The sequence below is a fragment of the Protomyctophum bolini genome (assembly GCF_963924005.1).
Source record: "Protomyctophum bolini genome assembly, chromosome: 18".
NCBI lineage: Eukaryota > Metazoa > Chordata > Actinopteri > Myctophiformes > Myctophidae > Protomyctophum > Protomyctophum bolini.
In genome coordinates, this window is record NC_137879.1 from 31,174,778 (window position 1) to 31,245,460 (window position 70,683).

At 42.4% G+C, this 70,683-nt stretch overlaps 6 protein-coding genes across 7 annotated transcripts in view; 3 read left to right on the forward strand and 3 right to left on the reverse strand.

The window, feature by feature from the left end:
* Window positions 1-7,424, reverse strand: part of LOC308332492 (protein regulator of cytokinesis 1-like) — an 8,663-nt gene extending 1,239 nt beyond the window's left edge. Inside the window, exons 1-13 of the mRNA XM_080788429.1 lie at window positions 7,324-7,424; window positions 6,431-6,563; window positions 6,220-6,342; window positions 5,886-6,119; window positions 5,160-5,330; window positions 3,750-3,899; window positions 3,481-3,628; window positions 2,422-2,558; window positions 2,217-2,312; window positions 1,390-1,536; window positions 1,178-1,315; window positions 930-1,037; window positions 1-70 (exon numbers count right to left, since the gene is read on the reverse strand). The exon at window positions 1-70 is cut by the window's left edge and continues 50 nt beyond it. Of these exons, the coding sequence (XP_080644555.1) occupies window positions 1-70; window positions 930-1,037; window positions 1,178-1,315; window positions 1,390-1,536; window positions 2,217-2,312; window positions 2,422-2,558; window positions 3,481-3,628; window positions 3,750-3,899; window positions 5,160-5,330; window positions 5,886-6,119; window positions 6,220-6,342; window positions 6,431-6,563; window positions 7,324-7,340 (1,672 nt within the window). The 5' untranslated portion in view covers window positions 7,341-7,424. The remainder of the gene's footprint in view (window positions 71-929; window positions 1,038-1,177; window positions 1,316-1,389; window positions 1,537-2,216; window positions 2,313-2,421; window positions 2,559-3,480; window positions 3,629-3,749; window positions 3,900-5,159; window positions 5,331-5,885; window positions 6,120-6,219; window positions 6,343-6,430; window positions 6,564-7,323) is intronic.
* A 1,100-nt stretch (window positions 7,425-8,524) lies between these two features.
* On the forward strand, window positions 8,525-26,609 carry plekhm1 (pleckstrin homology domain containing, family M (with RUN domain) member 1). Its single transcript, XM_080788424.1, has 12 exons — window positions 8,525-8,722; window positions 10,925-11,013; window positions 13,505-13,749; window positions 14,377-15,021; window positions 16,542-17,052; window positions 17,933-18,095; window positions 19,454-20,446; window positions 22,273-22,418; window positions 23,107-23,300; window positions 24,238-24,301; window positions 24,441-24,598; window positions 24,992-26,609. Exons 2-12 carry the CDS (start codon window positions 10,960-10,962, stop codon window positions 25,095-25,097), a joined length of 3,279 nt encoding a protein of 1,092 aa, XP_080644550.1. The 5' UTR covers window positions 8,525-8,722; window positions 10,925-10,959; the 3' UTR covers window positions 25,098-26,609.
* A 1,105-nt stretch (window positions 26,610-27,714) lies between these two features.
* LOC308332496 (kelch domain-containing protein 1-like) lies at window positions 27,715-38,728 on the forward strand. Of its 2 annotated transcripts, none has more exons than XM_080788434.1 (13): window positions 27,715-27,919; window positions 28,740-28,810; window positions 29,044-29,161; window positions 30,838-30,950; window positions 31,524-31,617; window positions 32,202-32,300; window positions 32,925-32,999; window positions 33,753-33,811; window positions 33,941-34,053; window positions 34,119-34,203; window positions 35,037-35,121; window positions 35,984-36,063; window positions 38,045-38,728. In XM_080788434.1, the coding sequence occupies exons 1-13, from the start codon at window positions 27,815-27,817 to the stop codon at window positions 38,178-38,180; spliced, it is 1,233 nt and encodes a 410-aa protein (XP_080644560.1). In that variant the 5' UTR covers window positions 27,715-27,814; the 3' UTR covers window positions 38,181-38,728. The 2 variants fall into 2 exon arrangements, with proteins under 2 accessions (XP_080644560.1, XP_080644561.1); XM_080788435.1 differs by having other exon boundaries at window positions 34,131-34,203.
* A 1,162-nt stretch (window positions 38,729-39,890) lies between these two features.
* Window positions 39,891-54,888, reverse strand: LOC308332501 (LIM and SH3 domain protein 1-like). Its single transcript, XM_080788440.1, has 7 exons — window positions 54,738-54,888; window positions 53,554-53,648; window positions 50,117-50,201; window positions 47,459-47,566; window positions 44,701-44,770; window positions 44,339-44,430; window positions 39,891-40,389 (listed from the first exon to the last, which is right to left on the reverse strand). Exons 1-7 carry the CDS (start codon window positions 54,804-54,806, stop codon window positions 40,216-40,218), a joined length of 693 nt encoding a protein of 230 aa, XP_080644566.1. The 5' UTR covers window positions 54,807-54,888; the 3' UTR covers window positions 39,891-40,215.
* On the forward strand, window positions 41,939-42,952 carry LOC308333071 (kelch domain-containing protein 3-like; the record flags this gene model as incomplete). Its single annotated transcript, XM_080789267.1, has 1 exon — window positions 41,939-42,952. The coding sequence occupies one exon, from the start codon at window positions 41,939-41,941 to the stop codon at window positions 42,950-42,952; it is 1,014 nt and encodes a 337-aa protein (XP_080645393.1).
* A 3,494-nt stretch (window positions 54,889-58,382) lies between the features above and the next one.
* The window catches only part of LOC308332494 (plexin domain-containing protein 1-like), a 23,154-nt gene continuing 10,853 nt past the window's right edge, over window positions 58,383-70,683 (reverse strand). Inside the window, exons 3-13 of the mRNA XM_080788432.1 lie at window positions 68,073-68,216; window positions 64,626-64,695; window positions 63,593-63,715; window positions 62,174-62,292; window positions 61,862-61,961; window positions 61,168-61,263; window positions 60,982-61,063; window positions 60,831-60,891; window positions 60,588-60,708; window positions 59,468-59,628; window positions 58,383-59,171 (exon numbers count right to left, since the gene is read on the reverse strand). Of these exons, the coding sequence (XP_080644558.1) occupies window positions 59,046-59,171; window positions 59,468-59,628; window positions 60,588-60,708; window positions 60,831-60,891; window positions 60,982-61,063; window positions 61,168-61,263; window positions 61,862-61,961; window positions 62,174-62,292; window positions 63,593-63,715; window positions 64,626-64,695; window positions 68,073-68,216 (1,203 nt within the window). The 3' untranslated portion in view covers window positions 58,383-59,045. The remainder of the gene's footprint in view (window positions 59,172-59,467; window positions 59,629-60,587; window positions 60,709-60,830; window positions 60,892-60,981; window positions 61,064-61,167; window positions 61,264-61,861; window positions 61,962-62,173; window positions 62,293-63,592; window positions 63,716-64,625; window positions 64,696-68,072; window positions 68,217-70,683) is intronic.

The window sequence follows — 70,683 nt, forward strand, 5'->3', positions numbered from 1 at the left end:
GGGGGTTGCCGTTCTCATTGTTTTCTTCCAGTGCACGCGGAGGCTTCCCCAGTCTAGGGGTTCTCTCGCCCTGGGGGGGGGAACCAAGAGTTACCATTTGCTTTCAAATAAAACGGAGCTAGGTGTGATGATATTTATGGCCCAATGATTAATGTACCCATAATGTTTAAACCTCCTTAAAATAACAATTCAACCTTTTCTATATAGGGGACCTCACCAATACTAATACAGGATGGTGTGTCGATACTCAGGTGGACTTACTTGCGGTTTGCATTTCTAAACACCCAGGTTAAAACGTTGGCAAAATTGGCATGCTTTCAGACCTTTCATTTATAGTAGTGTAAATATCTCCCAACATGTCATGACTTCATTTTTTTTAAGTGTTTTGCCCAGTGACTACAGTGATGTCATTGTAGTTTATTTTTCCTTGGGACTTTGCTCGCCTGAATGTAGGTTAATTGTACCACTATGAACTACTCAGTCTGAACTCATGAGGAAAGAAAAGAGCCTTATACCGCATCCACACTGCCAGTGATGAAATCTCATTGAATACATGTTTTTCAACTTTCCTGACGAGCGTGCCTGACGAAGCTCACGGCAAAACACGTCGTGCAAATTAAAAAAAAGTTGATGATGCAGTAAGTTGTCCGTCTCTATTCCCTGGAGTGTGCAGTCCCTTCCTTGGAAGGTTTATTTCTCTTTTTGGAGTCTATGCCTCCTAACTAGACTTGCACATCCCACAGGGTTATTTGGATGCGCAGGAGTCTCCTTTTTTGCCTCATATATATATTCCACATGCAGATATAAGGGGGCCGGGCCGGTTTCTCATACAGGCACGCAGGCACCCACCCAGCCAGCCACAACTCCGTAAGGGTGTGGTTGCACCACTCAAAAAGGCAAACCATGGCAGGAGATTAGTGTGAACATACCTGGCTAGAAGACAGTATAGTCTTGTGGAGTGCCATCTTAGAGCTAGCTGTTCCAAAGCCTGAAGTGTGGGCAGTGTTGGATGTGGAGAGTGTTGGGGAGCTGGTGGACTGTGGAATGAAGGTAGTATATGTTTATAATGAACTAGGGCAACAATTTTCTTAATTATTATAAGACTTTTTAAATCCATACACATTTTTTGTATTAATTCAATTGCTATGAACCACAACAACTCTTCACAGCATCTTACCTTTGATATTTTGGCAGGCGCGGAGCCGACCTTTAGCAAGGTGGTAGTGGCTACCAGCCGCCTCTTGGCTGGGGTCAGTCTTGGAGTGCCACTGCCGAAGCGGATCTCCTCTTCCTTTAGCTTGAGCTTCTTCTGTTGCTGTTAAAAAGAACATGTTTTGAAAAAAACGTTCACAAATGAGATGACTTGATTATTAGTCCAGTGTAGTTTACCCTCTCCATCTTTTCCAGCTCCTTCTCTGCCTGGAGGTTGTTCCACTTCATTGCCATGTAGCTGATAAACTGCTGCCCGTTAACAAAGAACTCCTTGTCGTGCACTTGTTGCCACGCCTCAACCTGTGCCTTGAGGGTCTTCTCTAACTGGAGACGAAACAGGACATTGACACCAAACCGGGTCATTTTTTTCAACACTGAGGATTTTGCTGTGTGCTGTAAAAGTTTAAAAGCACCATCAATGCTGTAAAAGTAACACATGCATGTAAACAAATATTTAAAAAATAAAGTACCTGATACTGATCACACTTTTGTCTCATCAAAATGTCTGTTATTTAAATGACTCATCCCTGTATTTAGTTAAGACAAAATGGTCAATCTACAAGCTCACAATTGGTTAGATGAGCTTTTAAACTGCCATTTGTCATCTAAAATGACATGCTCTAAATTGGGTTGCCACTTGCCAGGGTTAAGCTTGCAGTTCAACTGCAAGCCATGACCATATGCAGTGGCCTGTTGAACCAAGATCATACAGTACATGCTTAAAGAGCACCACCTACTGGCCAGTGTTGACTATGCACCAATCATGCAGTACTAGTAACTTCCCAGTTGTGGGAGAGGCAGGGCAGGGAGTTTATTTTTTGGCCCGTCGTCTACTCTAGGGCTCTAGGCATAGTCGACACATGCAATGCCAATTACAAAACCAAAACAAGTGGGCCTCTATTCTCTATTTGAATACCAACAGTTATCGGTGATCATTTTGTCAACAGGAAGCATGCAGACAAATGTATATTGTGCCTATAGAAAATATTTAAGGATCTTCTCACCTTGGACAGACCTTTCTGTATATCAGACCTGTGCTTCTGTTCTTTAAGAAGGTTCCCTCCTCGATTGTTAAATCTGGAGGGATCATTGGCCTTTTTCTGAGGTGGAAGAATATGCATACAATGAGTTGTTACTAAAAGTAAAAGATAACACCCACCTGGCCTAAATACAGGCATAAGATGTGCACACAATCCTCCGAGTACTCACATCAAGCTCCACAAAGAGTTCCCAGTTTTCTTGCCACCGTGTGACTCCCTCAAACAGTACTCTGTGGTCCTCATAGTACTTGTTGAGAATCACCACCTCCTGTTCGTGCAGGCTGAGAAGCTCCTCTGTGAAGTTGTCTTGAGAAAGATGCAATAATGTACACATTTGTGGAAAAGGCTGAATTGTGGATATTACAGAGCATGCGCCTTTGTCCAACAATTTCATTAATCATGTGCACGATTAACATTTGGTGAACACAGCAGATCTACAAGCTTATAGATCTGCCATTTTCAACTAAGTTTTTCTGAAGAGGAAAAGAGGAGTTGGTTTAAGTGGTTGATGTATGCACAGATCAGTCATAGCAAACAACTCCAATTTAGGCATTTAGCAGACGCCCTTTATCCAGCGACTTGCATTAAGCAAGATAAACACGTGCATAGTACCTCAGTCATCTAGGATTATATAGGTAAACCAAGAACCTATCATCAATCTATTCTAAACAGTAGGATATAAAAATTGGACATTTAAACCCCAGGTCAACAAATGAGCCTGGCAGCCGTCTAAATACCATGCCATCAGATCTAAATTACATTGTAACATCTGCATTAATACTGTATGGTCGTTTAGGTTAGGGCAGACATTTAGGAGCGAGTCTGCAGTTCTAAATGTAATGGGAAGTTTGCCCAACCTTTTATTCTACTAAAGCAAAAGCATTTGTACATATTTTATACAAGGATTTCCTAGACAGCCATGAATATTGATGAATTTAAGAGGGACCAATTGTCTGATTATCAATTATGCATATAGGGGTGATCGGGTACAGATACCGGGCAAAGGCATCTGGACAACCGTGGGTCCGACCGACTCGACACAGGGCACTGCACTCCCTGTGGGGGTGAAACGCGCGTGTTGAATTTGAAGTCGGTGGGGCGAACGGTTCTCGAGTTACGTACACACAGTACACACACACAGACTTGGTGCATTTACAGAGAGATTTTCTTTACAATAGATTTATAGTAGCATTACCAAAGTAGATCGGGTGTCAGGTCAGCCACTCACCATCGTAATAGGCAGTGAAGGCTTGTCGCAGCTCCTGGCTATAGAAACACTTGTCCCACAAATGTACAACCTCAGCTCTGATGACCTCAGTGAAAGATTTCACGTTCTTCAACTTCTGCACCTCCATGCGCTGGAGCTCATCTTTCAGCTGGTCAGACAGAACACACAGCCAATGGAGTTTTTCAATTTCTCTCAATTTGCAGTACACCTTGTTAGCGATCTTGATCAGTATGCCGACAATGAGAAATGGTATAACAACAATGTCTTACCGCCTCTCGATTCCTCTTCTTGGAATTGAGCATGTGGTCAGACATGACCTCCCTCTCCTCCTGAGGAATGTGCAGTCTCTCCCACAGGTCCTGGATCTTGGAGCGAATTGTAGAACAATACTGCTCATTTTGGAGCTTTGCTTCTTCCATCTGGTGGAAGAAACAAATAAAAGAAATTCATGATTGGCAAGTCTTTCTATGACCGTTTTCCCCCCCATCACAGGATCACCATGGTTAACTTGTCAAACATTTGAGTGGTGCAACGACTCCTATAGACAGCTATGCGTGTGGCTGTGTCCGTCCCTGTGTCCAAGCACGAAAATAGCGTTTGTTCACCACCAAGTGTCACTGTTGCACAGCCTAACACAGGCCATGAAGGAGGGCTTTTACAGTACATAGAGAAAATTAACGAAATGTGTGGCAAATCTGCAAAAGAAATGCTTACCACTAGCTTTCTTCACAAATATGTTCATAAAAGGTGGCTACTATAACATACATTTTTTCCAACCAAACTCCCTTGGGATTTTTTTTTCAAAATGTCATTATGCTTAAAGTAGCATGTGACATGTCAAACTCGGGGGTTTTCATGATGCTGAAGCCATTCCAAGCATTAGTTTAGCATGAAAACACTCCTTGGGCAAAATTCGGCCATAGCCACTTGCCCAAATGTTCCAAAATGAGCTGATGTCACCACATTTGTGATGACGGCTATGGCCATTTTTTAAGTGTTTTGGTTGGGTTGGAATTGTGATGTGATGTGATTGTAGACACATTTATAAACACATCTGTGAAGAAAGCTAGTGGTAAGCATTTTTTTGCAGATTTGCCACACATTTCACTCATTTTTCCTCATTAACAGTACCTTAGAGTATATATTAATAGAGACGGCACCGGATTTCTCCTCCCATCCACTTGCATTAAGTTGCTCAAAAGCTCATGAGGCGATTTCACGCCTCCTTCCGGGTAGGAACAGAGTGCATTCTGGGATTGATTGGGCCAAACACATGAACGCGCTGGCTGCTGACTATCATTGCACACGTTCAGCGTTCACGTGTCATGAACATGCGCAATGATAGTCAACAGACAAGCGCGTTCATATGTTTGGCCCAGCGCTGCAATACCAAGTTCGGCCACTATGTCCCTTTCGCCTCAGGGTTTCCTCCTGGTGCCGTCTCTATTAATATATACTCTAGGTACAGTACGTACCACTCACTTCAGACGGGTCTGATTTTTCCACTTGATTCAGTCCGTTGCATCATAACTTAAACACATGAACACTACACAGCTCACAATGCATTGCAATGTTGTAGATTGGCCATTTCGCAGTTCTAAGCAATTTGGTTTAGACTAGAGAAAAGAAAGTGGGGGACGCCAGTCAACTGGTGGTTAAAGTGTATCTGAAGCCTTTACCTGACCGAGGTGGAGTTTGAGGCCATCAAGGTTGCTGATGGACAGGCAGTAATACGCCTCATCGTCACATAGCACCTGCTTCTCAAAACTGGTTTCAGGGACCAACTCCAAATCATCCATTAAAGAAATTACCAGTTTCTTTATGCTGCTGAACTCCTCAAGCCTAGACTCCTGAAAAAGCAGACAGAAAGCAGGAATGACATTTAGTTTTTGTGATTAAAATGTATAGGGTTGAGTACTCTTGAGTAAGGAGGGGCATTTCTACAACATGAACCCAGGAGAAGTCCAAAAGAAAAGGTTCAGATTGTTAGCCATTTCATAGAAAACATAGAAAAAAAATAGAAAACTAGACCCAAACTGTTATGATATCCATGCTAAGACCTAAAGCTTGACTCCTAATGTAGAGTAAAACCATGACTCAACACAAGATAGTTGAACAGGACAACAATAGTCAAACCTAAAGGGTTTACTGATTAGTTCTCCAGCATAAGTGCAATAGTTGAGTTGGAGACTTGACTCTCATACATTACAATTTGGACAGCACTACTAAAGTATACAAGCACACACTAAAGGAGTACTTCGGTTGATTTGGATTTGATATTACAAGCTCTTGTCAATTAATTAAGTAAAATCTGCACTATGGTCAGTGACCCCAGGACGTCAGAAAAGTAGCCATAAAATGTCAAAAACTGGGAAATTGCAATAAATAAACAACAAGCATTAAACCTTCTCTTTGGCCAGGTTGTCCAGGTAGGAGCGGTAGTCCTGTAGCTGCTCCAGGGATGGTACATCATCATGGCTGATGACGTAGGGGGAACAACACATCAAGTTACACAGCTCACGGTCTTTAGACACGAGACCACCGAGCACTTCCATTCTGTGACTCTTCTGTCTCCGCAAATCCTCCAAACATGTTCGAGTTGCCTTCTCCAGCTCCAGCATGGTACCTCCCCTTTCTGCCTATAAAAGTCACATGGTGACAAAGTTGTACCAAGGATTTTAATGGACAAAACATATGAATGACGTACTAAAAATCAAAAATTAGTCTGTGGGAACATACCTCAAAGGGGGGCAGATTAAGTTTTTTGCCCAGCATGTCAATTTCCTGCTGAAACAGTGCTATGTTTGCCGCCATTCTTGTCTTCATACTCTGTTCCTCCTCAATCATTTTGTCCAGCAATTCCTTAAATACAAGTTAACAGGTGTTTATCAGCCATCCAGTTACCAAGGCCAACCGATGGCTGACTTTTGCCAGATAATGTGGAACTCACTTTAATGTGTTTATGCACAATGTGTGTTCTCTCTATACGTTGTTCTTCTAGAATGCCTACATCCTCCCAAATGTCCGCCAGTCTATGCAAAGCCCTGCTGAGGTAGGTCACTGCCTCCTCTGCATGAACTATGCTGCAATGAAAGAAGATGAGGTCAAGTTAGAGATCAGATGCTCAAGTGTAACAAGTATAGTTGGATATGCCAACATATGAACTGAAAGTTAAGCTAAAACCAAATGTATCATCTCAAAAAGTAAAATAAATTAGTCCCACAATGTTAATTAAGTAGTTGACAGTTTAAATCTTGATTTGGGTTTTGTCTTCCATGTTCAAATAATGTAATGTACTGTCTGTATACTGTCCTATCCCTAACAGGCCAACTTAAAGTATCCTAGTTAAGTAGGCAAAGAAAGATAACACAAGTTAACGCTCATCTAGCACCTGAGCCAATGTTTAAATCAAATGACATCACTATGTGCTTGCAAACTGGCACAAGCCACCTATACCCTTAGCCCCAATACGTTCCCTCAATCTGGTGGTCATACATCTTAAATGACTAGCAATGACTACACTAGGAAGAATGCTTTAACATTTTAAACAAAAGTATCCTGGTGACCAGCCTGGGTCACCCATAGAGTTAGGGGGGGGGGGGGTCACCCACTCACCCCATCTCTGCAATAAACAAATGTGTAATTTGTCAATTTCAGTAACCTCGCTTTTCCACCTCGGAGGAACGTGTAGCTTGAAGCTTCTCGTAGCCAACTCCTGACTCGGCTGACTGGATAAAATTGCTAATGTTTCTACGAGGATTAGGAGGAGTGAGGACCACGCAACGCAACAGAATAATTTAATCTCACTTTTCACATACAAATAGCCTACCTACTATTACTAACCTTCTCCTTCTGCTCATGATGATACTTGTGCTTATGGTAAAAAAAACAAAACACTGGCTTTTCCACTTTACACCTCAGGGCTCAGGTGCGTGTGTGAAGAGTATATATTCTAAGGTGTGAACCTTTTAAATGTTGCGGGGGGTCCTACGAGGTGGAAAGCCTGGTGACGCGTGGTTAGTATGACTATGAGCTGCCTTGGCTGAAAATATTTTATTTTTACTTTTTACTAAAAATAAATACATGAATGTCTCTTTGTTATTAAATTACATGATTCAATTAATTAACCCATTTCAACAAAATTATCGTTTTCACAAGCCAGGTATTACAACCTGTATTCCCCCTATCTCCACAAATTGGTATATTCCAAGACTAGAGCCAGGTTCAGCAGGTGCACAAATTGCAAAATACATTGTTAATTAGCAAGTTGCAGTAGTGTGCAAATTTGGCACTGTGGCCGAGAGCGCAGAGACATTTGTGGTGCAGTGTGCTTGTTGCTTGTACAGTAGTAGGCTAGTAAAAATGAAAAGGAAGCAACGAGCAACCCGCCCTACATGCATTCAAAAAATAGAAAATACTGCCCCAGCAGCAGCAGCAGCAGCAAAAGAGTGACAGTGTATATTAATATTCTTGCACACCAACCAACACACAGGTCAGGTCAGCATTGGTCAGTCAAACAGGCGAGGGAACACGGAGTCCCAGCAAAGGAACATCGTCACGTCACAGGAGCAGAGGGTACATTTTGGCCATGTACGACGAATCCAACACAAACCAAATGCAAAACATACCGTAAATGCAGCAGCATAAAGAAAGATTCCCCGGCCCAACCTAAAGTGGATTTATAATTTAAATTAAAAATTGCTTCTGAAATTGCATTCAATGGCACGCTTTTTGTCTATTCCCTGTGGGTGGACCGTGGAAGTAACTGATCACAATAGCCATTACCATTATTTGGCTATTGTTGGACGTTCTGCAGTTGTTTTTACTTGTAGATGGAAAAAATATTACAAATATTTAATTATTTTGCTATTACGTATTATTAGTATTAACCCCTAGAAGTAGAACCCCCTCCTCAGGTGAGAACCAGGATCTGGACCAGGTTGGACTGGACTCATTTTACAATAATAGGCAAAAACGTACCATCACATGAGTTGGTATCACTTCCCGTCATGCATTTGTGTTTGGCTAGCTTTGCTAAATTGCTGCTCTCAGGCGACTCACTCAATAACAACAAAACAACAGCATATTCTTCTCACTTTGGCGTCTTGTACAGAAGTGATCTTAACACAGTCACGATGGAAAAGCAACACTCGAATTGATTCAACATTTGCGAAATCGTTTCTGGGACGTCCCTGGCCTGTACAGTCGCTGCCCTGCGTGTTTTGGGACCCTAACAACCGAGGTAAAGTAGTGTTATTATAGCAGCAGCAGTGTGTGTCAGCTGATGTTGTTGCCATCAGAATTAGAATACACACCTACACTGTGATGATCTGTGGGTCTTTCTGTCCATTTCACACGTATGAATTGCCGGCGTACAAGTGTGACAAATCGTACTACTTTGACTTTTTTGACTTTGACTTTAGCTGGTTTGCTAAAGTTAGCAGAAATGTAGCCCTGGAACCATGGCTAGCAGAAATGAAGATAATGTAGTATATAGTTATAAGTTAGTCAATACTATAGTCACACTGTTTGATTGTTGGAATAACATTTTGCAAATACAGTAGTACGATTATACAATGATGCAAAAAGGATAACAAAAATGGTGTGTCCTGTGTAAATCCTGTGTATTCAATTAATCAAGACATTACAATACATACAACAACATAAATGGGGAGTAGCTCTACATGGGGAGGTCATTTATGTCAAACTTAGAAGACTTTACTTTATGGCGGTCATGAAGGTGGGTACGGAGTCAGTGTCACACTTTGTGATGGTTGTTGGTTGGGCAATGATGTCATTCCACATTTTGGTGGCATAGCAGCAGAACGAATCTGGGTTGAAGACTTGGAAGTAGCCTAAGATTTAGACAGTTTAGACTCGTAGTCGTAGATGTATTTATTGATTCTGACATTTTCAATCATGTCAGTCAGAATCGATAAATACATCTACGAGAGAGAGTCTAAATCTTAGGTTAGGGTTGAACTAGCCCTGAAACATGACTGAGCGTCATGTGAACCATGGCTAGGGTTGAACGAGATCAGTGGATCTCGATCCCTCTGAGTGTGTGTGTGTGTGTGTGTGTGTGTGTGTGTGTGTGTGTGTGTGACGTTATTGAAGTATCAGTTTGTTTTGAGAGGTCTGAAGTTTTGTTTTAATGCCTTTAGTGGTGCTATAGAGGAGTACCATCAGGTGCATGCACAGTCAAAATTACATTGGATGAGTGCTCCAGCAGCAGCTAGTGTGCTAAGTGTATTCCTAGTACTATAGTGATCAACAATGAGATCCTGCCCAAAAATCTTGTTCTTTCTTGATTTTATTTGTTGTAAAATCTTATGTATTTAACACTGACAGACTAAATACCTAAAAATGTAACAAAGTGGACATTCATTTTGGCATATTTAATTGCGTTAGCTGGAACTGAAGCCATCATTTTGTACTTTAGATTAGGTGTGTTTTCGACCATTGATGGTCTGTGTTACTTTAGAACAGTCGAATGAGCCTTTGATCACACAGTCATTGATCATGCTGCTATGACAATGCTGTCATTTACATTCACTGCCACTTTACTGGTAACCAATGAGTAGTTATACCAGTATGGGTAATTTCTTTGGGAGCTTTAAAAACGGTGTGCGGGTCTCCTCTTTCCTTTAGTTAGTTACCACTTACCAGTAGGGAACACTGAACAATGCTGGCTTTGGTCAAGAATAGACTGGTGTCCTCCATGGATCAGAACAGAATGAAGCTGATCATAGCCAAGTGCTGTCCCTTTAAAGGTAGTACGTTCTATTTATTTTACTGTTTAAAAATGCTGTGTCTGTCTGTGTCAATCTATGCATTGGGCCTTGTTATAATAGAGCAGAGCAGTTTGTCATTGATACATGCAGTTGATATGAAAGTATGAAGATTAAGTTATTTCTGCATCATATGTGTGTGACTCTGTGGCTGCTTCCCTGCAGCCAAAAAGAGAGAGAGAACCCTCTAAATCACTGTCATATGACTTGAATACAGAAGTGGCTTTTAACTCTGATTTGTACTGTGTGTGTGACAGTGTGTGTGCAACTGTGCCTGACTCTGAAGTCTGAAATGTATACGCCGCTACAGTGCAGATTAGACATTGTGATGTGATCATATGTGCATTGGCAATCTGGCTATAAACACACCCACACCGTTTATACCCATCTATCATCATGTCAGATAACGTTTCAACAGGGAAGTAAGTTATGAATACAATGGGAAGGAAGAGATGTTTTGACAGTTTACAATGAGCCAGCTGGTTTCTCTTTCGGTTGACCGGCCTTCCTCCAGCCTCTGGTCTTCCTGACATTTCTTTATTCCTGTAGGTTTAAGTCCTGTCTGGTCGTTTTGGTTTCCTCCGATGGCCCAATGCGGCCCCAGCATCCTTGTGCTCATTCCTAAAGGAATATATTCTGTTTTTGTGTTTCAGCGTGCCATGTTGGAATAAACCTTCTCCGGAGTGCCATGCTTGCCACACAGACACCAGATCCATCACCAGAGGTCAAAGATGTCACACAGGTAAAGCAACAGCTCCATGTTGTTTAAGATCTTGTAACTTTAGAAGATTACATCCTTACAGTTTTGCATTTGTGGCATTTCATGGCATTCAACTATTATTCAGAATCTTATTTTTTTGTATCGTTTAGGTAGCGTTACCTAAACTAAGTTTAGGTAACTGATTCACCAGTACATTTTACATCAACATTACACTCTTCAGTGGTACTTCTAATTACTTAAAATTGCAAAGCCTTTCAGGACTCGGGAGTAGTGACCAAACCTGAATCTAGAATAGTGATTAGCAAGGTTTTTAATTGAAAGGACCCCCGCTTTGTTATTCATTAGGCTGCCGACTCCCACTTTGTAGGATTTGCATGTCTGGGACCCCAAGGACCCATGGGAGTCCCTTGACCAGAGCCTGCACTAGCTGACAACGGGGGTTGTGCAAGTACGGGGGCTGTCACGAGAACACAGTGTGTGCAATTTATTTGAAATTATGTATTACCAATAGCAGCTGAAGTCCCTGTAAAGGAAAGGAAAGGTACTATGTTTACCCAGGGTAACTGGACTAAGCTCAACAACTTGTTTACAGCCAGGCCCTGCTCATAGAACATTTCATGGTAGGGGTTCAATGCCTTGTCCAAGGGCACTTCAGCGGTGGTAATTTTAACGTGCCGGTCCGGGGATACGAACTAGCGACCTTCCGATATCAAGACCGCTCCGCAAACCGTTCGGCCACCGCTGCCCCTGTCATGTCTGTCTATCTATCAGTCCCTCCTGGTACACACAACACCACAGACCACTTTTTAAAACACAGCACTCTGAGGAAGGCTTGACACTGAAATTGTACTGAAAGTACCAGCAGGTTTAGTTTTTTGCCCCACCCTTGATGTGTTCAAAGCCTCCCAATCAAGACAAGACCCACCTCTTCAGACTTGCTTTAACACTAATCACACTGCCTTAGCTTAATGTTTTTTCTTTGCAACATATTTTGCCTTTTAACTATTTTCTCTAAAGCATCTGATGACTAGACAAATGGTGTTTATAGATTTTATATATAAAGTATCTGGTAGTGATGTACTCTGCGTACTCTCTGGTCTGTACTCTGCTGCTTGTCTTGATTATTTCAAAGGCCCTGGCTAGAGGGCCTTAATCAAGTCTAATATTGTCAGACAAACAAAGCTAAAGAGTGAATCAAAGACAAAAGTTCAGCCTTGTCCTCACATCAAACTCAAAGCAATGTGGGGTTAAATGCAGTGGGGTTTAAATTGAATGCCAGATATACAGGTATTTCCATGGGAAACTGTGACTGGCTGACATAATTATTGCCAATTATTGTTGGTTTTGGGGGGATTTTAGGTCAGAGTACATGGTAAAATCCTATGCGTTAATTTCTGGATTTTATTGTGTAGCCTAGTAATGCATTTGTAGAACGGCTCTGCTGACACCAGCACAGCTGCTACAGTACCCAATGTACAGAACACAGACAATGGCATTCTCAGTCTGATATATGTTGATGGCCTATAGTGTATTGCATAATGTAGGCCTGTTGATGTTCACTAGTCTGTGCCTGTCAGCTGACTGGAGGTGACTCAATGGGTAATCGTTTGAAAGTCACATGGTCAATGAGCCATCTTTCCTCTTCTCTTAATGGAACAATGACAAATGTTTTCCTCAAGCTTTATTTTTCTATTGTTCCTAGTTCCCTCATTCAAAATAAGATCCATTTGAATGCTTGTATTTATTTGTTTGTGCTATCTCTGTAACATGAAAAGCAGTCCCTTTATGTCAAGGCCTTAATTATCGATACCTTTGGCCTCAACCAGGCCAAAGGTGGGATGGGGGGTGGTATGTTTTCTGTCTGCACGTGAATGTGAAACTCCCAGTAGATCAAGGAAGAGCCTCCAGCCCCAATGTTTCTAATCGGCCTGTTATAGCGTCACCATATATGTTTTGAGGGGTGCTAGCTTAGAGTATATATGAATAGAGAAGACACCCGAGTTCTCCTTCCATCCACTTGCATTAAGTTGCTCAAAAGCGCATGAGGCGATTTCACACCTCCTTCCGCGTAGGAACAGAGTGCATTCTGGGATAGATTGGTCCCAAACACATGAACGCGCGCCAGGCTGCAATACCTTCATTCGGCCACTATGTCCATTTCGCCTCAGGGTTTCCTCTGGGTGACTTCTCTATTCATATATACTCTATGGGTGCTAGCCCCTCCCTATGCCCAGCTTTGTCTGTTTATCTGAACACAAATACGATTATTTGATTGGCTGATGACCCCATAGCGATGATTTGATTGGCTGAGCAAAGTACAACTACATAACTACATAAAGTGAAGGCAGAAAAGTGAAGACGCCAAAAGTGATTGGCCGGTGATTTGTGATGATTTGATTGGCTGAGCACGGAATGTGATGTATGATGCTATGAGCGCCCCTCACTTCACACAAGTGTGATTTTTTTTTAAATGAATGAATTTCTAATTTCCACAATGATCATCTTGTTTCAGCTTCTCAAGGAGAAGCTGGTGCTGTCACTGAAGGCCCTGCAGAAGCGCTATGTGACGTCTGATGCGGTGGTGACCAGCGAGGACGGGGATGCCAACCTGCTCTGCTGTACCCTGGAGGCCATCTTCATCCACGGCATCAAGAGCAAGCACATCCGCGCCGTGGCCGCTGGCCGTAAGAAGAAGGGGGCGAGGGGATCCCTCCCCCAGCCTGTCTTCTGGAGCCTGCTCAAAAGTGTCACCCACCGGTGAGTGAAGAGCTCAACAAGGAACACATTCCACAACATGATGTTGTTAACCACACAAACCCTCTAGATTTGTGACCTGAGTTAAAACTGTACATTTCCCATCTACAGTACACCAAATCTCTTTGCCAAACATAGTCGATCTACAAGCTCTAAATCTGAGCTATTTAGACTGCTGCTTACTCTCTGCTGTGTACTGCTTAGCAGTACCTGGTTTACTCGTATAAAGATATTGCTTGCCATCAGAACAAGCTTTGTATTCATCAGTTTTCATTCAGGTGAAATGCATGGCTCATTCAAAAAAAGTTAAACGCAATCATCAACATCATTCTGAACTTAAAAAAAACAAACAAAACAGTGCCTATAATGACATTCCCAAAATATGTTCATTTTGGTTAAGAAAGAGAAGGAGGAAGTCTACAGTACACACCATTTTGAAAGCTCCCAAAATAATGTATTACCAAACAGCGGTCAAAACAAACAGGTATACCTCAGGTATACTGACATTTTGGTTAAAACCCATTACATGAAGTGTGTGTGTGTGTGTGTGTGTGTGTGTGTGAGAACTGTGAAAGATGCTACCCAAAAATAAGTAAATTCTTATTAATACTGTTACTGTTACCTGTCCAGTGATGTGATCGCGGAACTGGAGAAGCTGAGCTTCGTGAGCACAGACGTGGGCCGGTGCCGGGCGTGGCTGCGGCTGGCGCTCAACCACGGCCTGCTGGAGTGTTACCTGGTGTCCCTGTTCAGGGAGGGCTCCAAGCTGCAGGCCCACTATCAGCCCGCCGCGCTGCTCCTGAACCCAGAGGAGCGCGAGGTGCTGATCAGCTACCTGCAGGGCCTGGCCTCGCTCACGTTCAACCTCTCCTACAAGTCGGCCGTCCTCAACGAGTGGACCACCACCCCGCTGGCTCTCGCCGGGCTCTGCCCCGCCGCCCAGGCGGACGGGCTCGAACCGCCCACTGCCGTCAACGGCGCAGCCTCCCAGCCGAAGGAGTCGTCGTGGGATACGGCGTCTCAGTCGTCGGGATCTTCGGACACGGTGGAGGTGCACAGGGGGGGCCCAGGGGCAGTGCAGGTGGGAAAGGGAGCGGGGGCGTTACCGGCGAGCAGGACCGCCATGAACTCGTCCAATTTGAGCCTGGACACAACGGGCTCCTCTCAGCTGTCGTCCAGCCTGAGCTCTGACAGCTTCCTGCAGGGCCAGGACCCCCGCAGTGACCTGGATCTGTCCCCCAATGGTGACGGCAGCACTAAGAGGCCACCCAAAGAGTACGTTTCTGTTTGTGGGATTGCATGTAAATATTATGAATGATATGAAAAGCTATTAAGTTCTGGTAACCAGTGGACATTTTCCCAAATTCAGAGTAAATGAAACAGTCACTGTACTAACCTATATGGAGAAATGTGCAGGTGGAGCGAGATCAATTCGTGGCGGCGACGACTCGCCACGACCTATTTTTTTACGCCATGACGTATTCTTCATTATCCGCCGTGGCGAGTACAGAATCCGCCATGGCGAGTACAGAATCCGCCATGGCGACGACTCGCCACGACCTATTTTTTTACGCCATGACGTATTCTTCATTATCCGCCGTGGCGAGTACAGAATCCGCCATTGTTTATTTTTTTTTTGCGTGCCGTGGTGCAGGTTTTATTGTCCTACTAGTACTATTCTCGGAATTATTTCATCCTCTTGTAGCGTAACGGTTAGCGCTCTCGCCCCTATAGTCAAGGCACTGTGCCGGGCCAGGTTCGATTCTTGCAAAAAACAAACTTTTTTTTTTTAAAGTTATTTTTTTACCCGTACATACAGTGTGTGTGCGTGCGTGCGTATACAGTGTGCGTGCGTGTATGCGTGCGTGCGTATACAGTGTGTGTGCGTGCGTGCTTCATCGTATTTATTATTATTATTATTATTATTAATATGCAGGTAATAATAATAAATACGATGAAGCACGCACGCACGCACGCACGCACACACACACACTGTATACGCACGCATACACGCACGCACACTGTATACGCACGCACGCACACACACTGTATATGCGTGCGTGCGTGCTTCATCGTATTTATTATTATTACCTGCATATTAATAATAATAATAATAATAATAAATACGATGAAGCACGCACGCACACACACACACACACACACACTGTATACGCACGCACGCATACACGCACGCACACTGTATACGCACGCACGCACACACACTGTATGTACGGGTAAAAAAATTACTTTAAAAAAAAAAAGTTTGTTTTTTGCAAGAATCGAACCTGGCCCGGCACAGTGCCTTGACTATAGGGGCGAGAGCGCTAACCGTTACGCTACAAGAGGATGAAATAATTCCGAGAATAGTACTAGTAGGACAATAAAACTTGCACCACGGCACGCAAAAAAAAAATAAACAATGGCGGATTCTGTACTCGCCACGGCGGATAATGAAGAATACGTCATGGCGTAAAAAAATAGGTCGTGGCGAGTCGTCGCCATGGCGGATTCTGTACTCGCCATGGCGGATTCTGTACTCGCCACGGCGGATAATGAAGAATACGTCATGGCGTAAAAAAATAGGTCGTGGCGAGTCGTCGCCGCCACGAATTGATCTCGCTGTCTCTCGAAATGTGTCCAGGCTTCTTTAATTCAGTAAAGTCAACAATGTTTGATTTCCAGCTACTTTTAGATGCATTTACTTCTTGCTCTTTGATCAAATGCATGCACCTTCATTTACAATCAAATGTTGTCCTCCTGCCTTGCACTGGTTGAAACTTGTCGTGTCTCTGCAGTGTTCTGTCAGACGTTCGTAGCTGCGGACACTCCAGCCAGGACTCCATGCGTGAGGAAGACTCCTTTGTCTCCAGTGTGTGTCCCGACCACATATCCGATGCCACTGCTTACAGCGGCTCCGACAGCGAGATCCACAGCCCGCCCACGCCCTTCCCCGAACTTGCAGACCGGACAACAAGTTCCTCGCCTCCGGGCTCAGAACCGGCATCATGTTGTGAACCGGCACCCGAATTAGTCCTCGTTTCTTCTGAATCGCGGCTTGATGCCTCCTCTGAGTCGCGCTCGGACACAAATGTGGCCGCCAGCAAGCCTGTGGAGGAGGAACACGCAATCTGTTATCGGAAGGAGACTGAGATTTTCCAGAAGGGCACTGAAGTAGAGGTGATGAAGAACCCTGCAGAGTGCAGCTCTGAGCCTTCAGCAAACAGCCTCAGAACTGTTTGCCCTGATCCGGCCTTCTCTCACCCTGCCAGTATCCTCGGCAGACAAATGTCAGCGGAATCGCTCTCGGTAAGTGTCGGAAAGTGACACACACACACACACACACACACACACACACACACACACACACACACACATATTTTGATGTAAGTATTTTGTTTTTTAAAACTTGCCAAACAGCCGTTGTGGGCTTGTAAATCAGCTATTTGTCGGTGCAAGACACTGGCTCTAGTGCTGCACAATTAATTGAAAAAAGATTGAGATCTAGATTCAGACACCTATGCAGTCTTATTTCTAAATTTGATCAAATCATACAGCACCAGTTGGCGGTCCAACTCTTTTTTTAGTTACTATTATGTTTTTGCTACAAGAGAGACTTTAAGAGAGGTTAAGTCAAGCACTTTAATGTTGTCTGTTTAAAGTCACAGTAGTTGGCTCCAGGAGCCACATTTTGAATGTTCAGCAACTACAGACTAAAGACAATCAAATTTCTCATCAAAAATGAGTATTGCGTGGAGGAAAATCGAGATTCACATTTGAGCAAGAATCATGCAGCACTAACTGGCGCACATTCCGTCCAACTAAGTATAAAACGGGCATAAGTCCAATGCAACCCCCTAAATGCCCAATCCAATGGTCATCATAATGTACATTGTCTATTGTCTGTACTACGCCTATTTCTCAAACGCCTATTTCTCAAATTTGTGGTGACATTTGGCACTCACAAGTATAGTAATACAAGTACACACACACATTTTTCCTTTCCTCTGACATCCAAAGTCCTTGTTATAACCTACTGTAACTGTGATTCAGGTAGGATGCGTAAATTACGTGAGACTTCGGTCCTCTATTGAAGCCACAAGGAAATTCATGTATTCTTACTATAAGTTAGTAAATTACACATAACTGTACAGCAGAGAGAATGACTTTGTTGTACTGTCATCTGCAGTATACCCACTCCTGGATCTCAGACGACGACATCTACAAGCCCCACCTTGAGGAAGTGGCGGACCTAGAGGAGTCCCCAGCCAGTGTTAATGGGCTGATCACCCCCTGTTCTGAGCCCGAGGGCCCTCAGCCACCTCCCAGCGTGATTCACCGCAGACAAATAGGTATTTGGTCAAAACACACTGGTCAATGGCGTGTAGGTGTAGATGATCCCATTAAGACCATTCTACAATGTACTTTTGAAACAAAATAGCAGATTTACAAGCTTTACAAATGCATTGTTTCAACAACTGCAGAACATAACTATAAATGGTTTTGAGAAGATGTCATTGAAGAACAATAGATGTAGACCTTGAATTTTAAGCTAAATGTTGAGAGTAGTTGTTGGTGGAGAGGGGTGTTTTCATGATTTTTCTTTAGGATAAATCTTATTACAAATAGTAGTCTATTGCTCCACACCAAATTTCACCCTAATGTCTTCCTTCCAATTCAGTGAGTCATAAAGGAGATGGACCTATGTCAACCAACAACAATATACATATATACAAACTTTTTCATGTCCACAAATTAAAATGTATTTGCCTATGGATCACCATTGGAAAATATTTTGTGCCAGGGACGTACACGATTTGTGTTAAAAGAGATCCCTTTCTTTTAATACATTTTGCTGGGGACCACCTGGAACTTCCTCAAGGACACATTTTGAAAACCATGTTCCAACTTTCTTCAGACTCTAAGGAACATCAGAATTGACGATGTTTGAAGAGATCCTTTTCCTAATAGTCTGGATGGAAATTGACACATCTTTGGATGGAATGATGTGTCAATTTCCTCAGTTTCCCTTCAAGAAGTCATATATTTCTTAACTGTGTGGGGAAACATGTCTACATGTTTAGGAAACTTCACGTATTTCCTCACATCCTGTGTATAATATCCTTATTATACACCGGATGTGAGGAAATACGTGAAGTTTATAGTCGGCAATATATAGTTCAAGAAGATGTTATGTCCTAAGAAGACACGTGATTTGCGGCACGTATGGAAGGAAGTACTAGAGGCGCACACTACCGAGATAACAACAAGAAAGCACAATTTGGCATTCGGTCATTTCGGGTCCTTGGGTTTTGTACGGGTAACGGTCCTCATATTTATTATAATAGGCGGTTCCGTTCGGCTCCGGTTCCGACACCTCTGGTGCTTTTCGGTTCGGAGCTAGAATTCTAATAATAGCAGTGGGTCCATTTGGTCCCGGGCCATTTTTAGCGGGTCTTTTCTTTTCTGTTGGACCCGTCAAGACCTCTACCATACAGTAACATTCCAACCCTACTCCCTTTTCATGTTTTCTTCGTCACTGCCCTTGTGACTGTAGGATCAGATGTGCTGCTGAAACCGGTTTTGTGCTTTTGTCACAACGAAAATAATACTAATCTCCAAGGTGTCAGAATAAAAGCAAACCAATAGTCAAATTGGTATTGTATTGTGCTAACTTTGTCTTGTCCTTGTTTCATCTTCCACCTGTCAGGGCTGTCCAACCCGTTCCGTGGCCTGCTGAAGCTTGGTCACCTGGAATACCGCGGCGTGTTGGGTAGGTGGCGAGACTACTATTGTGAGCTGTCCCCCTTTGAGTTCCGCCTTTACCTCGATGCTGAGGAGCGCACCGGCTGCGAGAACTCCTCACTGCTGCGCTGTGAGGACGCCCGTGTCACCTCAGCCGACGGGCGCTTCGAGCTGGCCTTCTCGGGTAAGCGCCTCTACCTCCGGGCAGCCAATCATGATGAGGCAGAGGACTGGGTGGACCGCATTGTGGAGGCGGTCAACAAATGTCGCCCGACTTCCCGCGTGGATGAGCAGTGGGAAGTGCTGCAGCCCCTCCCCATGAACGGTCTGAATGAACCCTCGCCATCGTCTACTTCCTCCACCCCTTCCAGCCCTGAACGAGGCTCATGGTCCGCGGACGTGGAGGGCGGTGGAGGGTGTACGGCGCCTCCACCTCTTCCTCCACAGGTACTAGACTGGACACGGTCTGCTGACTCAGAGCCAGACGCCATCAAAGAAGCCGTGTTATACTTCTCGCCAGACGCTGATGGCCGGCCATGGGTGCGTCTTGTCTTCTCCCTCTCCTTAGAGGCCTTGAAGGGCTTCTGGGTCCAGGAAGGGCGGAAGTCTCTGCGGATAGGCCACCCCATCGAAGTGATTCGCGATGTTGTTCCGGCCGTCTCGCTGGGAGGAGAGGCCTTCTTTAAACTTTTGACCTGCAAAGAGACACTGAGGCTGAGAGCGGAGAGCCCCGAGGAGGCGCGCGCCTGGAGGGCTCTGATCCGAGGAGCTCTGGACTCCTACCTGGACAGCGGGGAGGATGGGTTATCGGAGGAGCCAGCAGTAGGGGGTCAGGTCATCACAGGAAACGTCCACAGACTGGTGCAACACAGACTGAAAGGAGATGGAGCGCTGTTGGCTCATCTATACACTGTGCCGTCAGTGAAGGGGCTGGACAAGCAGAACTTCAAGTGTGCAGGTGATTTTGGGGTTTAAATATTATATATATATATATAACAAATTAAATATTATATATTATCATATGTAGGTGGGGGGAAAAGTAGCAGCAGGTACAATGTTTCTTAAAGGTGCTGCCTCAAAGACCAGTTTGTGCAGCATGAAAAGGTACAAAAAAAAGAGGGATAAAAAAAAGGAATAATAGTATTTCACATGGTTAAAAACACGTCCGGCAGGCTTTGTTCGTCCATTGTGTCAAAGAGACATCCTGTTAGTTATCCAAAACATTACTAACACTGTCATGTCATTTATAGTGAACTTTAACCATTTGGAAAATGTTCAGTTGTGCAAGCAAGTCTGTCAGTATGTCACTTAAAATATCAACCAGTTATCAAACAGTGTAAGAATGTTGAGTGGCCTTCTGGGAATCTGAAGGTTCCCGGTTCCTTTCCTGCCTCCTCCTGGCATTGTGTCCTTGAGCAAGACATTTCTGTTGCACCTTGCATTGGCTATAGTAAAGCAAGTAGCTTAATACAGGACACTACCAGTTAGCGTGGGGCAGTGTTTGATGTACAAGTACACCCCCTGGCCATGACACTAGTATGTCGCAGAGACTTAACCCCAATCCAACCCTTAGTGCCAGCAGTGAGGCGTTGGCTACCATTTTTACAAGCAGCAAGCTCACAACGTGTTGCAACGTGATGCCTTGTGGGCTTGCAGATTCCCTGAAGAGATTTGGTGTAGAGGGAAAAAGAGACTATGCCTGTCCACTTTTTTCTCTAATTTATTTTTAGCCATTCTCCACATCTCCCAGTCTGTTTCTCCACATCATGCATGCATGTCTTATAATAAGATCCAGATGCGTGGGTCCTGGGGATTCCTGACTGCAGGTCATCAGACTCTGACTATTTCTTTTTCCCAGCTTGCATCGTAGTATATAGGGCTTAAGTAGTTTAATTGGCGAGTCATTCAATTCTGGCCTGCCATATAATGACTTCGTAAACGTACATGCAGGCCCCTGATTTAAAATCTGCTGGATGTGTTGTTACAGTAAGAGATATTTGGGGGTTTGCTGTTCTATATAAATAGAGAAATAGACAATAGAGAAGTAAAGAGCATCTGCTAACATGGGCCTGTAGTTTCAGGAAGTTACAGGAAATAGGCTAGTTATGCATGAAATCATGTAAAGCTTATTGCTTACCATGCCTTTGTCCAATCTCACAGAGAAAAAAAAGTAGTTGGCTTTCTTTCAGGGGATTTGATGTAAATGAATTAACACTACAAAATCTGCAAATTAAATGCATGTGAGATGTAGAGGGGCTCGGTTGGTGCAGTCCTGTACCTGCTCACCACTGTGGAGTCTAGGGGGGTTCAAATCTACAGAGTATAGAGTATGAACTATGAACACAATCTCTGGCCTGGGATGGTGATCTTTGTCACTGCATGTAGTCCTACGGGCTGGGGCAGCACCTGTAGGACGGAGACTGTTAGATGACAACACACAAACGTATGAGTGTGGACAAATTACTACTAAAAACTACTACATTGTGGAGAAAATAGTTAAAAATAATTGGCTATTCTAAATGTAATAAAATAAAAAACAAGTGAGCTGCTACTTTGGGGTTTCACAGTTAGCAAAAACGGCAGTTAAGTTCAAGCAGTTAATTCTTGAGAAATTAAAGAAACATATTATTGTATTGTAAGAAAAGGCAGGTAGTGACACTCCCCAGTGTATCAAAATAAGCTAAATAATTCCAAGGTTGTGGTAAAGTCATACCACAACCTTGACGTGAAACTAGGAATATTTGTTTGCTATATTTATATCCCTTGCGTCTGTCCCTTGTGCAGGTTGCCCTCGACAGATCGGCCTCTCCCTGGGACGAGTGCAGCTGTGTGAGTTTTCGGGCCAGTACTACTGTGACTCCTGCCACCTTGGTGACACCACCATCATCCCAGCCCGCATGGTGCACAATTGGGACCTCACAGCTCGAGAGGTGGGTCCAGCATTGCAGATGTGCTGTACTATACAGGGCCAAAGGCCATAAAATGGGACCTTGAATTCTCTAAATACCTCTGGAAACAATATAGACTACTACACTGCAATATACATTTTACATACATTTCGCATAATGACCTCCCCAAGCATTTCAAAGCAAACAATGCATATCATATGGATATGTTTTATTTTATTCCCTTATTACCAGTAAGATGCCCTGAGGGTAACAGGTCTGGGAATGCCCATATATGGACCCTTTTTTCTTTTTGAGGGGCACTAGTCCCTCCTGTATACAGCTTTTGTCCACACACGCCATTGACAATGAAAAGAGAAATTATGTCAAATGTCTGCCAAATATGACGTAAATTTGTGGCAAGACAAACATTAAATGCCATTGACAATGAAGAGAAAATGTACGTCATATGTAGACGAGCAAATCGGCTAACCAATCACATAAATTAAGTTCACAAGTTCACACAGGAGTGATGTTTTTTAATTGGCATTTTCGGGCTGTGTAGGGCGTAAAATGTGTGCTAATTAGTAAGGTCAGGTGGGGCCTACTGTCTTTTTTTCTCTTTTCTTTTTTTATTACCAATGCTGCAGCAAAGTCTGAAGAAGCCAAACAAAAATAAATGTACTCTTGATACGTTTTACTTCTCTCATGCATCGTGTTCGTGACTCATCAGGTTTCCCGGAAGGCCCTGAGGTTGCTGGATGAGATCGAGCAGGAGCCCCTGTTGAACCTGGAGCAGCTGAACCCAGAGCTGATGGAGCACGCCGAACACATGGGCCAGGCACACCGCCTCCGTCAGAGCCTACGCCTGCTGGGAGACTACCTGCTCACTTGCCGCAGTGGTGCCTGTAAGAAGGTCCAAGCCAGGTATGTGGTGTGTGAAACTGTCCATGTCAGGTTAGTTCACTTCAGCCCTACTTGGTAGTTTTAGCACCGTGGGCAGGTGCCAAGTCCTGCTGGAAAAGTAAATCGGCATCTCCATAAAACTGGAACATATGGAAGCACAAAGTTTGTCTCGGGTCCCGAGGCATTGCCAAAGCATTTCCGGAGGTCCCCGGCCAAAAACGTTGAGAACCCCTTTACTAGAGCTTGGGGGGGTGGGCTGGCAGTCCAAGGAGCCCTCTCCAGATTTTGTGCATGAGCTGGACCATCAGGTGTATGGGGGAAGATGGTCTCTTCACTGGGGATACAGTGAAGAGACATGGCCCCTTACGGGCTGGGAGAGGACAGTCTAGTAGTGGAGAGGACTAGTCTCTACTAGGAGTCTTTAATACCCCTAAAAAATATCTACATGATTTTGCCAAAATTAACAACTCCAGGGTTACGATTTTTGTTAATCTGATCTAGACAATGGACACAAACAGATGGGGACAATGGCTATAACTTGTATGCATAACTGGGTGGGGCATGCATTCTCAACGTGCATCAATACCAACTTTCATCATTCCCAACTTGTGTGGATCCTGAGTTTCGGGCACCAATCTAGTGGCAGAAATAGCCGATTTACAAGCTCATAATGTGACATTGTGAGATTGTAAATCTGCTATATATATATATATATTTTTTTTTACAAAATTGGGATCAAAATCTAAATTATTTACATAGCACATTTAAAAACAGCTCATTGTACCAAAGTGTTTCACTGGTCAGACAAAACAGCGGTAATAAAACACACAGGCATAGTACCCAGACCGTGGTTAGTGAATATGCCGCTTTGTGTTGTCATTATCGACAATGGAATGTTAGGTTGTTGCATCTTTTTGTACATTTAACAAGCATTGTTTTGTTATTGGGTTCTCCTCAGATTGCAGCAGCGGACGTACCTGTTGGAGTCGAGCCATCTTTACAGTGTGATAGACCTGCGACAGGTATGCAAATGCTATATACTGCTGCCTCCTTCCTCTATGACTGTTCTGAGTCGCTCCATAATTTATCACTTGAGTCTTTATAGTCAAGCTTGCTACATTGAAATATGTGTATATCATTGTGTGCTTGCGTGTTTTTCAGATAGCGACGGGTCAGTACGTGGCATACCTGAGCACGCTGGTGCAGTTCGCCTCCAGCCATGTGCACCAATGTGAACTCTGCAGCCAGCGTGGCTTCTACTGCCAGATCTGCAACTCCAACGACGTCATCTTCCCCTTCCAGGTCGACAGCACCACCCGGTAGGCAGCAGCAGCCACGCACACACACACACACACACACACACACACACACACACACACACACACACACACACACAATTCAAATCAATTCAAATAACACACGCTTACACACTGTAGAACTTATCGGTGGTATATCAGTCACATCAGTGAACATACAGAAATCTATGGTGAGGAATTAATTGCCATTATGTCTAAATTATGCAGATAGTGCTACAAATAATTGGCTACACTTGTGAAAATGTATCTGTTTTGTTGTATTGAAAATGCCATTGAACATAGACAGGTGAATAGGTGAATCGCATTGGTGAATCGCATTGGTTTGTCTCGGGTGAGCATTCTTGCTTAAATGTCCTCAGTCCTCATCTTCACGCACGTTTTCTTTCCGTCTTCCAGGTGTAAAGACTGTAAGGCCGTGTTTCACTTGGCCTGCCATGCACAGTCGCCCTCTTGCCCGCGCTGCCAGCGGCGTAAGAAATACCTGGATGATCTGCAAGGCTGAGACGAGCCAGACCGCAGACCGCTGTAGCAACCCTGCCATCATACAGGGCCCCCCTTCCTATCTGTAATCCTGGAAGCTATAAGATTATTGATGGAAGGAAACCGACAAAAGGAACACAAAATGTAGCTTTTCTTTTTTGGTCAACTAACCTCAAGTGCAATTATGTAGTGGTGCTCGTCTGTTCTGTCTGACCCAAAACAAACATCCATTGAAGTGGACGTGTGTGCCAGAGAGACTCAGCAAGTCCCCATCACTGACATTATGGGTGTTACTGACATGCACAGTACATCCAACTTTTCACTATTGGAGGTTTAATTCAGACAGTCATAGCCATCAAATAAAGGTTTGAGTCCCAATGAAGGGTTCTGCTAATATGCTCACTTTTAGTGTTTTTTAATTTAATTTTGTATTGTTGGTCCAGAACCTTTTTTTTCTCTATTCTGTCATGTTTACAAGAGATGCTTGACACTATACTTATCATGGGGATTCATAGAAGTCACATGCCTACAAGCGGTATTGACGAAGAGGGGATGGATACATAAGTTTAATAAATAAATACAAAACAACACTTGAAATGTTCTAATTAACTTAAGATCTGGATTATAATGTGCCTTCCTTTTTATTTAAACCGTACACATTTTTCTAATATAGTGCCAAAAAAGCTTTGCAAAAAGGATTTTAGACATTGCCTTGTTGAAGATTTTATAAATGACATCCCAGTTTAGAAGAAGCGGTGTGGGAAAAAATATATATTGTGTGAATGTGTAAATCAAATTATTAAGATTATGTTGGAGTTTTTTTTATTTTCTTAATGATCGAACTGTCTGAGGTTTTATGAACACACAACATGACATTTGTATGTTCACTGACATTTGTTAGGAGCAAATATTTTGATTTAGTCTGTGTTGCTATGCTGCTAGCCATAGTGAAAAGATTGGTGAAATGGCAGAAGTGCATAAATCATGATTGTGCAGTAGTGATTCTATTTGTTTTTTAATATTTGTACAGGTCTTTACTCTTTATACAGTACTTCTTGACTGGGTTCCTCAATGTTTTTGAACATTAATTTGACATTCTCATATTTTGCACATTTGCACTGAAAGGCGTGACTGTTAAAGGGATATTTCAACTAAAGATTTAGTTGCAATGTCCTTGACTATGTGAAGTTTACTTAATCTCAGATTGGGGCTAATGTTACACTTACACAAACAGTTTTTATAGTAGCCAAACCATCCCTCTGAAAAATAAATGTATTGTTGCAGAAATGTTGGTTTAATTCGATCTCAGTAACATTATAAATTTCACCTGCACATAAAAAAAACAACTTCCTGTTCGATCCCTGTTCATCTGAAATGTCTTGACAGCAAACTGCACAGTGATGTATTTTTTTAGTTTTTGTTTACTGTCTAAAGTATTGTTATGGGACATTTTACCAAATGCTGAAACATAGAACATTGCTGTATTGATTGTTTCTTGTTTCTTCATTTAGCCTATACTTTAATTAAAAAGATAAAACAATTTATGTCAACATTTGTATGGACTTGAAGACATTGTACTGACATCATGGGCTATATGAATAGCCTATTCACTTTGGCATATTCTATCAGCCCAGTCTATGCTTTTTGAGATGTACATAATAAAGTTCCTTCACATAGCCTATTGTCTGCAAACATTGGGTAATAGTATACTAGTATACAGAAAGTTGGTTTAGTATAGGCTACTGTACATGGCTGAAGGGCACCACCATGTGTCGAAATAGAGAAATTACCCAGATATAATGGTTATGGGCCATAGGCCATTGCATGTGTCACTACTTTTGTTTTAAACCACGAATAATGTGACAATATCATATTGGGTCAACGAGACAAATGGTTCTGGGTCATTGAGTGGGCGGATATGCCGCCCTCTTCCTTCCAAATGTCCAAACATCCCATGTGCCATTTCCTATACTCCCTCAGCTGACAAGAGACAACTCCAAAAGACCCTCCTAGCCTAAGATTTAGATGGCTACTCATGCGGAGCAGCCATCCATCACCATTGTAGGCCACAAATAAATATGTGAGAATAGAAATAGCATATATTGAGTTAATAAATATTTCAATCAATCAATCAAAAGAAATAAACACATTCATAGGCCACGCACATAATTCATGATGTTACAGTTGAACGCCACTGTGTGGTGTGGTCCACACCTGGTGCGTGTATCCTTAATGAATAGGTGATTAGTGTTGCGGGCCGACGGCCTGTGCGTATTGAATGGGACGGGCGGACGGCATCAATGCCCAAAGGTAAAGAAAGACTAAAGAGAGGATACTGTCGACTGGACTGGTTACATTAATCATGTTATTTATGTTAACTGAAGTTTCTTCCCTAGTCGTAGTGTGTCGAATTTGAATATTCAACATGATATTCGGGCCGGGAGAGGTTAAAACCAACCTAGTGGATAGAATTAGAATTATATCAACATGATATACGGGTCGGGACGAGAGAGGTTAGAACCAAACCAGATCTCCTCCCCTGACCGGTTTTTCCTCTATCTGTTTTTTTTTTTGTCAGAACAAGAACACTAGAACAGCCCCATTCATCCATTCGTGGTGTCCGGTGTTTCCTGTTAGCATTCTTGTGTTGTGGTGGTGGAAGTCAACAGTTGTGTCCGAGCGAAGAGGAGCGCCAGTCAAAGTCTGCTTGAGTCCAGCCAGCCAGCCAGCCAGGGGAGGATGGATGCGACGAGGAGCTGTGGCGACGCGCAGGACCAGCCTGAGAGAAGCAGTCACACAGCCTTTATTGAGGACAACATACTTTACGTTTTGGGAGGTTATCGCGTAAGAGACGTTCCATTAATATTATCTCTGTGGTGTTCTATGAATAATACATGTCACTTAAATTCTCATCTGCGTATCCGTCAGACAGCCTACAGACAGACACCTTCCAAATGAAAATCACAAATTAAGTTACCTTTTTATAAACATTGATATACGTTCTAAGAATTGCACATTGTTGCATTTAATCGCAAAGGAACACCTTGTTGCCAAAATAGCACTTTTTTGTCAATCTGGAACCTTCACTGAGGCATGCAGAAGCAGAGCTGCATTGAGTGCTAGTCTTTGTAGAATAACTGAACAATGCATGACAAGATTTATTTTATTTTTGTAATGGCTAGCCAATATCCTTTGCCTCACCCAATAGCTTACAACAGTGTTGAGCAATAAATATTACCTATAGGCTATAGACAGAAAGAATATCCATAACTCATTGCTGTACTTTACCACAAAGCTTTATGCACAGACAGAATGTTGTCACAACTCCACATTAATATAGTGTTTCTATTTTGGGCATGTTACTTATTATGGACGATAATAATAATATAACAATTCTTTAAAAGATACAATTTTAAATCTGAATTGTTTGAAAATGGCAGATCTAAAAATTGGCTATTTTCGAATAGTGTACATGTTAAATGATGATATAATGTATACTATAAGTATAAATGATGGCTTAAGTGGATAAACCTGTGTGCCAGTATGTCCTTGTACAAGAATATACAGGACAGTAAAGATTAAGAACAATAGTTCATCTTTACTTAATGCTGGGTGAAATACACATTTTGTTTGATTCTATTACTTGACTTTGTTTCCTCAACAGGCACTTAACAAACAAGATGTATTGGTGCCGTGCAGTGAGCTGTGGCTCTGCCATCTTGACACTGGAACATGGTAAGATAATATATCATAATATTCCATTCTATCGGGTGAAATAGGCACCCTGTCATGTCAACATCACATCGGTTAGGGGTGGGGATTTAACTGGTTGTGTTACTTTGCACTGCAGTCACCTTATGAGACCTAAAAACATCAACCGCATTATGACTATATTTGCGTGTGTGTTTGTTCACCCAAGCTGTCATCTCCGTTATTTACCTTCCTCTTTTCTGTGTTTGTGCCACCAGGGAGCTCAGGGGGATCACGGGGGAGGTCCCTCCAGAGTTGTCGGGTTTCTGCAGCTCGTATCTCAACGGCACACTGTACATGTTCGCCGGGTGCGACTCGCTTGGTTACACCAACCAGGTAGGTTTTCCCTGGGCCCTTCCCGGGGGGCCTTGTGGTTTCATCCATAACCCCCCACAGAGCTGTTATGCAAATTATCATCTGCGTCACTAACAACAGGCCACAGGGAAGGTTGTTGGTTGACTTGTTTTTTGTTTTCCGTTTTGCCTGACCCTGTAACTCTGATATGAAAACTATCTGTGACATGCAGAACTTGCCGCAGCCTGATTATTTGGCGAGGCTGATTAACATGCCAGACAGGCAGACAGACAGGGTTTTGGAAAGTGAGTCTAATTGTAGAAGGGAATATGAGCAACAACCTCTGTCTTAATGTGAGAAGTGAAAGCAGCCCTCCACCGTATCTGTCTTTTAAAACATTATCTAGAACATCACCGTTTACATCACCGGAAAAGGTTTGTTTTTATCGCATGGATAGCTACTAGCACATTCTATCAATTTACTGATAAGATAAACTTTAATTGGGAATTCAAGTGTTATAGCAGAAACTGCATTAAGATTGAAGGCTACAGTGGTAGACAACAGGCAAGTGACAACAGGCAAATTGGACGAAAGGTGATTTGATGTGGGCCTTGACCAGTAGCTGAGGTGCATGCATGCACACTCTTGCACTTTCAGTTATACCCACATACATTATAGGCTATAATAATGTCCAAATAGAGAGTCTACAACTCTACACCCACCTGAAGAATGCTTATTTTATATTTCTTTATGTTGAGACTGAGAGTGAATGTAGCCTTGCCGAGCCATGATGCCCATAGGGCAGGAGCCTATGTCCTGTTTCTGTAGCGTAAGTACACCCCCTGGACATGACGCTAGTATGTCACAGGGACTTACCCCCAATCCACGCATTTTTTTGTTATGACCCGGCCGGGGATTGAACCCCTACCTCAGGGTGGACACTCTAGTCTAACCACAAGGCCACTGAGTGAATGACAGACACATAAATCATGTGGGTTCAGCGCCGTGGTGCTGAACCCATCATAGTGCAATCAATACATAATATGGACAGTGAAATACACAATGGCTCTCCTTTAATGAAACAGGATGAACGGATAGTTCCATTTCCATTCTCTTTTTGAATGTTCTGTTTTCACTGTCAACTTCTCTCAAGACTTTTAGATGGGAAAACTTATTTCACATTTAAAAACAAAACCGTGTTTTACATGCCTTAAACCAGCGGTCCCCAAACTTTTAATTCTGTCTGTATTTTTAGGCCAGACCGCCCCAATGCAACTATTCCCAACTCCTTGCAACAGAACAGTTTCATGGCTCCTTGGAACTGCCATTGGGGATAATGGTTGCAAGTACTGCTGTAGTTGCATGTTTCAAGGAGTTGCATTGGTGCGGTCTTGCCTTTTGGATAATGAAATATCCCTTGAAACGGAGTTTGACAGTTTTATGATGAACTAAATATCCTGTAAGTGCCACATTCAAGGATGGGAAGGATATTGGCACCTGTAACATTTTATTATAGATGGCACATACTGTACATATTTTTCAGTGTGCAGTAATAACTCGCAGATCTTTATTTAACTTTTATAGCAATTCTAAACATAAGCTCTTGATTGTGTTTTGGCTTGCCATCTAATGGCCTAGAAAAGAATTGGCCCAAGGCCAAACTTACCTGCCGACCTGTTGATGTCTGTAGAGTCAACCTGTGCTCCTATATGTATTAGTTCCACAGTGTTGACCTGAGAGAGGAGTGCTACACATGGAAGAGTGTGACAGACACCAGAGGAATGACACCCTCACCACGAAACAGACACAGCTGCTGGATACATGGAGACAGGTGTGCCTGTCATAACTTTTCTCATATTACCATTGAGTATCTTTCAAGACACTGTCATACAAAACTTGCACACCTATAAAGACGTCTGTCAATAACCCCTGGCTGATCCATTGAACAACCCTGTGAAGCTTATTGTTCTTCCGGCACAGGTTTTTCACATTCCTGGTTAATTGGTAGATGCCTCTGGTTCTCAAAGTGGGGTCTGCCAGTGGTCTGCCAGTGGTCCCTGGAGGAGTTCACATACTTATGCCCTATTTAAAAATGGATCTTCTATGTTCTCTTATGGGTACAGCATCTTTTCAAACGGGGGTCCTTAACATGTTTGAGAACCACTGGTAATAAATCAACCATACCGTAACATGCATGTTTTGAAATTGAATATTTACCTAATGTTTAGCTCTGAAGAAATTGGTGTTGGGTCTAAATTTGCCACCACTCAGAAAATCTTTCCTAGGGGACTTTGTGTTATATTAATTTCTCATAGTTTATTTTAATTTCTATTTACTCTGTGATGCTTTGTTGTGATAAAGTATCATGTTTCAAATGACACGTTTTTTGTTGTTCCTGATGTAGGCTAATCTACTTTGGAGGGTATGGATGCAAGACTCTACAGGAAATCCGTAACTCCTCCTCCTCCTCCAGCTTTGTTGTTGAGGAGACTGCCTGGGTAATAAAACACAGAACTACACTCATCTTTAGATGGATGAATACAATTTGTATGAACATCAAATCTTAATATTGTTCTAGAATTGTCATGTAACACTACCAATAACTCACAACCAATGATCTTTCATTAACCACTTGAACTCATTAACCAACTACTCTGGGTAGCTTGTAGATTGGCTATTTCTTGGCGAAGAGATTTGGTGTAGGCGGAAAAAGCAGTCCAAGTACAGAACCAACTCGGGTTCTGAATTTTAGTACTTGCGATTGATTTAGATACTCTGTTGTCCTAAAGCCCTAACCACACCAAAGGGTCACCTTGCAACTCCTTGGGTCAAAACGGTTGCAAGGAGTTAACGCTAAAACCGCCTTGACCCTTTGGTGTGGTTTGGGCCATTGAATTCCATGTATTGAATCACTAGGGTCAACGTGGGTCATGTGCAACAGGACATATCACACCGCAGGGACAACGCTAAAACCGTCTTGACCCTTTGGTGTGGTTAGGGCTTTAGTTTGGCACTAAAACTGATCCCAACCCCCTCAAAATGACGACTCATAAATTAAAAGGTTATAATCTTTGCCCTGCAGGCAGCAATCGGAACCACATTCTACAGATGCTGGGGATGGAACAACGAGGTTCATGTATTTGACACTCGCACGGCTACATGGACCCAACCGGAGACTCAGGTAAAGTACGGGAGTGTGAGATCATCTGTTCTGTAATATTGAAAAATTCTTGTGAGAGGACACAGTCTCTTCTCTGTACACAACACATAGGCTACGTTGTTGAGGTGCATTCCTGGCTGTCTACTTATAGCACATTAAGATTGAGTACAGCCTCAGGCAAATACCAACAAAGTGCATGCCAAACAACAATTGAAAAGAGCACAGATTAAATGTTGCATGATGAAGCTGAAGCAATATAAGTATATTGTGCAGAAAGTGGCTGTATCTTTAGTTTTCTCCAAAGCATAGAGTCAATAACTTTTGACATAAATTCAATCTCTATCCTGTCATTCTTCTTCACTGCCCTCTACAATAAAATTGAAATGAAAGAAGATGTAAAAAAAATAATCCTACACTTAAATGGTTGGTTTGTGAGGAGGCTGTGTGTAATTATGAGTTATGAAGTAGGGACTTTTGCTAAATACAGACTAGCTTGGTGTACAGGTCTGTGAGGCATCAGACCACTGTACATCAAGCTAGTCTATATTTACTACTCCTGTTTAATCACGTCAACCTAGGCTAGGGTTCAAATGGTCACTTTACTGTCAATGACTGCATGTCCCCTCTCACTTCTGTCATCCTCAGGGACCGGCTCCAGCCCCTAGAGGCAGCCATGCCAGTGCCATTCTGGGCGGTAAAGGCTACGTCTGTGGTGGCTTGGTGAGTGGACTCATCAGTGCTGAGTGCGTCATTTAACTGCATCTCTCATGTGAATAAATACTATTCTGGAGCAGTCTATAGTCACAGTAAGTGACTATAGAACGCTATAGTCCCAGGCAGCAGACCGAGAAATGTGGATCAAAGCACACTGACACCATCCAGAGCAGGGGTTCTAAAACCTTTAAGTCTCCCAGGGACCCCAAGCGTACAAAATATATTATGAATGAATCATGTAAAAACTGTTGTTACAACGGATGAGGTTGACGTAGTTATTCAATGGTTGTTTGTGGATCCTAATTATGACGGCTTCACCTGTACATGCACAAGAAAACCCAGTTTGGACAGATCATGGTTTTCCTACATTTGCCATAATCTACAGTATATATGGCCCACTTGATATATAATTAAATATAATATATTATTAATTATTATTTGGTACGAAGATTAGTGTGAATCTCATCTTTGTTTTATAAAAAGGGTGCTTTAATTCTTACTATAGTTCTCAAACTCTGCAGGAACCCGACCAGGCCCGACCCGACGTTCTCGGGCTGGGCCTAAAATGTATTCTAATCAGTCGGGGTCCGGGCCTCGGGTCTGATCAGTAACGGGGCCCAGTTAGGGCCGGGCCTTAAATGTCAGGCCCTTTGAGAACTCTATTTCTTACTGATGGCTTCTGAAGGCTAGGACTGATTTTGATATATTTAAAAAATATATTTTTCATTTGCTATCACTTCTGTCTTTGTTTGTTTCCAGGAAACTAATGAGTTGGACATGTACTGCTTGGATCTGAACACTTGGACCTGGACACAAATGTAAGAACTCTAAAATGAAAAACAAATAATTTGTTTAGCACCTATGTAGCTCAAAGTATATAACTTTTTTTCCCCAATGTTTTCATTGACTTTATGTGCTATATTCTTTCTTCATCTCCACAATACCAGTGAGTTCCCCTCCTCGTGCGCACCCATAGGGCGTTCTATGCACACCCTCACCCCTACATCAGACCACAACCTCTTCATGTTTGGAGGCCTGGCGATAGATGGAACATCGCTGAGTAAGTCATAAATATGTCAGTACAAGTTCTTCTGCATGCATGCATGCCCCATACTCAGGGTTAAGCTTCTGTTCTAGGTGATGCATGGGAGTTTAATGCACTGAAGGGAGAGTGGCGACAGAGGGAGCATCCACACAAGGACAAGCCCAGGTAAGCTGTCCGCCAGCCAGCCTTGGAGCAACTTGCATGCTTGGCATGAACCCTAACCTTACCCTGACCTCAGATCTAACCTAACCATTACTCCTGTGAGAAATGTGAGAACTGTTAAATATCTGTGCGTTCTGTTATTGGCCAAATATCTCTCACTCTCTCTACATTCCAGACTGACTGGACAGGACCCTGTCTTGTCTTTAATGCCACATACAGACATACTTTAGTTTCCCACCCCTGCTTCCCCAATGTGGTGGTGGAGGTACAATGAGTACGATGTAAGCGAAAAATCACCGCCATGAGACTTTGGTCAATGTTTTCATATTCAAGCATTTGGCCATCAGAATGTTTTGTGTTTAGGTGACGACGATCTAAATTCGAGTCACCATTACTATTCCTCTAGCCTGCCCCAGCCAGTGTGATCCCTGGTCTAGAGGGGCGGATTCAAAATTGCCTTGTGAAAACAGTCGGTGGATCGTATTGGTTCACCGAGCCCCCCCTCCCCTCCCTTCGGAGAACACTGACGTCACTAAAATTTAGAGCGACGCAAAAAACAAGTCTTTTTCTTTTCTTTTGAAAACAAACTACCTGCGGTCCCCGAGGCTACTATTCCTCATGAATAGTCTGCATAAACGGTGTCTCTTAAGATTATTAACTCCAACACCTCTCTCATCCTCAAATGCACTCACTGTATCTTTTCTGTCTCTCTTACACTGTCTAGCACACAGAAACACAGACACACCTGATCAGAAAACACAACTTCACTGTATGGACGGCAAATAAACGGCTATAACTGTCTGTTTAACTGACATTGCTCTGTCCCTCCTCCCTAGACTGTGGCACACAGCATATCAGGGCAAGGATGACGACGTAGTTGTGTTCGGAGGAAGCCACAGCTTCGATGTCATGGGGGATTCGGTAGGTCTATATAATAAGACACCATTTACTTTCATCATGATGATCATGACACATCCAGCATTAACAAAGCTGGATGTGAGCACTGTAGTTCTTTGACAGACGCGAGAGCTGTCCTATTCAGCCTTGGAAAGTTTGGATTTAATTCCACAGAATGGTCACGATGAACGTGACACAGCGACCAAGCTCTTTTCTTGCATGTGGGATTTTACTAAATGCCATATCGCATGCATTACACAGGCGAACGAAGAAATAAACCCCCTTCCATGTAATCCCCTTTGTTGACATCACTTGTATATAAACTCTGATTATTAAGTACAACTGTTGCATGATAATACAAATAAAAAGTTTACTGTAAGTGGGCTTTAAGTGCTTTTCTGATCCAACGGTGTGAATCAGACTCGGCATTCACATAAACAGGAAAACACTACACTGTAGTGTTTTCCTTTTTATTCATGGGGGCCTAATAAACTAAACAGGTCTCTGTGCTTGTGAAGTGGAATTGATTGATTCATACATGGATTTCCCACCAAAGACAGTCTGTGTAGTCAGACAACAGTGCATATGTAAATGCAAAAGGAAAAACTGGGACAGTTTTCAATTACCAAATTGACCCTGCTTAGTACTTTCTGAATATCTTAAAATTGTATATATTCTTGCGTGCGCACGCACACACACACACACACACACACACACACACTGTTCACTTTAGCTGACCAGTATTTTGTCTGATGCCTCACAGACCTGTACATCAATCTAGTCTGTGTTTATTATAGTGTGGATTTGACTGTTTATTTTTTATGTGAGATGGTGACTCTGCTGTGTCTCAGTCGTAATCTCCATGCCATCAATCGTTTCTTATCAGGTGGTTGTTTTAAGGGCTCCGTGTCAGCAGCACTGCAAGGACCTGCTTTTCTTCCAGACCCAGCCGTACTCCCTCTCCAGGTAAGAACCATCTGCCAGGAACGTTTTGCTTATCTCCCACACAGATGTAGCTGGATATTTCCTTTCGAGCGTTTTGCCGCGATTCAAGCGATGCAACCCCCCAATCGGGGGTTCTAAGTAACCACTTGCGTTCAAGCCAATGAAGTGTTTAAACCTTACTTAGAATGTGGACATTATTGTATCTCTACATCCAAGTCATACTAAGCAAGTCAAATTACGTTGTAGGCACAGCAGTGTGCAGCCTCTGAACTGCAGAAGAGCTCTATGTTATGACATTTTAGTATGGCATTTTAGACATTAATTTGTGCGGCACATCAACTCAACAGTGCTGTTCCTGTGTTACGGGAAGACATTGTCAACTGTGCACTTTAAAGAGAATTGTCTCCAGCCTGGAATTCCTCGCTATAGGGGCTTTCCAGAAGGAACTTGTAACTTGGTCTCTCTCTCTCTCTCTCTCTCTCTCTCTCTCTCTCTCTCTCTCTCTCTCTGCCCACTGTGGTTTGGCCTATTCTGTGTATCTTGGCAGTTGCTGTAGATGCATTTTCAGCCCACAAACAGGCGCACATTAAAGAGCACTTTGTGTGCACTATTAATTTCTCTAGGGTTGTTCTATGTGTGGTTTGATTTAGAGTTTTCCCGTGGTTCTGTCTGAATAAACACTTGAGCTACAGTACAGGGAAATCTGTAATTTATCCTTTTCAGAGGCAAAGGTGACTGTAAACCATGCATGGTCAGGTCAGGTGTGACCATAATGTAAGACATTTGAAAAGATTTGAAATGCATAAATCAAAGGTGACATAATATTGCTTTAAACGGACGACTATGACATTTTCTTTGTCTGAAGTATTCTATTCTATTAATCTAGCATAAATACAAGGTGTAATGTTGGAAATTATCTTAAGCATTATGTTTAAGAATACATCCACGATTATTCTTTTTTATGATTGAGGCCCATGGTGCTAATGCACCTTAAGTCCTGTGAGGGTAATAACAATTCATTCTCAGCCAGTCAGTGTGCCTCGGCAGCACATGCTGTATGTGTGCATTTTCATATTGCCTCCATCATCTGCCGTGCATTCACAATTTCACAGCCCAGAAGGCCAAATGACATCATGATCACGTTATGATGACGTCCTCCGGTGACGTTCAGGACTGGGCCAGATCACAGCCCATATGGGCATGATCTTTACGTCATTTCCAGGACGTCTTCACCAGTTTAAATAATATAGCTTATTCTGCACCAGATCTGACTATTTATGATAAGACTTCAGTTGATCTGGCCTCGATTGGACTCTCTCTGATTCATCCAGGGATGTCCGTCTTGGTGGGCAGAATTTATGTTTGTTGAAATCAGGTGATATTCTGGGACAGATCTGACTAGCCTTGGTTTGACCTAGCCTGATTATCAGACTGTAGCTTTCCACTCAGACAGTGGGCAGGGTCTTTGGGCTGGATCCAGGCTAGGTTTGACCCCCGATAGAGACGTCACTAATTCGTCCAGGTCCTGACGGTGCTCGCTGGGAGATGATTAGGCGATTTAACAAAATCCACCGTTTCCACACAAACAAGGCTGTGAGCTATTTATACCTCTGCTCTGTTCCTTCTTGGACCAGTGCACATTACAGCATAATGAGCTTTACCAGTCTAAACCTATGCACAATACCTTGGATTTGACGTGTGTACAGTATGTGAAATGGGCATATACAGAAATGCTTAAAGCCCCACGCCACTGTTTGTATACATTGCAATGCTTTGTGTCTACCAGTCGAGTAGCCTTGTGTTGATCCATTCTGTTGCGCAACCACACAGAGGTGACTATGTTGGGCAATTGTATATTCTCAGGCTCGCAACTCACTTGTATGCTACAGTATGCACCATGTGTTTTGCACCGTTTTAACTCTGCACCATTATGTGCAAAATTCATCAAAAAGACTAACATAGTCTTACCTGAATTTGAATGATTCTTGTCTGTCGTCTGTAGACTGTGCGAGAACAACATAGCAAAAAGTACCACACTTCTTGGAGAACAGCTGATGTGGCTTCCTCCAAGGCTGCAGGACAGAGTTTACAAGAGAATCACTTTCTTCTCCAACAGCGAGCCAACACTCATCACTTGAGATGCCCTGCTTTTACAAATTAGATGACTAGATATTAGATAATGAGCCAGATCATGTGGAATAATCTTAATTTTTATTACTTGAGTTTATATTGTGGTTTTACTTGCCTGAAAAACATTATTTTGTATATCTCTTTAATTAGAATTTAGTATTTCAGTTTGAATTGTCAAATTAGCCATAAGAAAATACCTCATTGTAAATACTGTTTTGTTTTTTCTGTTTGTTTTTAAAAGAAATGTTTAATAAAGTGTTTACATAAATGTTCCATAAGGGGAGTATCTATGTGCCCTCAATGTTTTTACGTTATATCTTGAATTAATTCTGAAGCAGAACAACCTACCTTACACAAAGACGACATTTACTGTAGTGTTAAACTATCAACCAACTAGTAGCACCTTTCCAACATACTAGTTATATTACCTAGCATCCACTTCTGTAATCTGCTAATCACCTTGCATCTCTTTAGCATCCATCATTAATTTCCTAGTAGCATCTAGAAAGAAATTAGTAGCTGGTCAACACCCATTTACTACACCTGAGGCTGATTCAAAAAATGCCTTGGATGGATGTTGCTACAGTATGCTGTACATAGCAACAACAAACCCAAAGGGGGTTCCCAGATTTGTGTGTATAAAACTGGGGAAATGAACAATTTAATCATATCTAATTAACAAAAGACAAGACTGAGGGGAAATGGATAAACTTGTGGACAATTTGACACACAAGCACTGAAATATTCTTAGTTTGAATCTGTTGAATTGAAAATATTAAAACCTTACTATCATCACTAGTAATATGAGCCACAATCTCACAGGTTGTATTGTAACTGCTGTAGAATGTCACACTGTTGGAACAGAGAACAGACCTAGTCTAGGTAAATGGTACACAGGCAGTTGCTGCCCTCTACTGCTGAAGTACGATATCTGTCATTTTGACCATTCAGTGGTTCCCAAACTCACCCAAGGACCCAAACTAGTGAAAGCTCACAACGTGTCGTGTTGTGAGCTTGTAGATCGGCTATTTTCACTACTTCTTAAACCTTTGTTTTCTAATTTATGGCATTTCTTTGATTTCTTCATGAAATTACTGAAATAAAATCATTGAATTTGTTTTTAATTCATGAAAAATGTTGCTTTTTGGGGAGAATGATTTTCGAAAATGTTTGGAAATACAAAATGTAGGAAACACAAAAAATAAGACCCATAAAAATGTGTCCACGGCCCACATGTGGGTTCCGACCCAGCTGTGTTTGAGAAAAAGCTAATTTCATGGCCCACAAATTTCTAGCCGTTTATCAACCAGTGGATGGTTGATAAACGGCGGGATCCCTTAATTGTAAATAGAGAATTCAGGTAACCGTATAAAATCAAGTTAGAACCACTAAAGATCTATTTGACATGGTTGTCACAGTCAGTATGCATAATACCTATACCCTTACCAACTGGTACTTATCCATCACAATGCATTTGGATTCCAACAATCAGTATTTCTGTCAAGATTTAAGACAAAGAATCACCACACATTGATATATATATATATTTTTTGGGGGGGGGCTACAATGGGAGTCTACAAATGTAACTAACCCTTACGGTTCCATTTGTACAGTCAGATTAAAATGAACACCAGGGATTTGACTGTGTATGAATTCATAAAGTCATCCATAAATACTGGCCCCTCTGGAGACCTGTAAACTAGTGCCACCCTCTTCAGGTTGAAAAATATAACTTCTGACATTTAACCACTTTAACCCATGGTGCACTGCTATTTTGGCCATATCATTATAGGTGAATATGTTACAAAAATAAGAAAAGAACAGGTAACCTGGCTTCATTCTATGTCAAAAACGAATAAAAACGATTCTCGAATGCCGGTGGTGTCTGTGGATCCCCAGGACAACTAATGTTGGACGTTGACTGCTCCTGAATTTCTACCGGGGTGTGCATACAGTATGCTAGAGAGTGAAAATCCCCGGGTTATCCCTTGATGATACATCTCTGTCTGTCTCTCTCGAGGTTTGGTGACATCTTTCGTTCTTTCAGACGGCCTGAACGTAGTTGGCGGGCAGCATACCACGCTGGCCCGTGCGCTGATTGCGTCCGAATATCCAGCCCTCATCGATGGGCTCCACGTCTGAGATGAGGTCCCCCTCCTGCAGGGACACCTCATCTGCATCTGCCGCCGTGTAGCTGTACAAGGCCTGGTAGCGCTTCTGGAAGAGACAGAGACACACGTGTTCACACTCCATGATCAGTGTCGTTTTTGGCAGCAAATTTTGATTTTCGTTTTTGTCATTGTCATTTAGTTTCAGTTACATTTTAGTCACCTGGAATGTTTTAGTGTTAGTCGACTAAATATCATAAGCTTTAAGTCGACTAAATCTACAGTTGATTTAGTCGACTAAAATGTATTTTGGTGGGCGTTGATGCCATCTACAAGCTCACAGCTCAAGTTGTGAGCTTGTAGATCAGCTATTGTCCAGTGGCGTGCACAGATAGACACTTTTGGCAATGTGCTCTTTAAAAAAAAAGAAAAAAGTATAAAATACCTTTTTTTTCTTAATTTGTAGTGTGTGGACCATGGTGACATTGATCAATTCTTGATAAAAAACGCTTCTACTATATTATTTAGGCCCCCACAATCTAAAGCTATATGTTTCTATGTCAGTGGTTCTTCAATTAAAAAAGAAATAGCAGACCTACAAGCTCGTAGCGCGCGCTATGAGCTTGTAGATCTGCTATTTTTCAATAGCTAAAGTACCAAAATGGGTTCCCGCCCCAAAATGTGCTGCACAAGGTGCCCTTTTTTTTCACTTGAGCACCTGCCCCTCTAAATGTCATAAATCACGTCATCACAAGACTTCCCATAACTACGGAACGGACACTGCGTGAAAAGAGGAGTTAACGGGCAATTATGGGCACTGTATTTTTGCCCGCAAACCTCAAGTTTAGCAGACATAATTTATACAGTTAATATACGGTATAATATACAGGTGTGATGGTACAATTCGGGAGTTTACCAGAGTTTGTTGGAAAGTTTAACGGGAGTTTTCCTGTAATATACACATCCGTAATTCCATGCTTTCTGCGCAGTGGGCGCATAGTCACAGCATATTTTTTTTAATATATTTTTTTGAATTCTCTGAGACTCAACTCAGAGTAAGACATCGTCTCTAGCTGCCGTTGCCAGCGATTTCCAGCGGGTTTTCTTTTAACCGTTGAAGACCTATATTATAAAATATTCTACTCCACCACAATCCACTCACTGTAGTCCAGACTACAATGACCATGATGCTTTGCTGCACTCAGCCCCACCTTGTGGAGAGGCAGAGGGCTGTCTCACTGAGACATGTAGTCCAGACTACAATGACCATGATGCTTTGCTGCACTCGCCCCACCTTGTGGAGAGGGGGGAGGGACTGTCTTACTGAGACAACATGCGTCTGCCCCTTAGAGTATATATGAATAGAGTTGGCATCAGAGTTCTCCTTCCATCCACTTGCATTAAGTTGCTCAAAAGCGCATCAGGCGATTTCACTCCTCCTTCCGGGTAGGAACTTGCGTGACCATATTAGCCATCCTACATTATGATGCAATCATGCAATGACATCACAACGGTGTAATTGTTCTTTATAAAGCCTTGTCCGATACTATAAACATCAGTTAGTGACTTGCAACGAGGAAACCTAGCTGCCTTCATCCTAATAAGTTCATCTGTAAACTAGTTGTTAACACTTATTGACGGTAGAGCTGCTGTGTGAAATGTTTCACTGGACGATACATCTGGAAGGAGAATATAGGAAGGACCAGGCTGCTGTGGTGGTCGGACACGAGATCTACTGCTTTGGAGGAAACAAGAGGAGAAGAGATCCCATTGAAGTTAAGGTCTTCAACACTATGTCTTTATGCTGGAGGAGGTTGACCCCAGTGACCCCTGGAACAGGAGAACCTCACCTTGAGGTTCCCTCCAGGCGTGAGGGCCACACAGCTGTGCTGATTGAAGATATTGTCTACCTCTGGGGAGGATATCCTTGCTGCAATGTTCTTTATGCATTTGATGTTGACGCCCACAGATGGTTCAAACCACAGGTTTCTGGAACCGTTCCAAAGGGGAGGATGAACCACTCAGCCTGTGTTTGGGGGAAGGTCATGTTTATTCATGGAGGATTGGCCTTGACCGGGACTGAATGGACTAATGACATCTACAAGTTGGACACCACCACAATGGTCTGGACTTTAATTAACATCAGAGGAACACCACCTCCTGTTTCATTTGGTCACTCTGCTACTGTCATCGGTACAAAGATGTTTGTATTTGGAGGCTGGAACGGGTTGGACCCGTACCACAACATCAGAGTGTTTGACACAGAGACCAACCTCTGGCTGTACACACTTTCTACACAGCTTCTACCAGGAGGACGCTACGGTCATTCAGCCTCTACCTACAATGGAGAGCTGTACATATTTGGTGGTATAGGAAACCTAAATGATATGTGGAAATTCAGTCCAGAGACCTTCTCGTGGAAGAAGGTTGAGCCCAAGGGGAAACGCCCACATGAGATGTTTAAAATGTGCTGTTGCATGGTGGGAGATCGTATCATCCTCTTGGGAGGAGTCAACAACCCTGGTGACCTGTATGTCTTAGACTTCAGTCCGAGCCTCAAGACATTATGTAAGCTACCAGTTATTCAGTACGGTCTGGAGCAGTCTGGACTCCCACACGACATCAGGTGGGAAATGGCAGCCATGCACAGCGAAAAGCAACTGAAAGGATAACAGTCCTCTAAACCCACGAAGCCCAATAAAAACAAATTAAATGGTGAATAAGTTATTATAACTCGGTTCTGTCATTGTGTGTACAAAAATAATACCCTAGTGAGTCCCAGAAGACCTGTAGTGGTGTGTCCTGATTGCAGTGTTGGGCAGTTGGTTATACATTAGTATAAGGATAAACTACTGGCTTAATTACATTTCCAGGAGCTTGTGGGTAGCTTCACAACATTTTTTTGTTTGTGTTTTGTTTTATTTTACCATGTAAGGACAAGGGGGTAGTTGGACAAAAGCTACACAGCACAATAACTACATTTACAGCAGCATATAAACATAAAACAGATGAGTTTTGAGTACAGTTAAAGGTTGCAACAGTTAAAGGTAGAGTCAGTGATTTCACTTAATTCAAATATCACTTATTTTTTTGTTTTGTTGTGATAATCTTCCCTACTATAGAGTGTGCTGACCATATAAGGAGTTCCTCCCTGTCCCCAGTTAACCCCTGGGGGTCAAAAAACCTTAGGTTTCGTTTTTGTTCTCTATCCTGATTGGATGAAAGCTTGGGTCCCACAGCCAAAAACTGAAATTACTTTTTTTTACTGAAATCACTGACACCCCCTTTAATTAAACTAATCAATGTAATTGTTTATAAAGGATTATATATAATTTACTAAAATAATAGATTAGTAATCAATACCTATTTTAAACATTCATATGCTCTTGATTATTCGATTCCTATTTTACTGCACTCAGTGCGGCTACTGTAACTACTTATTTTGAAAGAGCTTTAGTGTATACGTATTTCTGATCACACTGTCTGATTTCGTAGACAACTCTACAAAACAAACAAAAAAAATAGGAGAGTCACATTTCCATTCCAAGTTTCCAGGGGATGTTGGGGTTTCTGCTACCATCATATACCAAGGCTCCAATTTGCAATATATTGATAAAGGGGTGATTGGATGCCACTATTAATTTATTGAAAAATCTTCATCAGGCTGGCAACTGGTGGATCACCCATATTGTATGTTATTGTAGGAGCCACCTCTCTCTGACTGTGACTGATTGAATACATTCTTCATACATGCTAAGCAAAGCATTTTAACGGGATCCGTGATACAATACAGTTGAATGATACAATTCAACCAATCATCAATTATGGGTTCTTTAGCTTTCTTCATTAATATAGGTCATCATATCATTTAAAGAGGATTCTTTTATGCAGTATTTTGCTTTTTCATTTAGAGCAGAGAGACAGAAAGAGAAACTAGCCAGAGAGGGCATAAAATAGACAACAGTCTCCAGAGGGAATCTAACCAAGGATCAAGGATTATGTGGTTGAAGCACTAAACCTATGTTGCCAACCATGCCATCCCCATGTGTGTTCCTTACCCCACCACTGGGTGGTGCTACGGCAGCAGGTTGCACTGGCCCTCGCTGTTGATTGTACACCTGAGGCTGGGCTTGCTGCTTCTCTTCATCATCTACTCACGCACACACACACGCACACACGCGCGCGCACACACACACACACACACACACACACACACACACACACACACACACACACACACACACACATTCATGTGATCAATGCAGCAATTAAAACAGGAGCCGAAAATAGGGGGGGCTAAAATCAGGGGTCCAATGTTAGCTCTTGAAACGGTCACTCAGAAAAACCTTACGGTCGCCTCTGATCAAATACGAAATATAGTAATGGATATCAATATACAGGAGGATGTATCATACAGTACCTTTCCTGTTTTCAGGGGGAGGAGCATCACTGCGAACCTTGCTCTTTTCGAATTCCTCGTGGTACTTGATCTGATCACAAAAACACACAAATGAATTGTCAGAACCACAAGGGGTCACCATATCCTCACCATTCCCTCTAACTCAAGTTTGACAACATGGATATGGATACCCCTACCCTACTACACACACTATCTCTCTCTCTCTCTCTCTCTCTCTCTCTCTCTCTCTCTCTCTCTCTCAGGACAGGCTGTGAGATGAAGCCTACCATTTTAGGTGTTTTGGATTATGGTGTTATGATGAGGAGACAGCTCAGCTGTGCAGGGGATTTATTTTTATTTTATTTTCTAGAGTAAACTTTGCCATCCGGTTGCAATAGAGTGTTGCAGTCCCTCCCCCTTTCAGAACGACGAGTGGCCCAGGAAATGAATCCCAATAATTTATAAGAAGAAAAACAAAACAAATAGTGTTGTCTCCTGCCTTTATTTTCTTCTTTCTAATGATTTGATCGGCCCAAAATATTGTGTTCATTGTCATGATTTGTCACGATCCGAGTTGGCTTTGTCCGCGGCGTAACCGTCTTTAAATACATACTTTAAGAAAAGCCTATGGGAAAAATGCATAAGGATTCATTTCATGGGCCACTTCTGAAAGGGGGTGGGACTGCGACGCTCTATTGAGTCATCGGATAGCAAAGGATCTACTCTGCATTCATAAACATGCCACGCATGCTTTGAACTACATTCAAGTTTATGCTGGACAAACCATTTTGGAACAATAGTCTTAACATGGAGTCACGGAAAAGGACATAGTCTAGAATCTAGATATACCCTAAAACGAGACGTATAGGGGAGAAACTGGACCTTCATCCAGGAAGAGATGGGGGTCACTGGCCTCTTCTGACCTACTGTCCTCACAGGACCACTGGAGAAACAAGCAAAACACTCATCCAGTTGGACAGATGGAGACAGGAAACAGAAAGAAAATAACTTAAGCGGAAGATGCATCCTGCAGATAACAAAGAAAGAATCCAACACAAAGATAGAGATAAAGCAAGATAGATAGAAAGAAAGAATGATTTGACATGAAAGAAAATAAACTAGCCTAGCATAGTAATGAAACATTTGAGACCCTTTGAGACGACTTCACACATCATTCCTTCCTGCTACTGCTCCCACAGAGAGAGAGAGAGAGAGAGAGTGTGTGTGTGTGTGTGTGTGTGTGTGTGTGTGTGTGTGTGTGCGTGTGTGTGTGTGTGTGTGTGTGTGTGTGTGTGTGTGTGTGTGCGTGCGTGCGTGCGTGCGTGCGTGCGTGCGTAAGTGCGAGAGCGGACGTTCCCTCTGAGTCCACAGCTGAGAGACTTTGACCATATAGGGCAGCCTCTGCTTGGTGGACTTGGAGAAATGTCTGAAATGTTGCCTCTGAGTGTCTCTGAAGGATTGTATGCTGACATCCATGGCTGGCTCCCGCCTAGAGAGACCACCACAGCCCCGCAACTGGGACCCCTTCTCCTGACAGAAACTTCCAGCCTCTTGTGCTGATCGGCATTACTCCAAAAACTCTCTAAAAAAATGTCTGACAGAAAAATTTGGGAAGAATAATTTGTAGCTGCATGTTTGTGCAGTGAAATGACTGGCTTCGGTTGTACTTGTGTAAATAAAGATGATAGAACGGTTGACTGCGGTTTTTGTAATTTGTGCATGTCCTTAAGGGACAAACAGCTGTCATTTTCTTGTTTGTTTTTCTCTATATATAATTTCTGATTAGTTAGGTAGGTACAGACGTACGGTAAAAAAGCCTCAATGGTTATATAGGGGGTTTCAGCTTTAATATTTCCCTTTAAAGGGTAAGACCACTTTTGTAGAGGTTTGGGTTGTGTAGTTACCTTGCCATGATGTGGCTCTAAATATGCTCCTCATTGACTTACATTGTACGCTGAAACAGCTCTCAAAGTCACTTTTTTAGTACGTAAACTAACACAAAGTTGATTCAGACAATATAGAGCATCACCAAAACTTATGCTGTTTTTTTATTTTATAAAACTGTTAACTTCCTGTTGATTTCTTTAGCCATTTATTTTGCCAATTTTATTAGGAAGAAACCCCTGACTGGATCCCTGGATCAGGATCCAGATCTTCAAATAGTAAAATCAACAGGAATTTAAAAAGAATATTAAAAAGAAAAATCAGTATGAGTTTTGGTGATGCTTTCTATATTGTCTGAATCAACTTTGTTTGTGTTTGTTTACGTACTAAAAGAGTTGACCTGGCCATGGTCATCTATATATCTCTTTCTCCATTGTCCTGTGAGAGAGGAACTAGAGCCTTTGTCTCTCTGAATTCACTATCATTTAACATTTCACATTATGTTTTCCTGTCAATTTCACCAAGCAATTGGTGTTCTATGGATTTCAATGGGGCCTTTTACATTCTGGTGGAATATACTGTGCATACTTTTCAAAAAGCTGAGAGGTAATTTAACTCAGGAAGTGTACAACTAGTAGGCCTACTACATTCTGGATTTGACAGCCCACCACACACCGGCTGCGTCCGCCGCGCGGCGCCGCGCGGCGGACACGGCCACCTCCATTATTTTCAATGAACCTATCGCACACCGGCTCCGTCCGGCGCGCCGCGCCGCGCCGCCCGGCGCGCCGATAGAACACAGTTCTATTTTCCAGGCGGCACCGCGCGGCAACGCGCCGCGCCGCAGACGGTCGCAGACGGTGTGCGATGGGCTTTAGACATGCCCCACACTCACATTGCTTATCTGATCCTGTGTTTTCTTCACTCTTTGCATCTCTGGAGTGTCGGCCACAAAGTGGAACGCTTTCCCCTTGTTCTTCTCAAAATCCTCCTTGTACAGCGCCTGGTGCACACACAGAAACATACATTACTACTGAGATTCTAAACAGCCATAAGCTAAAATAGAGGCATGTACTAGTATTCGAGCAGCTCATGAATGCTGACAAGCGGATGAATGAATGCTTGATTTCTACTTTTGGTTGCGTGTAGATCTGCCCCAAAATAGCAGCTCTAGAAGCTCATAATGGTCTGCGTCGCAACTTGCAAGGCACTGTGAGCTTGTACAGTAGATGGGCTATTTTCATTGCGTGACACCAGCATGCAATAGCAGCTGAGTAACATCAGGCAACCTTGAAAATAAATATGCTGAGAACATTATATGCCAGTTAATGAGTAAATCGGTTCCTCCAGTCCAGTGCTGTAGTCCAGGTTTTTTCAGACGGTATACCATAATTATCCCCTGTGCGCATGTAGGCCTATATAGGCTATAGGCTTGTGCGTGGACAATGGATGAAATTATTAGCACTGCAGACAGTATATTACAGTATAGTACAAAACCTTGGCACAGCATCCTACGCATTCATCGTACATCATACAATAATTTCCTGAATAATTTCCTAACCATAAAAATCTGAATTACACCCTCTCTGAAAATTGCACGTCAACGAGCGAGTTTCTATCCGTCTGTGGAGACCAATAGATAGAAGTACTGTATATACGGTAAGTATGTATATGGGTCACAGCCAGGAATAAAAGGAACAAACATCCAACCAAATGTACAGTTTGTCTCGATCCTTGTTAAGACACAGCATCGGAAGGAGCACACTTTAAGGTTTCTCACAAGGCATATAGCTGTCTGTGAGTCTGCATTCTGTCAAGTGACAGTGCCAAACCCTTGTTTAACCACTATTCTTAGTAAAACAGACCCGAGTAGCAAGTGCAACTGTACTTGGACTGCCTTTTTACAGTACCTACGTATACACCCAATGTACTTGACGATACTAGATTTTTTGGCTAGTATTCCACCTACAATGTGGGTGCTGGGCTTCAAGTAGCTCATTTTTTACTAATAGTAAAAATGAAATGAGAAATGAAAAGATGAAATGAGACATTTTCAGGTGAAAGGCATAATGTTCTGAGGGTGCAGTCTGTAGGTAAACATCCTACATGACCTCCCATCATGTTTAAAAAGTTGGCTCCTGTATGATACATCAACAGTAGACATGTTTTTCTTTTTAACCCACAGTTGTTTGTAGAAACATAACCCAAAATGTTTATTTCATAGAAAACAGACCCCTGTGGCACGCACACACGCACGCACACACACACACACACACACACACACACTGACACACACACACACACACACACACACACACACACACACACACACACACACACACACACACACACACACACACACACACACAGGGGTGAGTCATGTACTTGCTATGAGGAATATGCTGTCTCAGTGAGCGAGCTTGCTCGCCTTGACTTTTATGGTTATAAACAATGAACGCAGTTTAGCAGGGATGAAGGGAAAGGAAAGGGAGAAAGAGAGAAACGTCTTACAGCCTACTTGTATCAGCACTCATCATCAAAGAAGTACACAGTGCAACTTGATATATCTGAACTTCACATATTGAAGCTTCATGGACTGCATTCATTTGAATCTGTTACAAAATCATTGAAGGTATAACTCTCCCTCAATGATTTGTGTTTAACTGGGGATTTTAAACTACAGCAATGTCATTCAAATATTTTGAAATGTTTTCAGTTGCCGTAGTTTGAGCATTGTTACTTTTGGATTAATGTAGTTTTTAGGGTGAATTGCATAGAAACAGAAACAGCATCGTAAGTTTGGCACCTTGTGTAAGTTGGACAAGGGGAAGAGAGAGCTGAGGGTCTTCGTGACATTACCATCATTGGGTTCACTGACCTTTATGCTAATGCTAAACAGATGTGTGCAGGGCCGCTTTACGGCATTGTCTGAAGCCTATAGGGGCCTCCACTGACTGGAGGCCACAAGGGCTCTTGATTGGCAAGGATTTATACAAGCCAAATACTCAACCCCAGTAATTGAGTAAAAGTAAAGATAATCCTTATCCTGGTCAAAGTTGCTCAGTTAAATTTGTACTACTTGAGCACCAGAGTAATCTTAGGGCACTAATTGTGCTACTGTATGTCCAGCCCTAGCCCTGCACATACTGTATCAGACCTGTGTTGCATGCAACTCTTCCTCTCTGCCCTCAGTTTCCTGTCTATCCAAAATCTGACATTAATCTCAGAGATTTCTGAGAAGAATGTCGCAAATTTCTGACATTAAAAACTCACAGAATTGCTAGATTCATCTCAGAGATTTCCGAGAAGAATCTCTGAGATTTCAGGGTTTAATGTGGCAAATTTCAGATTTTAAAAACTTCCTGACAAATTTCAGTATGTGTGTGTCTATGTACTGTGTGTGTGTGTGTGTGTGTGTGTGTGTGTGTGTGTGTGTGTGTGTGTGTGTGTGTGTGTGTGTGTGTGTGTGTGTGTGTGTGTGTGTGTGTGTGCGTGTGTGTGTGTGTGTGTGTGTGTGTGTGTGTGTGTGTGTGTGTGTGTGTGTGTGTCTAACCTGGCTATTGAGCATGGTCTGCTGTTTAAGTCGTAGGTTCTCTGGGGTTTCGTTCACTATGGTGAAGGACATTTTGGGGTAATGCCTGAAAGAAACCAGAAAAACAAGAGAAATTTTAGATGTATTCCACCTTCCCTCCAAACTCATTAAATAAAACATAGCTTTGGTTAGAAGACAAATGAAAATGAGCTTGACCTTCAAAATTATAACAGCTACCTTGCCCTCAATGCCCTCAGTAGTATTCGCATACCTGACTAACTACCTCAAAAACGTGAGCAACACCCACAGCTACAATACTAGAGGGAGCAAGAACAACGATCTGGTACCACCCATTTTCAAAACAAATATGGGTAAATTATCCTTCTACAGCACCGCCACCCAAGCGTGGAATGCCCTGACCCCTTCCCTAAAATGCAAATCACTTGCATCTTTTAAAACAACCTTTCAGCAGGCCCAAGGGAGAGGAAATGATTTTTACTGTGTTGTTATGGACTTTTTTGTTGTTTTTACTCTGATGATATTGAATCTTGTTGTTATTTTTCATGTCATGAGAATTGATTGCAATCATTAGAATAGGGCCTTTTTTGAGTGTTTGACTGTACTCTGTTGCTGTTTATAAATTCTGTCTAATAAACTATTCAATCAATGAATCAATCAATCAATCACAAACACAACAATTAAAGCTGGCAGCAACCCTAACAGCTAACATTTTTAAGTCTATCATTAAAAATAAGCTTGTGTGGCCAGTGTGGGCTACAAATTACAAATTTAAACTGTTCGAATGAGGGCACTATTAAAGTTTGTGAACTGGAGACAGGCCACAGGTGAGGTCATGAATCACGAGCTTGTCAAGCGTGCAAAATGGACCACTGCCAGTCCTAGACACTAAATGGAGCAGCTAAGCAAAAGTATAGACAGCAACATAAGCAAGCAGAAACACAAATATATATATACGAAATAATGAAATAATGTAACTAAAATGAAATCATTTATATGCCAATGAAATAATAACGATGTAATGACATGATGTGATTGGATCACACCCACCACCTGGTTGTACTTAAGGGTGACTAATCAGCCAAGCTGGCAGATAGACCCTGACGAAGACCTTTTGCTCGAAACGCGTAGGTCCTGTTATTCATTTGCCTTGCTCATCATCAAATAAACTATTTAATTTTTCACCAAAGACGGAGTGCCTTGGATTCTTTTGTTTTCAAGTCTGCAATTCACACTTTGAAGAGCAGTACAACTTGGAGGAAGGATGCCTTCTGTCTATATGGTTTTACCTGTATCACCAAAGAGCACCCATCTAAGAGCCACTAACAGATCCCTGTATCACCAAAGAGCACCCATCTAAGAGCCACTAACAGATCCCTGCAGCGCTTCCGTTCCTCTATTTCTAATATATTTTTAACATTCACTTAAATGACGGTGAATGACGATATTGAAGCGAGGTGAGAGGGGAACAGCCAGTTAACGCTGCCAGATGTGTACAGCCTCAGACGTTCTACAACAGCACTATCAAGAGCATCGATCCTGACAAGATGCATCACCCCCTGCAACGGGAACTGGCTGCACCGGCTTCGACTGCAAAGTGCCACGGAGCGCATTGTCAGAAGTGAGCTTCCCTCCCAGTCCCTACAGGACGTACTGTATGTGAGAAGCAGTGCACAGCCAAGACTGAGAGGATCACCCAAGGACCATGCCGTTGTCGTCGTCAGACAGGCTAGGCAAGCAATACCTATACGACCAGACGGTTTCCACTTGTCAATCAATGAGCACTGTGTCAGTCTTGGTGACAGTCTTTTTTCCTTTGTGTCATTCTCTATTTTTTATAACTACTGTATATTTTGTACCTGCAAATCATTGGAGCTTGCGCACAGAAAATAATTTCTCCTACTCTTTTACATCTGGAAAACTTGGTGCGACAATAAACTTGAGACATATCTGCACATGCCTATACCAAGGCCCACAATACATATTTCTTTCTACTTGTGGATTTGTATAATTATATTTGTATATGTATACTGTCAGTTGTATAAATGGTTCTGTTTCTGCATAGGGACTACTGTCTACTGATGAAAATGATCGTTCTTGCTAAACTCTAGCATGTTTACATTTACCATTGGGGTCATGGTAGGACAGAATCTGGTGATGTTCTTGTGGTCAAGGAGGATGTTTTTTTTGTGGGGTTCCTTAAGGTTGGTTGAGGGATAAACATTACACTAAGATTCATGACGCTCCTTTTGAGATACATGTGATTGTATGCCTTAGTTAATATGCTGTTGGTTTCAAGTGTGTGTATGTGCACTGTAAATCCTGTTGAGGTAAAGATGAATTATTGCGACGTTGGCTTTTACGCATCCAGGGATTTTAACACGTCCGTGCCCACAGGCCCATTGTCTCATAATGTGCCTATGCCCTATGGCACTGGTTCCAAAACTTTTTCATGTCAAGGACCCCCAAATTGACACTAATTAGCCCACGGACCCCCAATTGAAAAGATATGTTAGTCACCTTCCATAAGAGCAGTGATTCTCAGCCCATTTAATTTCAAAGACCCCCAGGTTGACATGCATTAGTCTACGGACCCCCATTTAATGGCATTTATATCTCTGGGATCCCCAATGTATATTGTAAAAAATGTTAATTTAACTCTGATAGTGTACAAATGGAACCAAGGACCCGTTATTTGGTTCCATTTGTACACTTTCAGAGTTACAGACCCAAAATGGTCCATTTGGTTCCATTTGTACACTCTCAGAGTTACAGACCCATAAGGGTCCATTTGGTTCCAAACTATCATTTAGCTGGGGACCCCCTGGAACTCCCTGGCCTCAAGGACCCCTGGGGGTCCACCCCGGACCCCACTTTTTGAACCACTGCCCTATGGCAAACACTACTCAAGGTGTCGCATGAATGGGTCTTTGCCACAGATGTTTCTCCATCATTGTTGAGGTTGCACATTGTTGATTTCTTGCTTGTGTGATGTTCCATAGATTGCAGAAATTTATTTCAGTATATGAGAGTTTGTGATATAAACGGTAGCGATAAACTGATGGCACAACAAATACCATGGCAGATCACATTGAGGGAAGGTCATATAATTAGAACGTCTGTCTGCTCACACTTCCTTATTTACAACACATTTACACACATCTTTGCTGTCCATCTCTGTCTACACAAACCACCAAGCAAATGGGTGCTTTTGTTCAGATACCAGACGTTATAAGAGAATCATCTTCCCTCTGTTTTATAGGTACTTCGCAAATAACTGATATTTCTGAGCTAATATCTGTTGATTTGCTTCAATTGGACATTATGTGAACTTGAGCGACATAATTGGGGTGCACTTGCACTCTATCCCTACTAGAAGAGGTTCTTTATCTACAGTGATTCACAATGTACATTTTTTTTATTGTAGTGTAAACACTCACATACTGCAGTAAGGTTTCTTGTCAAAACCTTTGTAGTTGTTCATGCTCAAGGCCATCTTGCACACTTCACAGCTGAAACAGCTCTTGTGCCAATACTAGGAAAAGACAAGACATTGACAGAGAATATATGAGAGACATTTCACAGTGGAATATTGATGATCAATATAATGAATTGGCATGAACAACATTCTAGTCTCCAGTGATGGTAAGTTTTTAAGACACAGTAAATATTACTCGCCCACATCCATGGAAAAGACCCTGCCTCATACAGTATGTCTCTATTTGGAACAGCTAGGCTAAAATGTCTATTTAAATATAATTTGAAATAACAGCATGGGAAAATGCCGTTTTCATTGAACATGAGAGCACAGCTGTTGCCTGTCAGCTTCACTGGATGGGCTTTGAGGTTGGCATGGGAAATACAACTGGAACACTGATGCTTGCAGGGCAGCATTGATGTTGATAAGTCCGTCAGTGAGATGTGTGCCATAGCAGTGGTTCCCAAACTGGGGTCTGGGGACCCCCAGGGGTCCTTGAGGGAGTTCCAGGGGTCCCTAGCTAAATGATAGTTTGGAACCAAATGGACCCTGGACCCTTATGCGTCTGTAATTCTGAGAGTGTACAAATGGAACCAAATGGACCCTAATGGGTCCATTTGGTTCCATTTGTACACTCTCAGAGTTAAATTAACATTGATTTTACAATATAAATTAGGGTCCCAGAGATATAAATGCCATTAAATGGGGGTCCATAGACTAATATGCATGTCAAACTGGGGGTCCTTGAAATTAAACGGGTTGAGAATTACTGCTATAGAGCCATAAAAATCTCTATATGGGGGTCTCTGACTTTTCAAATGGCGGTCTGCGGGCTAATTAATTAGTGTCAATTTGGGGGTCCTTGACGTGAAAGAAGTTTGGGAACCACTGCCATAGAGAATGAGACTTTGACTCCTATAAAAAAATGTCACATGGAATGTTGTTTTACTTACTTTTACTTAGGCCTACATACTTAATTACTTACTTTTTAATAATTGCATAATTGTAGGCCTATAGGCTACACCATCAGTCTCTCTAAATAAATAACCATAAATTGTAAGATTATAATTAATATGGGAAATTAACGAAAACGCACTGAAACTCGTACAGTTTTTAGTAACATTTAAATTAAAGACCATCCCTTACCTTGTCCAGGCAATTAATTTTTTCTGTGGGATAAACTGCTTTCTTGCATCTTCCACAGGGGGGATTCATGGTGATTGGATTTCTTCACCGAAACGCGCTATAATGAGAATAAAGATGTACTAGCCTAGTCCACCGACCTTATCCTCACCTCAACAAGAGACAGAGTAGAGGAGGAGTCACTGAACTTCTTCTACTGACCATGATGTTAACCAGCAAATGGTGACCTATCGAATAATGTGACGCCTGAGGTCTTCATATTATATTTTAGTGTTGTACAAAGAAAAGGTTAAATGGCTGGTCGCCCAAAAACATTTGGTAGGCTACTCAATTTTCTTTCTAGACACGTGTTTTAAGGGGAAATTACATTCGTCCACGGTCCTCGAACCTTTGGAGTTAAAGGAATTCGTCGTCACTCGTCACACATGCCGATGTAACGCAACAGAGGCAAGACGGCTCTTGGGGGCTCCTTATAAGGAGTAGCAGTTTAGCAGACACTACAGTAGAGCAAATCAAATGTTCTTCTAAACACTGACAGTCAGCTACCCTACTAGAACTAGTCACGGTAAACATGTGGAGACATTGGTCTTGTTTTAATCCGAGGTAGTTTCTACACGAGCTAGACTTTCTGGTTTGTAGAAGCTTTGTGATTGTTGGAAAAAGCCATGGAAAAAGCATGTTCAATGATTTGGCGCCCCCTGTCTTAGAAATAGGTTAAGTGCAGTCGATTCTTCCACGCCGTCACTCACAACCAATGTTAAAGAATCCTTGATCGCGCGAACTTAAAATCGCTATTTGCGGTGGATCACGGGAGTGTTTCAATCGGAAATATGTATTGACTAATAGACTCACTCGACATACCGTAATATACAACAGCATGTTGAATTGTAGGTCTTGGAATGTATATAAACCCATACAGACCCACATTGTCACCGTCAGGGGGTATAGCTCAGTGGTAGAGCATTTGACTGCAGATCAAGAGGTCCCCGGTTCAAATCCGGGTGCCCCCTCACTTTTATATATTTTTTGCATTGCTTGCTGATTGTTCTCTGATACAATGTCTGGAGTATAAATATTGATTGGACAACTGGGACGCCTGGTTTAATAGTTATTTAGTGGATATTCTCAGTCGTACCCTCCCCCTCCACGATCTGCGTCATTTCATTGGTCGCTCTGGGGCAGTGGCCACAACGTAATCTAGTAAGAGAGTGGCGACCAGGTGGCGACCAATAACTCTATGGTGGCGACACTAGCGGTTGACTCCAATTGTAACAATTGAATGCGGAAGTGCTCATTCTATCTCAATGAGATAGTTCCAATGTTTGGAAGGCACCCACTGGCCACTTTGCGGCGAGATCAAAGCGTGCCCCACTCTCTTACTATTCCACTCGGATTATGCATGGGTCTGGGTCTTGTCTTGAGCAACGAAATTCTGCTATATTAAATAAAGGCGAATATCATTATCAAAAACCATGACATTACAGACACTGCTCCTCTCTGGCCCGGGCCAGAGAGGAGCGGTTAGCAACAAGTGGTCTGTAATGACGATTTCCAGGTTGGATTGGATGGATAGTGTGACTGCACTACAAGACGTGCGTTTGATAGAGTGATAATTAAGTTTACGTTTACCCCTCCTCAGCCGGTGTCTCGACTCTCGAGGAATGTGAGTATTAATATGACTGGGTTGGGAGGGGATTCAGTTCGTTAACATATTTTGATAACAGAGACCTGTCAGTGTCACCTAGCTGTGGCTGTGTCCACATTCAATATAATATAATACTTTTTCACGGCAGTCGGTAGCCATATTAATTTACATAATAAATACTGTCACACAAGGTTCACAATTCACAGTCACACTCACAGGTTTATTGAACATTTAGTGGTTGCATTCAACTAGTCAGAGCCCAGCAACTTGTAAAATAGCAGCTGCTCTGAATGGTTGATCTCAGGATATGACAGGAACACCAACATGACTTAGTTGGTTTATTGCTATAGTAACACACACCTGTGCTTGCCCTATTGTTTCATGTAGATATGGCTGCTAATAAGGCTCTATTAACTTCTCAAAATCAATTAATATGCAATATGAGCTGATCTGTTCTGACATTCCATATGTTGATCTGATCACATCAAACCCTGTACACTCAAGACACGCTCCATATATGGGCAGTACAGAATTCATTCCATATGTTGATCTGAACCCCCATGCCAAAGTGTCAGCGCTCGCTCGCCCAGTAGTCTGCTGTCACCTAGGCGGATGTGTGCACACGACCTCGTCCTAACCTTAGATCTCCATATATGGAGCTGACCTTTTCTGACATACCATATGTTGATCTGACCACATCAAATCCTGTACACTCAAGACACGCTCCATATATGGCCAGTACAGAATTCATTCCATATGTTGGTCTGACCCCCCCCCCCCCCCATGCCAAAGCGCCAGCGCTCACCCAGCAGTCTGCTGTCACCTAGGCAGATGCGTGCACGTGACGTGATAAATTCTGCAGCAGTGGAGTATCACCCTTCTCTCTATAAGATGATTGTGACTTTATTGATAATGTATTTTAAGAAGATTGTATGCGATTTAGTAGCTCAGAGACAGTTTTCACAGATTTGTGAAAGTACAAATGACATCCTAAGACAGACAGACAGACAGACAGACAGGGAATGTTGATCTTAAATCAATCAATTTGTTACACAAATATAAATAAACTCACTACAACTTACCTACCTGTTTCTCAAAATCACAGTCACAATCTCCTCTCGTGACTGAGAGCTCCTGTGTGTAACTTTAATCAGTGAAGGCTTTCGGTGATAAGATATTTGGCCAGGTTCAATGGTGGCTCCATGTAGATCCAAACTGAAAGTGTTAACCAGTTAAGCCCTGTATACTTTGTTGTAAGTTAAAAAAAATAAATAAAGAATAGGTGCACACTAGGGTTCATGTGTTTAAATTACCATTGACCTTTTTCTTTTACATATCAAGCCTCGTATATTAGGAAATGTTTAATGGCTCGTACACACTGCCATAATATAAGATCTTGTCTTGAGAGCAACAAGTGTCCTCTTGATCTAGAAATGAATTGTGCCAGAGCTCCTACTGTGTCCTTCTCAGCCTCTCTACTGTCTCACTCAAGAATTAGAATAAGAAAGTCTGCTAGTTCTCCGCTTGCTGACAATTAGTATGATATCCATGAGTAAAGGATCCCTGTTCAAAAATGCAATAAATATTTTTAACTAAAGTGTTGGTGTGTGTGACCCACTACCGTTATTTTTGACATCCAGTAAAGGAAAACTAGTAAATATCAGGCAATAATATTGCTGTCAGGCCCTTTCATAGATTCAATTGCTAGTTTATTAATTATGGATTCAGCTATTTGATGTATTCTGTACTGTCTTGAAAGAATACCTGATCCGAGAGTATCCCCTACAGACCCAGCTATACTTGAACAATGTTTTTCATCCAAGGAAAAAAGTGAAAGACAATTTCTGGCAATAGACCATGTAGCTGGTTTCAGTCAATTTAAACTGTACCTGACTGTAATCTAAAACGTGGGACATGAAGGCACTGATCAAAATTGCTGGACTGTGTGTTGTGTTTTGTTATATAAAAGCATACCACATATATTTACTATGTGTGTATATAAAAACTGACCACAAGTTTTTATTTTAGGATGTTTGAACAGAAATTATCAACAATGGTTCTAAAATGCATCAAAACAAATATTCCTGGTTCTTGCAGAAAAGTTTCTGATAATCTTTATAATTCCTATCTGTAATATAGTTGAATATCTGTTATAGCATGTCAAAGCTATAGCATTTTTATAAAACAATCATTGCTCACTTTAAGACATTTCATAAAACAATTCATTCATGAAACAAACAAAACAAACACATTGTTTAAGTTGAACTGTACATTGGTTTGCAGTATGAAGGCTAGTTAGTTATCGTCATTCCCTGACCTCCCCATGCCTTGGTAGGTTGTGGACAGGTACACACAATTGCTCTGAACAATCCCACATGGTACTGTGTATCGTCGGCTTCCTCCTGGGCCTCCCTAAGGCCCTGACCTCAATCCCGCTGGATGACATGGAGAGTTTCGTGATGGTAATGAGCAAGAGAAAGAGAGAAACAAGAGCTACAAGAGCAGTTACAGTAGACATCGTCCAGCCACCAAGTTTGGCGTAAAGGGCATTCTTTGCCATAATTACGCCTCAGCTTCCATGTTTTGTCCCTTTTTTGTAATCCCTTTCAGGTCCTCAAGATGGTACCCTTTCATGTCATCTGTGCCATGGTGGAAGTCCAGCCCCCTTAGCAGCACTGCTCAGCTTCAATGAAACCCTCCTTTTCATGACCCCCAAGCTCGACCTCGGCATAACTCGAGTGACAGCCCTGGTTGCGGAACTTCATAGATGGCCAGTAGTTATTGGTGCGTCGCTGTGAAAGAAGAGACAGAAGAGACGTCATTCTCGGATATGAGAAGAAGTCAGTACAAGCTATTTTCAACCATTTAAGGCCTATAATATATACATGTACAAAATAGGGATGTCAGATTGACAGTGTGTGTGCATGCATGCATGCATGCATGCATGCATGCATGCATGCATGCATGCATGCATGCATGCGTGAAGTTGACACAGGCATTTATGCATGTCAATTTGGCTTTAGATTTAGAACATTGCTGATGAACGGAATACATCAGAGTAATCTGTGGAGAGAGTTCTTCCTTTCACCTGCATGAGGTAGAATGGTGGAGCAACTGTGGGGTGAGTGTTAATGTAGTAGACAGCCAGGAGGGTCAGAGCTACAAGCAGAACCAGGGCAGCCACAACGCCTGCAATGATGGCTGTGTTCTCACTTCTCCCGTTGGGGTTTGGAGGTCCTGTCTGTAAGTCTAAGAGAAAGACGAGAACTCACAGTTGGCCTACATCAGTGGTTCTCAAAGTTTGTCATGTCAAGGACCCCATATAAGAAAAAGTCCTTCTGCACACCTACAATGGACAGGTGCGTCGGATAACTGGAACTGATAAGTAGAGGAAAAGAATCCTGCACACTGTCTTCACTTGAGTTTAGATTTTATTTAGCAACGTTTCGGTCGTCAGACCTTCATCAGGCATAAAGAAGTACTGACAAACAGTCAGCATTAGTACAACTCTGGGATCAGCGGGGGCCAATCAAATGCCCCGCGCCAATCCGTTACCATGGAGAGGGACTGCCCACAGGTGAGTACAGGTGGTATATTCTTTCCATGATAAAAGGAACATTTATACATACACCAAATAGAATAAGATAGCTACAATAGAATAAATCAATCGGTATAGAGTAAGGCAATATATACACAATGAAAATTGAATACCTTTTAAGTGTACTGACTGAGGCAACAAATGAATATTGGACAATTATATTTAAATAAAGCATGTCCCTGGAGGGCATATTAGGTCTGACCTGACATGTATTGGACATTATGCCATTGTGCCACACTATAAATTTTCCCCTTGACTTCCATTCCATTCAAGTTTTTAATGAGTGTTGTATGCTGGACAGAATGAAAGACAGCTGAACAATATTTGGACTTACATGAGTAACTTTAACATTTAGTTTGGATGAGGTTTTTTGGACTGATCCTTTGACTTATCGTCACTGGATCAGGACCGTTGTATCTCCATCATTTCAACTTTTCATTTTTCTGTAAATGAATGCCCTACTGAAAATATAAGCTCACAAGCATGTAGATCGGCTATTTTCATTTTTTTAAATAGTAATAAAAAAGGAGCCGACTTACAAGGTTTCCACCCGACGGCGACATTATGTTTGTAGGTTTGTGTAAAAAAAAAAAAAAAAAGCCTCTTTTACCTTCAGTGACAGGGTGGTCCTCGAAGACAGAGGATGGTGTTGGACCCGGGGAAGAGTAGTTATATGGCCCGATAGATCCCTCAGGTCCTGCCTGGGTGTAGTCCTCACATGTGCCCTTTGCCTGCGAGGAAAATAAATGGGGGGGGGGGGGGGAAAGAAATTTAGCTTTAAAGATAGTGACTGATAAATATACATTTAGACTTTAACGGTTGCACACTCTGCTCTGATGATAGGTTACTTCACCTCTTCAGGGCAGTTATAATCAAGCCACTCCTGCCTACGCCGGTCAATTCCATCAGAGCATCTGCGCCGCCAGTGGAAAGGGATGAGAGCTCATTAAGAAGCTGGTCAATAGCCAGACGCACATGATGTCATACACATCACGAGAACCTACCGTTGAAGCGTGTTGCACCAGCCACAGCCTTGTGTCAAGTTGGATGTTAGGCAGAGATCACAAGTTGTGTGTTGAAGACAAGCTAAGAGAAGCAGCAATAGGTTATCTGTACTGGTGAAGGATGACGTGAAATTGTGTTATATTTTGTGTAACGTTGAGTGGTCATTATATGGACATAATACGTACTGGGCAGTGGTGTGAACTCGAAGGCAGATCTGTTGCCGATCCTTGTCGTGTCGATCTCAACACGATGATACTCATAGATGGTACGTCGTCTTGCGTCTGTCAACAGAAAGGTTTATATGGTTGATACGTTTTGTGTGCCTACTGTATGCTGTTCCTCAAGGTGTCTTCTGCCAGGTTTTGAATTTTGAAGTGGGCTTATTACAATATCAATACACCTGGGAGCGCAAATCCTGCCTGCACCAACATCTCCACCTCCCTTTCCCTCTGTGATGAACTGACAATGATGTTCTTTGTCTGGGATTATTTTATCAGCACTGATTATGTAATTCTGTCCTTAACCTTGATTGTGACCGTCGACCTTCAACCACGTCGACCCAAATGTTCTCTGGGTTAGTGGGTAGCCTACATATGATTCCCAGCAGCTTTCATGAAAATCTGGCCATCCATTCTGAATTTTGACCACCTTGAACGGGACCTTGAGTAAAGTGAGCAGAGCATACTGTATATGAGCCTGTAGAGCAGTGGTTCTCAAACATTTTCACCTCAAAGACACCCAAATTGAAATGTGTTTGGCCATGGACCCCCCCCCCCTCCCCCCAGAGCTTGTAGATCTGGATAAAATAAAACAGGGTTTAAACTGTTACTCGTTTTGCTGGGGACCCCACCGTGAGAACCAGTGATTTAGAAAACTGACCTGAAGACTGTGAGGAAGGGATGAGGGCCATGAAGGCATCGGACAGTCCCACCTTGACTGGATGCTCAGTGGAGTTGATCTTCTCCACTGGTAACGGTACCTGTCAGAACGGTTGTTTGAACATGACTGAGCAATTTCACCTGAAGATGGACTCCATTTTCTGTAAGATTATGGCCTTGTACAGTACTTCAGGCAATAGCTATAGTATACACTGTATGTTTGGTGTTTGTACAGAGCCATGACCCTGAGGGAAAGGATTTCCAGTCGAAAGTGGTCTCATTTGTTCGAATGACAATAAAACTCTTAACTCACAACTCTGTAGTTGAAAACAATGGTCCCATTGCTATGTAGGGCAGCCTGGAATGTAAATGGTCCTTCGGCCTCCCTGCCCTGCAATCGCACCTTGTCCCATTGTACCACAAACAGATTACCTAAGAAAATAGGGCAGAGGTCAAACAATTGTTACATAATCACCTAATCATAATTATCGAAATAATTACAATTATTTTTTCACAATCACAGTCAATTGTATAAATGTTGAAACATTTATTTTCCCAGATATTATTTTCCCAAATAGTGGAAATAGAAAAAGATTATATATTGTTGTGTTATTAGACACTTCCATGTCGCGATGCAATATGTTGTGAGACTATCGACTATTTGTATTATTTATTTAAAATGATTAAATATGGCCTATTTTGTTTTAGTAAATTATTTGATTACTGGTATGGGTCATTTCTGACTAGCATGTCATTTCTTTAGCGCCCCTAATGCCTAAAGTCACCCCGCGATACGGCAAATATGTCTTGAGTCATAGTTTCGGGGGCTTTGTCTGAATACCCGTTGTACCTGTCTACCTGTGTCTCTTTCATGCCCATGTAGAATAGATCTCTGACGTATACGTCAGACCTTGTCCCTTTTATGCCCATATATGGAGATCCTTGATGTCATCAGTATATCTGGACAACTATATCCAAACTACTCGACTAACTCTTGATTCCTTGTTAATGCGTATGTGGAATTTGAAGTCGGTCGGTCCCATATATGCACATGACCACTAAAGACTAATCTTCAGACCTCCCAAAACAGACTGATTCAACTACTTCTCGGCCTGGGGACCATGACATGACCCACCTTTTTCCAACACATTTTTCTAGTCTGGGATGGCTCAGGCTAGAGGACAGGGTTCAAGGTTCAACTCCCAAAAATGGGATGGGTTTTCAAGATAGTCAAAGGGGCTCTGCCCTCAATGCCTGCAATACCCTCATACTTGACTAACTACCTCACCAAAGTGACCGACACCCATAGCCACAACACTAGAACAAACATAAATTATCTTTCTACTGCACTGCCACCAAAGTGTGGAATGCCCTTAAAATGTTTGGATCACTGGCTTCCTTCAAAAGGGGCCACCTTTCAGGAAGGCAAAAGGCCTCACTTCTCCCATAAAAAGGTGATGGCATTCACTGCGTTTTTTCTTACCTCCCCCCACCCCCTTTTCGAGACTCTGCATATGTGTTATTTTTATGCTATGTTGATAAATTGAATAGGATCACAATAGAAACAAGTTCCCAGGACTTTTTTGTGTTGAACTTTTAGCTCAAATCTCTGACTGTACTCTAATAAAGTATTTTTTATCTTCTAATGTTCAATGGAAAAACACAATTAATTCATGAATGACAATTATTTATTTGTATGACAATTAATCATCACATTTTAAAAACCACCCACCATTGTCCATGTACCTCACTGTTGAGTTTGTGGAGAAGCTGGGATCAAAGTTAGCCATGAGAGGAGCGATGTACTGTGTAGCAGTCAGCATGCGATGGGTGATCTCCCCCGTAAAGATGAACCCTAAGAAAGGGCAGGATCAAAGGTTCAAAATATCAAAATCACACCTGGTAGCAAAAACTAAAGTCTTGACGTTATTCTGTTTCATTGCCATTGTTATGTCTGGCTTTGCAGCGAGGAGATTCATAAAACACCTGGACCAGTTGAGCCGTTATTAATCCATTTTGTTGCTCCAGCACTAATCATTTCTCACTTTCATTTCATTTCAGCTGGATGTGATCTGTGGACTTCAGAAGATGATACCTCAGGGAATCGTTCAATCGTTCAATGTCAAAATCCTGGAACTCTGCCATTCAGGTGAGACTAACGCATCTTGTCGCATTGGTGATGAGAGAAAGATAACTACTTAAAAAGATAAACTACTGAAATATGTTTGTTGTTGACCAGGGTCTCCCAGGGGTCTATACTTGGTCACCTCCTTTCCTTCAACACCAAATCAGTTAGCAAAGAAATATCCAAAATCGATGTTGTGAGCTTGTAGAACTGCTATTTCTGCAAATGTTCGCTTACTACAGTACTTGTGCCTTGACGCCCCCTCAAAGGGGACCATCTCGCCTACTCAGTCAAGTCTGCCAGTTTAAAAGGGAAAAAAAATTCTGAGTGGTCAGGTCTGCTGTCTGTAAAAATAAATAATTATTTAAAATACGGTAAGAAAAGAAACTCAGCGTCCCATCATGCACCTGGGCACAGTGTGAAGCTCAACAGCGCCACTTTGTCACCTGTTGGTACTCTAAACATACTTACATACATGACACAGGGACAGACATTGCTGGGCATTGGAGTGGCTGCCTGCCTATGGTTTCCACTCAAAAAATGTGCCCATGCAATTTGCAAGTCGCCCCCTGTACTTAAGGGAAAACATGGTTTGTTCAAATCTGGCCTGTTGCATTAATAGACATATGGTTATGCTTACCACCAGTTGCTATGGTGATCTGTCTCAGGTAGTGTCCATAGAAAGGGAAATCAAAGGAAAGTGCCACCCGCTACAAAGGAAGAGAAAAAATAAAGTGTTATCGACCCCCCAAGGGGATCCCGGCTCAATACAGCCACCAGGGATGTGATACATACAGTCGGTACAGTCTGCATATAACGGCAGCAGTAGAATTAAGCCAGAACGAGTCCAGAACATATTGATATTGATGCATATAGCGTGTACAATATTACTCGGTGTGCCAATAAACGGGATATCTACAGGAGTGTGAATAGACTTGTATACTAGTACACAAGAACATTTTGAGCCTAGTAGTTCATACTTTGTTGTGCTACAGTGTGTGTGTGTGTGTGTGTGTGTGTGTGTGTGTGTGTGTGTGTGTGTGTGTGTGTGTGTGTGTGTGTGTGTGTACTGTAATATATATGTAATTGTTTTTCATCCTTTGCCTCTCCTTTCCCTTTGAACCCCCGGGCGCCCGCTAGTCTAGCGTAGCCAGGCAGCTAGTCCACAATCTCCTAATGCTAATATAGAGTCTGGAACTACACCTCCTGAAATCCGAGACAGGAAGCTGGCATCTGTTCGGCATTTCCATTCACATAAACATCTTTACAATTACGCAGTGCTGAGCATTGTGATGTTCGATGGAGACGATTCAGCGTATTTCAAGCTGCGTCCCGATAGGCACAGAATCGTAAATCATGTTTTGGAGTGAGCATTTACCCCAACTGCCACTCAACGGGGCTACTGGCCAATCACTTTGGGATGACACCGGCTGTGGGGGAGGTGGGGCATCCGCTCTCCCGCTTAATAATTGTGAGTTTCCGTGCTCCAGACTGTATGACAAGGTATATGAAAAATTTGATAAATACACCGATGTCATTTTCGCTATCATGCAATTCCAGAGAGCAGATTCGTCACACCATGGGAGCCAAACTACAAAGTTCGGTGGAATGCTTTGGAGTCAATGAGAGCCCAGTGACCAGCACATGAACAAACTTCTGAATGACTGAGACCGTTGTAAAGTAATCAGTTCTGGAAAATAAGACATAATAACACATTATTGTCTGCTGTGTTGCTTTTCGATTTTATAGAGGTAACTAAAGAGCACAAAATACGTTTCTGAATGTACCAAGTATTGCGAGACTGTCCACCGTTTCCTGTCTGGCAGCCAAATCTTGTGATACCTCTGAGACAGAAACGATACCTGCCGTTGTTTAGATCCTCAAATAAAATGATGTACTGTCTATACTACTGTGCACATCGAAAAGCAAGTGATTAGAAAACAACCTGTGAAATATCTTCTTTTATATTCCTTTTTTTTTTTTATAATATTTGTTTTATTCGGAAAGTGCAGTATAATTGTACATATAGCATTTCTACAAACGATACGTATAAGAGCAGTTCCCAAGATTTTCTTCTTTTCTTTTTTTTCCCCACCCCTCTTCCCTCCCTCATCCCCCCTCCATGTGGCAACATCTCCAATGTCTCTGTATAGTATAGTCCTTTTTCCTATATAAGACATCGAGTCCACACTCAAACAGAGACAGGCACGGCAGTAACACTTCAGGTGGTACATTTCAGGAGGACAAAGAAAAAAAGAAAGAGTGGGCGGAAAAAGACATAAGAAACAAAAAAACAACAACAACTAAAGTATATACATTTATGCTGAGGGGGACAAAAACAATATAGCTTTGGTCTTCGACCACGAGAGGAGGAGAGGTGTCTTATACATTTTATATTTACACAATCATACAGCAGGCAATGAACCAGTGAGATTACACGAAGTCCGCTCTCAGGGGGGCAATATGCACAATCCAATTGTTCCAAATTTGGTAGAAATTGTCTAATCTAGTTCTTAACATGTATGTTAATTTTTCCATTTTGAAGATATCTAGGACTATTCCATGCCAATCGTCCATTGTGGGTGTGATTGGGGATAGCCATCTTCTTGTTATTGACTTTTTGCTGGCTGCCAGGAGAATCTGCAGTAGCTTTGTGTATCTCGACTGGTTAAGACATTCAATGTGGCCCAGGTACATGGTTGTGAAGTTGAAAGGTATTGGAGTATTAAATACTGAGCACAGTGATTTGTGAATATTGTTCCAAAACACCCCCAATTTGGGGCACCCCCAGAAAATGTGGAAGTGGTTGGCTTTCTTTGCCCCACACTGCCTCCAGCACAGCCTATCGTCCCCTTTGTATTTTTCCTGGTATGGGGTCTTAAAATATCTAATAATATTTTTCCAACAGTGCTCTCTCCAGTCCATAGAACAAGTTGAGGTAGACTGGAACTCCCAGATCCCTCCCCATACTTCCTCTGAGAGTTCAACTCCTGCGTCCCTCTCCCATCTCTCTTTGATGTACAACGTGCTTTCATTCTTAGCATCTGAAATGGCGCCATATAACTCAGAGATGGACTTACTTGGCTCCACTGTGAGAGCTGACTTTAATATGAAAAAGAATTCTGATTCAACTGCAGAAAACTCTTTGAATTTGCATTCTTGATTGATATAGTGCCGCACCTGGAGGTATCTGTAAAAGTCAGCCTGTTCCAGACCATGTTTGACTTGTATTGATCTGAAACTATCAATTTCAGTTCTTTGCATAAATTACATGTAAGTTGTGATTCCTTTCTCTATCCATGACTTAAATCTAATGTCGCCTCTATTTGGGACAAAGTCTGTGTCGAAGGCACACCATCTGAAAAGTTTCAACATTTTTTTTAAACCACATGACCTCACAACCTTTTGCCACACATTTAACGTATGGTTTATCCATGGGTTATTGATCCTCTCTAATCGGTCCGCCAAACCCCTGTCACCTATTGCAGCCTGCAGAGGGAAGTCAGCAACTAGACCAAGCTCCAACTCCTTCCATCTCGCTTTATACCCCCTGTTACTCCAGTATAACAGAGGAGTTATCTGGGCTGCATAATAGTAATTTCTTAAACAGGGAAGAGCCATGCCCCCTTTGTCCTTTCTCAGTTGTAGGGTGCTATATTTAATTCTTGGTTTCTTCCCTTGCCAAATGAACCTAGAAATCCATTTGTCCCATTCTCTGAATTGTTTATCGTTCTTTTATATTCCTGAACCGATTATATGACAAAGGTCTCAATTGTTCAGAAATAATGTGTGTTCATGAGCTGGTCCAGCAGGCCCCATCCACTGCCACATGTATTCATGGAACTTCCGGTGCGATGAAAGCGTGCATGAAAGTGTCATGGCGTACCATCCATGATGTCAACGGCCTCTCTTCCTTCTGTGAATAAATTCCTTTCTGTATGACCGGAAGCATTCGAAAATTGTGGGGAAGGTGGCAATCTGGCCATGCGAGACTAGGCGTCCCTTAATGCCCAACAATTTGAAAACCTGTATGCGCGTGTGCGTGTGTGTGTGTGTGTACGTGCGTGCGTGCGTGGGCTCATCTCACCGCTGCCTGGCGGTGGTTGTTGGACAGTATGGCGTGGACTCTGACTTGGCCATGCTGCAGTGTGCTCAGGTCTACCCACAAGTCCTCTGTTCGTCTGTCCGTTGGACCAAAACTCTGCCATCTGTAGTACTCTTTAGAGTCCTCCTGTCGGATGGGAGGGAACGTGTTAGTCATGGCAGTGGTGGAAGAAGTACTACTGAGATATTTTACATTAAGTAAATGTAGCAATTCCACAATGTAGAAATACGCTGTTAGTCTGTGTAGTCAAAATGCACGTGAGTGAAAGTATTGGCATCAAAACGTATTTATAGTACAAAAAGTAAAAGTACACAGAATGTCCCATTTCACGGGTTTTCGGAAATAAATGAAAATATTTTGAGACTGGCAGATCTACAAGCTCGCAGATTGGCTGTTTTCATATAGCCATTTTCCAATAGGGCTGAAATGGCTAATGAGTGTTGTAAAGTAAAAGTAATGAAAATTGGCAGTACTTGAGTACTGTACATGTACTTAGTTACTTTCCACCACCTCTCGTTAGGGTAGAAACTGACCTACAGCACTACAGTAAATGGTTTGTGCTGGTGTTGTTTTTCTTTTTTGATCAGGTACAGTTTAGTTCACTTCAGCAATATCTGTTGCTTTGATCATTTGTGCTTTCAATAATATGTTTTGGTCGGCCTATTTACCTACAGTATTAAACCTAATGTGATTGGGTGATATGTCTTTGTGATAGCCATGATTCAGCTGCAATCCAGTGCTTAATTTAATGAACAAGATGCTACATTATATGTATGGTAGAGTATGTTGGTTTCCCTACTCTTGAATTGAGACATTTCAACCAGTTTTGCCAGATTGTGTGAGAGAAATAAGCACCTAGGTCCATGAAAACAAGCCCAAAAGAAGCCTGATTAGGCTATTTGAAAATAGCCCATCTCCAAGCTCACAATTGCGACGCATTGTGAGCTTGTAGATCTGCTATTTTCTAAACAATCATGGAAAAGAAATGTGACACAATCTGGAATATTCTTTGAAACATTGTATCAACAACACACATCTTGTATCGGGGGTTCCTGGCACAAAATATGTGAGAATCACTGGTTTAAACTCGGAAACATGCCCAAATATAAGCAACTACACTTTAGAAACAAGCCCAGAAAACCTGCATCCCGCAACTACCGATATTTACAAGCAACCTTTCTGTACAACAAAGCCCAAAGTCCCTTATAATAAGCAGACTGATTTCAACCCTGGTGTCGGTTATAGGAGGAGACCCTAGGAGGTCAGTTGACAGTTATTTGAAGCGGATATACAGATGCGCTGTCATCTTTGTCGCAGTTCGGACATTGTTGCAATGATGCCTCTCCATCAGGAGAGGGAGGCAACAGGACAAGATTGTTGCCACGAAATGACATTGAGCACTTCATTGACTGTATATATGCTCCACAGCATGTACCACCTGGGGGAGCTGTTTACGCATGATGGCGCACACTATCTCTCGGCCTGGCGTTCTTCACAACAGATCTGCGATCTTGATGGCATTATTAATGCACGGTGCGCGTGAAGGTGACAGAGAGCAATGGTGCTGGGGTTTAGGTGTGGGCTGAGAAAGTGGAGCAGTTAAATGCAGTGTTCTCGCTGCCTCTCCGACTGCTCCATATACAGCCAATGACCCACTTTCTATCCTATCTCGGCTCCACAACACTGGCCTGCATGTGTTGAGATTTGGAAGGTGGGAGGGGGGTGTCTTCTCTAGGCGAGGAGAGGGGAATAGACCCTTGCACTTTTTTCCAAGAGTATATCTCTGATTGATTTGTTGGGAGAAGATCCATGGTGGTGGGGGAGAGGTGGAGGGATTCACAAATTGGGATCGGACACAAGCAGCAAACGGCACAGGACATTATTCTGTCCGACGCCAAGTGAGTCATTCACAAACACGCACGCACGCACAGACATGCATGCACATGCATGCATGCACACACACAAACCACACTTAAACAAACACTGTAAGTTGGCAGGACAAGGCCGCAGTCTGTTTCCAATTTGCACCGTGGGGGGAGTAAGGAGATGAAGTGAAACACAATTTATTTGGTGGAAATTTTACTCTGGCTGTTTCAAGTGAAGGAGGATTCTGGTATTGTAAATAACACAAACAAAGCCTCGTCATATATGCACGCACAACACACACGTGTGCACACACACAAATTGTAATTGAACTCTGACAGTGTACAAATGTCATTTGTTAATTGTGCACACACACAGACACACAAAGCATAGAAAGTCATACAAAACAAACAATGCACCTGTCTGCGTGAGCCAATTATCATCATAACGACAACTTCTGCTTTATATTACTAGAGCGGTGCCCCGTGGAGCCTCTAGTCTACAGCAGTGCACGTTGGGCACTGGCCTACTTGGAACGATGCAAGTTGGAAATGCATGCCCCACCCAGATATTATGCGTTGGAGCGAACGGGCGAACGGTTCTCGAGTTACGTGGATTACATGCAGACAGACAGACAGACAGACAGACGTACAGACATATGTACAGAGACTTGGTGCATTTATAGATAGATGTTCAGGGCCAGGGCTGTGTGTTGTGTGTGTACCGAAAG

Bases quoted from the DNA above. Each gene is read 5' to 3' on its own strand.
- LOC308332496 (XM_080788434.1), top strand. From the start codon at position 27,815: ATGGATGCGACGAGGAGCTGTGGCGACGCGCAGGACCAGCCTGAGAGA. The intron at 28,811-29,043 runs GTAAGATAATAT...TTGTGCCACCAG, and splicing joins CATCTTGACACTGGAACATG to GGAGCTCAGGGGGATCACGG. The intron at 36,064-38,044 runs GTAAGAACCATC...TGTCGTCTGTAG, and splicing joins CAGCCGTACTCCCTCTCCAG to ACTGTGCGAGAACAACATAG.
- LOC308332501 (XM_080788440.1), bottom strand. From the start codon at position 54,806: ATGAATCCCCCCTGTGGAAGATGCAAGAAAGCAGTTTATCCCACAGAA. The intron at 53,649-54,737 runs GTAAGGGATGGT...GTCTTTTCCTAG, and splicing joins AAATTAATTGCCTGGACAAG to TATTGGCACAAGAGCTGTTT. The intron at 40,390-44,338 runs GTAAGGAACACA...TGTCTCTTCCAG, and splicing joins TAGCACCACCCAGTGGTGGG to AAGCGCTACCAGGCCTTGTA.
- plekhm1 (XM_080788424.1), top strand. From the start codon at position 10,960: ATGCTTGCCACACAGACACCAGATCCATCACCAGAGGTCAAAGATGTC. The intron at 15,022-16,541 runs GTACGTTTCTGT...GTGTCTCTGCAG, and splicing joins ACTAAGAGGCCACCCAAAGA to TGTTCTGTCAGACGTTCGTA. The intron at 17,053-17,932 runs GTAAGTGTCGGA...TGTCATCTGCAG, and splicing joins TGTCAGCGGAATCGCTCTCG to TATACCCACTCCTGGATCTC.